The 60,948-nt window shown below is 51.3% G+C and overlaps 4 protein-coding genes across 4 annotated transcripts in view; 2 read left to right on the top strand and 2 right to left on the bottom strand.

The window, feature by feature from the left end:
* ILDR2 (immunoglobulin like domain containing receptor 2) overlaps nucleotides 1-17,951 on the bottom strand; it is a 38,267-nt gene extending 20,316 nt beyond the window's left edge. The window contains 3 exon segments of the mRNA XM_049777589.1: nucleotides 7,735-7,854; nucleotides 10,174-10,506; nucleotides 17,857-17,951. Of these exon segments, the coding sequence (XP_049633546.1) occupies nucleotides 7,735-7,854; nucleotides 10,174-10,506; nucleotides 17,857-17,902 (499 nt within the window). The 5' untranslated portion in view covers nucleotides 17,903-17,951.
* Nucleotides 17,952-29,936: 11,985 nt separating this feature from the next.
* On the top strand, nucleotides 29,937-44,898 carry MAEL (maelstrom spermatogenic transposon silencer). The gene is made up of 14 exons (XM_049777590.1): nucleotides 29,937-30,068; nucleotides 30,282-30,377; nucleotides 32,170-32,269; nucleotides 33,577-33,732; nucleotides 33,843-33,884; nucleotides 34,512-34,636; nucleotides 35,184-35,238; nucleotides 35,368-35,509; nucleotides 37,798-37,860; nucleotides 39,141-39,273; nucleotides 40,386-40,461; nucleotides 41,013-41,156; nucleotides 41,257-41,334; nucleotides 44,816-44,898. The coding sequence occupies exons 1-14, from the start codon at nucleotides 29,937-29,939 to the stop codon at nucleotides 44,896-44,898; spliced, it is 1,425 nt and encodes a 474-aa protein (XP_049633547.1).
* A 184-nt stretch (nucleotides 44,899-45,082) lies between these two features.
* On the bottom strand, nucleotides 45,083-52,499 carry GPA33 (glycoprotein A33). Its single transcript, XM_049777591.1, has 7 exons — nucleotides 52,457-52,499; nucleotides 50,029-50,183; nucleotides 48,053-48,269; nucleotides 46,557-46,712; nucleotides 45,700-45,819; nucleotides 45,260-45,392; nucleotides 45,083-45,170 (listed from the first exon to the last, which is right to left on the bottom strand). The coding sequence occupies exons 1-7, from the start codon at nucleotides 52,497-52,499 to the stop codon at nucleotides 45,083-45,085; spliced, it is 912 nt and encodes a 303-aa protein (XP_049633548.1).
* Nucleotides 52,500-54,563: 2,064 nt separating this feature from the next.
* STYXL2 (serine/threonine/tyrosine interacting like 2) lies at nucleotides 54,564-60,541 on the top strand. The gene is made up of 5 exons (XM_049776428.1): nucleotides 54,564-54,670; nucleotides 55,138-55,232; nucleotides 56,162-56,393; nucleotides 56,914-57,131; nucleotides 57,960-60,541. The coding sequence occupies exons 1-5, from the start codon at nucleotides 54,564-54,566 to the stop codon at nucleotides 60,539-60,541; spliced, it is 3,234 nt and encodes a 1,077-aa protein (XP_049632385.1).
* The last annotated feature ends 407 nt before the right edge of the window (nucleotides 60,542-60,948 follow it).

Below are 60,948 nucleotides of genomic sequence, written 5' to 3' on the forward strand. Positions count from 1 at the left end.
CTTGAATAATAGCAACAATTGCTGCGGAGAAAAGACAAGGCCGGACCAGGTCGCCTTTCAAGGGCTGTCACTAGCTCTTCCCATGGCCCCCACGCTGTCTGGGGGCCTCCGCATTGGCGAGTCCCCTCCCTGGGCCGGCCTCGCAGCGCGACCGACAATGGAGCTGGCGGGGCGCAGGGCGCAGCGCGCGGGCTGCCCCGGTAACCAGGGCAACCCCAGCGCGGGGCTGCAAGAATGCGCCAGCCCCAGGCGCGTTTCCTCCCACCGAAGCTGCGAGAGGAGCCGAAATAGCAGAGGGAGAAAGACTGCGGGGGAGGGGCGGGCAGCGGCGGGATGCCACGGCAGACACCCCCTCACCCCCTTCGGCCCCGCAGATGGGCTTTGTTTTCCAACAAGCCACAGGACCTGCTGCAATGAGCTGTTGGCTAGGCAGCCTGGGTCGCTGCAGGCTAGTGGCCACGGCGGTGCCCGTCTGCTCTGTGGTTTCAGGTAGTCAACGGTTTGTGCCCGTGGCATAAACATGAAGGATGCAAAGTCCCCCTGACCCAGCCACTCTCCTGATAAAACCTGTCCACACCGCAGTCCCAGCCTACTGGTCTGAGGTCTGACACTGGAGCCAGACAGTAAAGACCCTGAATGAAGGGGTCAGTGAGCCAGGAGGTTTCCAGGAGACCATATTGGGCTTTCAGTGTTGGACACCCTGGGCCAGGGGAGACCTGGCTCTTGAATAGGAATCTGGAATCCAGAGTGATACATTCCCATCAAGAGCCTTGCTGAGCCCTCAAGACCTAATCCCAATGACTTTTTGATTAATTGATTGGTTTATATGGGGGTCACACTTGGCGGCGCTCAGGGGTTACTCCTGGCTCTGCACTCAGAAATCGCCCCTGGCAGACCTGGGGACCATATAGGATGCCGGGAATTGAACCGGGTCCCTCCCGGGTTGGCCGCATGCAAGGCAAATGCCTTACCGTTATGCTATCTCTCCAGCTCCCCAATGACTTTGATAGAAAAAAAATATTATTAATTCTATAGGGGCCACAACAGGCTGCACTCATGGCTTACTCCTGGCTCTGTGTTCAGGGATCCCTTTTTGCTTTGTGCTCAAGAATCATTCCTGGTTCTGTGCTCAGTGAACACTTCTAGTAGGCCTCTGGAGACCCCGTGAGATGCCGAGGATCGAACCCGGGTCTTCTATGTGCAAAGCAAATGTCCTTCTCCCTGCTTCTCCTCTCATCCTTTCTGGAAATCTGAAGGACAGGTCACCGTGGACCAGAAACCTGGCTCCCACAGAACCCCCCGAATCCCCCCCCAAGCGAAGAGCTCTGCCACACTCCAACCAGGGGTCCTCAAACTTTTTAACCAGGGGGCCAGTTCACTGTCCCTCAGACCATTGGAGGGTCTGACTATAGTAAAAACAAAACTTATGAACGAATTCTTACGCACACTGCATCTATCTTATTTTGCAATGAAGAAACAAAACAGATACAAATACAATATGTGGCCCGCGGGCCATAGTTTGAGGACCACTGCAACCCAACCAGGGAGATGCCGGTGCTGCCCAAATCACAAGGCACAAGACCCAGATTCCAGAGTTTGGGGCGTGGCTGGGGAAGGAGTTCCTTGTGCTTCTCAGGCCAGGAAAGGAAACTTGGCTCTTCTTTCCTCATTCTTGCCTAAACTCTCTTCCTGGGCCAACACATCTTCCAGCGGGACCACAGCCTCCTCTCCGGGAGATCAAAGTTTTTGCCGGAACAAAGACCTTCCCAGGCTGTAGCTTAGCAACGCAGGCAGGTGGTGGCAGCCCTTTTCATGGGCAAATCTCTGGTTTTAGCAGCGCAGGGCAGAGCTGGGTCAGCCAGGGGGAGGAGATGCTGCCTTGGCTACAAGAAGCGTTTTCTAAATTGCCAGAACTCAAGTGAGGAGGTGGGGAGGTGGTTCCAGCTGCAGGATTCAAACAGAGGCAGCATCCACTGGGGGTGGACAGAGAGTGACCCACAGCTCCCCCTGGATTTGGCAACCCCAAATCCCTAAGGTAGCAGCAAATTTTGAGCCATTTTAGGATTGGGATGATAGAACAGTGGAGAGGGCAATTGTCTTGCTCATGGCCGTCCTGCTTTTGATCCTGGGCACCCCAGAAGATTCCACTCAAGCTCTGCCGGGAGTGATCCTGGATCTCAGAGCCAGGAATCAGCCCTGAGCACCATTGGGTGTGGCCAAAATGGAAAGGTTCTGAGCGGCTGCTTCCAATCCTTCTCTGATGACCTAGACTAGATGGATCCTTAATCCTATGGATTGTCAGGTTTATTGTCAAGTCAAACACAAACAATTCCTGCTCATATGTTGTCTAGATGGTCTAAACAGGACCTGTCAGGAGGGAACCCATTTGGGGGCTCCTCAGACAGAAACACACCTGGCCCCCAAGGAGGGAGATGATTCTCACCAAAGGCTAATGAGTTTGGTTTGACAAACCTGGGTTCTTTTTCTCTTTGTTTCCAATTTGGGGAGCTCCATCTGTCCTTATAATTGAGATGGGTCCATCAGGGTTAAGGGGGACAGAGTTGACCCCTGAAGAAGTCAGGGTTGGAGGGTACTGAACATGCCACTCCAGCTGCCAAAAATTCTGAATCTATTTTTTTGTGTGTGTGTGTGTGATTTTTGGGTCACACCCGGCAGTGCTCAGGGGTTATTCCTGGCTCCATGCTCAGAAATTGCTCCTGGCAGGCACGGGGGACCATGTGGGACACCGGGATTCGAAATGATGACCTCCTGCATGAAAGGCAAACGCCTTACCTCCATGCTATCTCTCCAGCCCCTGAATCTCTTGACTTCCCCAGATTTAACAGTCTGTAAAATCCAGACGGCAAATGCAGGAAACACTCCAGTCCTTTTTAGATGTGATTTCCATCAGCCAACGTGGGGTTGGCTGAGCCTATTTATTTATTGAAAAGCTGGGGCTGCAAAGGCCAACATTTAAAGAGGACATACTGCTTGTCAGAGTAGCCCTGGAGTTAATATTTTGTTTGTTTTTTTTGGGGGGGCACACCCAAAAGCTGCGCTCAGAGGTTACTCCTGGCTCTGCACTCAGAAATTGCTCCTGGCAGGCTGGGGGATCATATGGAATGCCGGGAATCGAACCCGGTTCTGTTCTGGATCGGCCTCATGCAAGGCAAATGCCTTATCACTGTGCTATCTCTCTGGCCCCATGGAGTTTTTTTTTTGTTTGTTTGTTTTGTTTTGTTTGGTTGTTGGGTCACACTCGGTGGTACTTAGGGGTTACTTCTGGCTCTGTGCTCAGAAATTGCTCCTGGCAGGCTCAGGGGACTATATGGAATGCTGTGATTCAAACCACTATCTGTCCTGAGTTGGCTGCATGCAAGGCAAATGCCCTACTGGTCTGGCCCCAGAGTTAATTTTTTTAATTAAAAATTATTTTTATTACAGGGGTTGGAGTGATAGTATGGAGGGGACGGAGTTTGCCTTACAAAAGGCTGACCTAGGTTCTATCCTTGGCATCTCATATGGTCCCCAAGGACCACTAGGAGTGATCCTTGTGTGCAGAGCCAAGAGTAAGCCTTGAGCACCACCAGGTGTGGCCCCCAACCAAAAGATTTTTTAAAAAAATTATAACACCGAGTTACCAAGTTGTTCATAATACAGTTGTTTCAGGCATTCAGTGTTTTAACACCAGCCTTACCACCAGCATGATCTTCCTCCAGCAGGGCCCTCACTTTACAGCACACTACGCCAGCCTGCCTCCCTTGTAGGCACAAACAAATTGACTTCAGATTGTTTGTTACAAAACAAATGCAAATGAAATGAATGATCAAAACTTAGTTCAACATGGGTCTACTTGAAATAATTATTCTGTCTCTCTAGGGCAGGGGTACTCAAACTTTTTTATTTTTATTTTTTTGGTCCTCAAACTTTTTAACCAGGGGGCCAGTTCACTGTCCCTCAGACCATTGGAGGGTCTGACTATAGTAAAAACAAAACTTATGAACGAATTCTTATGCACACTGCATATATCTTATTTTGCAATGAAGAAAGAAAACAGATACAAATACAATATGTGGCCTGTGGGCCATAGTTTGAGGACCACTGCTCTAGGGTGTTATTAAAGTCAGTGGCTGAGGATTTACTGGGCTAGCTGAGCTTCTGTGTTACTGCTTAGGCTCCCTGAGCTTGGTGGGCTCTTTTACAACTTTCCCATCATATTTTCTGTGATCCTACTGGGCTAACACTGCTATGAAATTTGGAGGTCTCATATGTGCCACATGATCCAGGATCTCATAGATATGGAACAATTTGGTGGCCACTCTGTAATTAAACTATGTTCAGGGCCGGAGAGGTGGCGCTAGAGGTAAGGTGTCTGCCTTGCAAGTGCTAGCCAAGGAAGGACTGCGGTTCGATCCCCGGAATCCCATATGGTCCCCCCAAGCCAGGGGCAATTTCTGAGCCCTTAGCCAGGAATAATCCCTGAGCATCATATGGGTGTGGCCCAAAAAAACAAACAAAAACCAAACAAAAAAGCATGTTCACAGCCCCCACTCCCTTCAGTAGGGCTTTTGCTAAAACTTTGGAGAAAGGGGCACTTTTTTCTACTAAAATGGGAAGTGCCAAAGTCTATGTTGACTGAGGTGTGTGTGTGTGTGTGTGTGTGTGTGTGTGTGTGTGTGTGTGTGTGTGTGCTAAAACTTTGGAGAAAGGGGCACTTTTTTCTACTAAAATGGGAAGTGCCAAAGTCTATGTTGACTGAGGTGTGTGTGTGTGTGTGTGTGTGTGTGTGTGTGTGTGTGTGTGTGTGTGTGTGTGATCTTTGTCCCCTCAGTGGAGAGAGCCTGGCTCAGAAGGATGATTAGCACAGAGGAGTCCACATCCAAACAGTGGGTGTCTCAGCTCTGCTTAGAGCTAGAAATAAGACTCTTGAATTGAGCCATTTTCTAAGTCAAAACGGTCTCTTATTCCAGGCTGAGAGTCTTTCCCTTGCACTCAAGAATGTTGTAGAATAAACCAGACAGCTCTGGCTGGTGAGATTTTTTTTAAGAGGCCTCCTTCTCCTTTTGTATTTGGTTATTTTTCTTTGCTCTCTTTATTCTTGAACATGCAAACAATTTTTTTTAAAAACAAAACATCAGCCTTAAAGAACAATTCTGCCATGTGTAGATCTTGTAAATACAATCGGAACTCAAGGAAGGGTTCTGAGTTCATCTTGTCGATCCAAGGGAGCACAGGACAGTGTTGTAAGCACAGGAGAGATAGGCTTCTAGAATTTTCCTTAACCAGTTGTAATGGTCAAGTATTGTTACTTTATATGAGGGAAACTCTTCCTTAGCTTTGATTGCTATATCCTGTGGCTCATTCTCAATTATTCTCCTCTCAGCTGAATATACAGCTACATTTCCACAGAGGCCTGGGCCCTCATTTCACTGTCTACAGGCCCTTTACAAAAAGCCAAGGCTCTACCTGGGATGCCACCAAGATGGGGCCAGACACTCTCAGGGTGCATGGAAAGAACTAAGGCCTAAGATCTTAAAATAAATAATGTTCCCGCTTGTGTCTTCCTGAATAAGTTGCATTTCCTGCCAGCTGGAGCTGCCCAGGAGGAAACTTTATTCTCAAAAGCAAACAGTGGCACATTGCCAGGTGCTAAACAGCCAGTCCTGGCCATGGTCTCCTCCCATTGGTCTGGAGGATTTCTGGACGCACCCACTTTCTGAAATGATCAGCTTGTAGGGCCCTGATGGTCCCAAATGTCTGTCTAAATATTTCTGAGATGTCACCGTCCTCTCATTCAAAGGACCCCAAACACCGGGTGTGCTTCTAACTTTAGAATCCTCTCTCCTGAATCATCAGAGGGATGAAAGATCATCGGTTTGGCTTCTGTGTTGGATGTTGACGCTGTGGCCTCCCTTTTCTGTGAATCACCTGTTTCAGGATATTTCTGAAGCCTTTGAAAACAGCCCCCACAAGACTGGGCTGGGCTGGGCAGACAGCTCAGAGGCATGGGGTGGGGAAGAAACGATGGGTCCAGTTCTTGGGGATATTAGAGGAGGGGTCTATGAAAGAACTTGGTCACAGCTAGGTAAGCCTGAGTCAATGACCAGAGTGGGTTTCTCTAATAAGATAGTGCAGCACAAAAGCAAATTGGGGACAAGAATCAGCACCCCGGATTTCCCACACGATCTCGTTTTTTATTTATTTTGGAATATTTGGTTTATGCAGAGGAACACTCAATAGCTTCTTTTTTCTGTTTGGTTTTGAGCCAAACCTATGGTGTTCAGGGGTTACTTTTAGCTCTGTACTCAGGGATTACCCTTGGTGGTATCTGGGGAGCATATGGGATGGTAAAGATTGAACCTGGGCAAGTTGCTATAAGATAAATGGCCTCCCATTGTGCTATCTCTGGCCCCAACACATGGCAAAATAAGGCCTTTAGACTTTTTAGTTTCTTCTGAATTTTTGTGCTATTTTACTTATTCATTTTATTTATTTTGTGGAGTGAGGGTCTTCCCTAGTAGAAGTTGGGAGGCCAGGTGGTGATGGACTCAAACTCAGGACTCTCTGTGTTCCACATACCTTCCCTTAGGCCGTCCTCAGGCCCATACTAAGTTCTTGTTCTTTTGTGAAACATAACTTGTGACTTCAATGATGAACCCAAGTGCTCTGCCCTTGAATTAAGTCTAACACTACTCATAAGTGTTAATTTTCTCCATCATATGACCAATTATTAAAACTTAAAGCATGGGGCTGGAGTGATAGCACAGCAGTAGGGGATTTGTTTTGCATGCGGCCAACATCGGACGTACCCTGGTTCTACTCCGGCATCTCATATGGTCCCCCGAGCCTGCCAGGATCTTTTTCTGAGCACAGAGCCAGGAGTAACCCCTGAGTGCTGCCAGGTGTGACCCAAAAACAAAAACAAAAAACAACAAAACTTAAAGCATACTTAACCTATTCTGCAAACAATAAAATGAAGGTAAAAGGGTTGATAATGACCAAATGAAAGGGTCACAACAGCATCAAAGCCAAGATTCCTAAACTGTAAATTCCTATTTGCAAACTTGCACATTCCACAAAGGGATAAATAAATGAACCTTTGTGGCTAGAGAGAAAGTACAGCAGTAAGGTGCTGTCTTTACATATAGTCAAACCCAGGTTTGATCTCCAGCACCCCAAAGGGTCCTCAGAGCCTGCTAGATGTGGCTTAAAAACAAATAAGCAAGAACAAACAAAACCCTCACCCCAAACAGCAAAGAAGCAAAAGTGATAAAAGAATATAAGTAGAGAGTCTAGAGTGATGGCACAGTAGGGGTAGTTGCATTAGCCCTGCATGCATCCAACCCACATTTGATCCCCAGAAACCCATATGGTCTTCCAGGCCTTCCGGGAGTAATTTCTAAGCACAGAGCACACCTGAGTATATCTCAAAGAAAAAAGAAATAAAAAATAAAAAATAATAAGAGCAGAGAGAAATCAGGGGTGTTTCAGGATGGGAGGGGGCAGAGAATAGAGCAAAATCCAACCAGAACAAACCAGAACAAACTCAGCCAGAAAACAGAAAGAGCATTCCAGAGAGTGCTGAGAAGGGGGAGTGACCCAGAATACACAGTGTTACTGCCCCTCTACAACACACAATTGCCGGGACAGTTTATGCTTCAAAGATACAGATGCGTGAGTACCCCAGGGGGCAGGAAGGGGTCCCAGTGGAGAAGGTGCTGAAGTGATCCTTACCCAGCACCAAAAGCTCCACCGAATCCTCATTCTTGCCCTCCAGGTCATCCGGGGTGGTGATGATGCAGTAGTAGAGACCACTATCTCCCCACAGGAGTTTGCCGATCTGAAGGTCCGCATCTGTGAGCACAGGAAAAAGGTTTGTTGGCTCTGGGGTCTGAGTGAGAGCATGTCGGGAAGGACATTTGCCTTGCACATGGCAGACTCCAGGTTCAATCCCCAGCACCCCATAGGGTTCCTTGAGTATGGAGTGGTCCCTGAGTGCAGAGCCAGTTGTCAGCCCTGAGCACTACCAGGTGTGGCCTGAAATCCAAAAAGCAGCAACCACAAAAGGACTGGCTCCTCAACAAACTCTAGAAAGGAAAGCATTGAGCTCTGCTAGCAGGGAGGGGGCCTGGGTGATGTCTAGTTGTCCTTCAAATGGACTGTCCCCCCAAGAACAATAATGAACACAGTTTCCAGGGCTCAGGGCCTCATGACATGGACCCTACTCCCTGCCACCTGCAGACCTGGCCTGGACCTGAGATGGGTTTAAAGATGCTGCAGCTTGGGGCCGGAGAGATAGCATGGAGGTAAGGTGTTTGTCTGGCATGCAGAAGGTTGGTGGTTTGAATTTTGGCATCCCATATGGTTCCCTGAGCCTGCCAGGGGTGATTTCTGAGCATGGAGCCAGGAGTGACCCCTGAGCATTGCTGGGTGTGACCCAAAAACCAAAATAAATAAATAAATAAAGATGCTGCAGTTTGACTCCAGGGGCTTCCTTGGCTCTTATAGCCCAGAATAGGTCCTGTCATTTTCTCATGAGATCTTTTCTCTTCCAAAGCTTGGAGTGGAAGAAGGTGGAACTGAGATAACCCTCAGGGGTAGGGGTGGGGGCTGAGGGCTGGAACTGGCATTCTCTGGTCCTGTGACTCCATCCCTGCTTTCTTTTTTTTTTTTTTTTTTTTTGGTTTTTGGGTCACACCCGGCAGTTATTCCTGGCTCCAGGCTCAGAAATTGCTCCTGGCAGGCACGAGGGGGGGGGGGTGCATATGGGACACCGGGATTCGAACTGATGACCTCCTGCATGAAAGGCAAACGTTTTACCTCCATGCTAACTCTCCGGCCCCTCCATCCCTGCTTTCTAAGCCAACTAAAGGACCTTGATATCTTTATCTGGCACCATCTCTTCTCTTCTCTTGGTCCTCTCCCTTTTTCCCATAATAGCCACCCCTTGGGGTCCATGGTGCTCCCATCCCCACCATATAGAAACCCTAAAAAGCCAAGAGTGGGAGGGATGGTGGATAAGCCCATTGACTGCAAAGGACAAACCTACCTTTACTCTCCAGACTCAAAACAAGACCTGGGGGGCCGGAGAGATAGCATGGAGGTAAGGCGTTTGCCTTTCATGCAGGAGGTCATCGGTTCGAATCCCGGCGCCCCATATGGTCCCCTGTGCCTGCCAGGAGCAATTTCTGAGCCTGGAGCCAGGAATAACCCCTGAGCACTGCCAGGTGTGACCCAAAAACCAAAAAAAAAAAAAAAAAAAAAAAAAACAAGACCTGGAGTCAAGCTAAAAGCCCTAGGCCAATTTACCTGGGGGCCGCAGGAGGCAAAGTTGGGGTGCTCCTTGAGTGCAAAGTCAGTAGTAAGCCTTGAACATTGGGGTGTGTGACCCAAACAACTAAAACAAAACAAAACAAAGAAAGATTCCTCTAGGGCAGGGCCACAAAATGTTATACGGAGGGCCACAAATGGCCTGTGGGCTGCAAGTTTGAGACCCCTGCAGGCCTAGACAGACAGACAAATGCATACATATGCACATAAATAAAGGTGCAGTGGTACCCACCTTGGAATATGATGTGGAGGTATTGGAAAGGGAACAGTACTTACTGTTTCATTCTCAGCTATGGAAGAGAGGAACAGTTGGAATCTTGCCTTTTTAGTTTAGTTTAGTTTTGTTTTGTTTTAGGGTCACACCTGGCGACACTCAGAAGTTACTCCAGGCTCTGGGCTCAGGAATCACTACTGGCAGGCTCAGGATGCTGGGAATCAAACTTGTGTCGACTGTGTGCAAGGAAAATGCTCTACCTACTGTGCTATGACTCTAGACCCTTGCTCTTTGCAGGCATGTGGGTGGTCTACAAAATATATGTGTAAGTGAAATAAATCAGAAGGAAGAAGAAGCAAAACGAGTGTGTAAGTGACACTAGAATAAATCCCAAACCCTTGGATTGTGGCCCTAGAATGGAAGCTGGCAGAGAGACGTGGGAAATGGGAGCTAAATATAAGGGGGTGACAGATTGTGGGTCGGGTGTGAGGCCTTGTGCTGTAAACCAATGTCACTTATATAAGCCACATGCATGTGTGTGCATTCACAGGCAAACGTGCATACATACACACATGCATGCATATCCACAAGGCACATACACATATGTACACGCATCTGTATGCTCTTACCTTGGACGATTGTGATCTCTCTGCCTCTGTAGAAGTCGCCGAGGGTGACCACTGAGCCCTGCTTAGAGGCAACCACGCGCACCGTCCTCCTGCTGTCCAGGCAGTCCAGGTAGGGGTCCCACTCGAGGTTCCTCTTGCTAAGTGATTGGGTGCGTGGGGACGACAGGCCCAGGGACTCGCTCATGCGGTCTTGGCAGTAGGACTTGAACTTCCACTGCACCACAGCTGGCCGGCGGGAGGAGGTGGAGAAATGGCAGCGTAACACGGTGGGCTGGAACAGCAGAGCTACCTTCCTCTTGTCTGGCACCGACACCTGGACGGCCAAAGCCAGACCTGTGGGACATGGGGAACAGGAGCAGGTGGGCCAGGGCCACCCATTCTCATTTCCTTCATCTACCATCCCAGCATCAGGAGACACCTGGTAGTTAGTCCAGAAGCATGTCCCACCCCTGACCAGTCCCTTGGGTAGGTCACCATGATCCCTGGTCATTTTGTAACATGGCTCCCCCTTTCTCCGAACCCTACTTTCATGCCATTTTTTGCCTGCCTCATTGTTTCTGGTTTATAAAACTGTACATCAGGAGCCAAAGCAAGAGCAGAGGGGAGGGCATTTGCCTTGCATGTGGCCAACTGGGTTTAATTCCTGGTATCCCATATGGTCCCCCAAGTCTAACAGGTGTAGTTTCTGTGCTCAGAGCAGGAGTAACCACTGAGTACTGTCAGGTGTGGCTCAAAACAACAAACAAACAAACAAAACTGACCACATCCAGCAATTTCTCCTGATCTACAAATCAAGGGATTTGGTGTGGGGGCCATGTTCCACAGTGCTCAGGGATCACTCCTGGTAAGGTTCTGGGGCCCATGGGTGGTGCCGGGGATCAGAACTGGTTTAGTAACAAGCAAGGCAAAAACCTTAATTACTGTACTAACTCTCCACCCTCCAACTTAATTTCCTTTCTATCTCTGTTTCTCTGTCTCTCTGTCTCTGTCTTTGTCTCTCTCTCTCTCTGTCTCTCTCTCTCTGTCTCTCTCTCTCTGTCATTTTTTTGGGGGGTAGGGGCACACCCAGTATGCTTAATGTTTACTATACTCCTAGAATCTCTGAGTACAGAGCCAAAAGTAACCCAAGTGACAGGAGTGACAAACAAAACAGAAATGCACACAATAGTGGAAAGAAGCCTTATTCCATCCTATCAAGATGAGGAAGGTGGAGAGAGACAGCGGAGGAAGCAAGCGAAGATGATCTTTGTTAGGCCAGAGAGATAGCATGGAAGTAGAGCATTTGCCTTGCATGTAGAAGGACGGTGGTTCGAATCCCAGCATCCCATATGGAGCCTGCCAGGAGTGATTTCTGAGCATAGAGCCAGGAGTTACTCCTGAGTGCTGCCGGGCGTGACCCAAAAAACAACAAAAAAGATGACCTTTGTTGAACACAGGTCACCCCTGGCACCTGGGAATGCCATGTGGCAGAGACATACAGACAGACAGACATGGACAAGAGGCATTTCCAGACCTGTCAGCCTGGAAGTTGCTATCCTAGACCATTGTACTTCATGGCCTATATCCTCCACCCACCAGAAAAACCTTCAATTTCTTTTTTTTTTTTTTGGTTTTTGGTTTTTGGGTCACACACGGCACTGCTCAGGGGTTATTCCTGGCTCCATGCTCAGAAATTGCTCTTGGCAGGCACGTGGGACCATATGGGACGCCGGGATTCGAACTGATGACCTCCTGCATGAAAGGCAAACGCCTTACCTCCATGCTATCTCTCCGGCCCCAAAACCTTCAATTTCTAACTCATTCACACCATGACCCATTTTCTAGAGCATTGGGTTGAGTTCTGGGGAAACAGTTTTAAAATAAATGCACAGTATCTGGTCAGAAGTACTAGGGTGGGGCCGGGAAGGTGGCGCTAGAGATAAGGTGTCTGCCTTGCAAGCGCTAGCATAGGATGGACCATGGTTCTATCCCCCCACGTCCCATATGGTTCCCCCAAGCCAGGAGCGATTTCTGAGCACATAGCCAGGAGTAACCCCTGAGCGTCAAATGGGTGTGCCCCAAAACAAAACAAAACAAGAACTAGGGTGTCAACTTGACTTTTCATGGCTGGGAAGAAATGGAGGTGTGTATATATATATATATATATATATATATATGCTCAGCACAGAGCAGAGCCAATGAATGAATGATCAAGTGAGGGGGTGAGTTTGAAAGGCCTTGGTGACAGGTGGCCCCTAGTGCAGAGGATGGATTCCGGCCAATGACTGGAGAAATTGCTTAAAATATGGAGGAGCAGATCTAGAGAACCTCATTTTGGCTGGCGACCCATGCTGCCCAGGCAGGAAAGTTCAGCCCTGGAGGCAATCAGTACCTCCCAGCGTGAGGCCTGAGCTAAGTTCCTGCCCTCCTCCCAGAAGAAAAGGATTCTCTAGGCGCCAAACTAGGTTTTTCTGCCAGACTAACAAAAGCAGTAGCTAAAGCAATGTGGTTCTTATTTTAGCACTTTCTACTCCTTTCAAAGCGAGTTCTTCTCCCCAGGAGCTGTGAAGCTATTCCTGCCAGCACCTCTGAGAGACAGAGTTACAGGCCCAGCCCTATATCAGAGACACAAAGATGCCTCTAAAGGTCACAGAGCGCTGGCATGGGGGGAGGCAGGCACCTCCAGAAATATTATGTAAAGCTCACCCACCCCCTGAATGCTCTAAATCCCAGAGTTGGGATTGAACCTTCCAATTACCCCTTGTTTGCAGCTTCCAAACTGTTTAGGTCCAGTATGACCCTACCTTTTCCCACCCAAGATTGGTCCCACCCAGGGGCCAGAGGAAAAGTACAGTAGGGAAGGCTCTTGCTTTGCATGTAGCTGACTCAGGTTCAGATTCCAGCAACCCTTTATAGTTGGCTGAGCCCTGCTAGGAGTGATCCCTGAGCACAGAACCAGGAGTAATTCTAGGTGTGGCTCCAAAACAGAGATAGGTCATATCTGGTGATGCTCAGGGGCTACTCCTGGCTCTGGGACCAGGAAACACTTCTTTTTTTGTTTTTGTTTTTGGGCCACACCCGGCAGTGCTCAGGGGTTACTCCTGGCTGTCTGCTCAGAAATAGCTCCTGGCAGGCACGGGGGACCACATGGGACACCGGGATTCGAACCAACCACCTTTGGTCCTGGATCGGCTGCTTGCAAGGCAAACGCCTCTGTGCTATCTCTCCGGGCCCAGGAAACACTTCTGGTGCTCAGGGGACCATATGGGATGCCAGGAATCAAACCCGGTCTCTGTGCTCAAGGTCTGTTTCTAGCAATGCTGGGGAACCATGGGGTATCAAGCCTCAGACTTGGCATGAGAATCACAGTTCAGTCCTTAAAAAAAAAAAAGAAAAGAAAAGAAAAAGAAAGGTTGTTTTAGGGATTAGAACCAGGAGGGCAGATGAGGGAGAATTTGTGTTTATTTTGCTCTCAGGACCACATCAAATTTACACCAAAATAAGTGCTCATCTACACAGGAACAAACCCCACACCTGGATAAAGAGAGCTTCCAAAGAGAAAAGTGAAGAGGCAGGCTGAAGACCTGGGAGATAATATAGGTTGTTAAGATACTTGCCCTGCATGTGGTGACCCCAATCAATTCCAGGCACTGCATGTGGTTTCCTGAGCACAGAGCCAGGTGTAAGTCCTGATACTTGCAGGTATAATATAAAAACAAACTAAAAAAATTAGAGAGGGCCAGAGCAAAGCACAGCAGAGAGGACACTTGCCTTGCATGCAGCCAACCCAAGTTTGATCCCTGGCATCCCATATGGCCCTCTGAATCTGTTATGAGTGATTCCTAAACTCAGAGTCAAGAAGCAACCCTTGAACACCACCAGGTGTGGCACCCCTCAAAAATCGTGTACTTTTTTTGGGCTGAACTACATTCAGCGAGGATCAGGGATTACTCCTGGGTCTGTGTCCAGGAAACACTTCTGGTGCTCAGGGGACCATATGAGATGCCAGGAATTGAACTATCTCCACTGTACTATTTCTCCGTCCCCACCCTGCCATGTAGCATTCTTGTAAATTTTTCCTCACAAGAGAGTTCCCAAATTTGAGACTTCTCCCTCTTTTCTGTCTGATGGCAGCTTAGGCCAGTTACCCATTGGCCAAAGAGGATTTTCTTCTGGCCTCAGCTATTTGCTGCCAACACCTCTGGTGCACATCAAGTGCTTATTCACAAAGCCCAAATTATGTGTGGCGGGCAGAGCCAGCCCTGTTTCATTCGAGACAACCATCATGTAAAAAAAAAAAAAATAAAGCCAGGAGCCCTCCTTACTTTGTGTCTGATTTGCCCATCTCAGGTCATCTTGCAAAGATCTGAGGTGAACTCAAGGGAACCAGCAAGCTGGGTTACATGTTGTTCCAAGAGAGGATCTAAGCAGGACTGAGAGAGGTCTGTGATGGGCACAGGCACTTTGGAAAGTGTCTTGGATCTTTCTAGGCACAAGACCTCTAGGCTGGAATGGGGGTGTTTGCAGAGCAGAGATATTCAGAAGTTCTCATCCACTTGTCTTTTCATACCCCTCCATTTCTTTCCTAAGCTTTTCACCTCCCTAACACATCCCTCTACAGACACACAAGTCAACTGTCCCATACAGTCATGACTCTGTGAGGGAGTGATTGGGTCACACCACTTAGGGCTAAGGAGCTATTCCTGGCTTTGGGTTTATTGAGTGACCCCTGGCAGTGCTCAGAAAACCATAGATATGGTGCTGGGGATCATGCCAGCTTCTGGTTACCTCTGCCAACAGCAGCCCCTTTGGAAACAAACATTATTGTTTATGGGAAACTTACTTTAAATAATTCCCACCTTAGACTGGGTTCCAATGCCAGGCACCCTACACATGCCCACCACCCTGGTTCATGAAGCTCTTAGTGGCTCTCATGTACCTTTGTCCTGAAAATGGGTCAACTCATTTAGTTAATGAGTTGATCAATGAGTTTAATCAATACACTACACTTTATTCCAAATCTCTGCATTCTCAGCGACCCATTCCAGGAAACCATGGGGACAGAACACATGTGCATGAAACAGGGGGACATAAATGAATAAATGAGGCCAAAAGGGACCCAAAACATACCAAGGAAGCAGTTAGCCATCTTCAGCAGAGATCCCTGAGTCTCCAGGGCAGCCCACTGGGCCTCATGCACAGAGGCACCCACAATTCTGCTGCTTCAAGGGAGGCTGCTGACAGCTTACAAGGTGGGGTGAAAACCCCCCCATCTTCTACCCCCAGGGTTCTCAGAGCACCTGTTGCTCAAACAACAGTTGGTAAGCATTTTGTATCATGCAAAAAACATCACCAACAACAATAACAACCCAAAAAGCTCCATCTATTACAGGAAGCTGCCGGAGATGGTGACAATAAGAAATCATGAGGTTAAAGATGCAGCAGGAAGAAAATACCGAATTTGAGCAAAGAAAGACAAGGAAGCTGCAGCCAATATACTCCGGAGTGAGGGGGGGGAAACGGAAGTGTTGATTAGAAATTGCTCAGCCTGACTGAAAGGAGAGAGGCGGGGGATGGGAAGAGAGGGAGAAGAAATGAGTGTGTGACTGTGTGTGTGTGTGTGTGTGTGTGTGTGTGGTGTGGTGTGTGCACGCGTGCGCGAATGTCTTTCCCAGCTGTGACTCATTTTTAATCGGTTCTTTCCTTTCTCCCTCCCTTTCTGCCGCCCCCTCAAGAGAGAATTCATTGATCGAGCTGGCCTGGAATGTCTTACCTTCTCTCCCAGGCGCTCAGAAGGACAGAAGCAGCCTCTCAACAGCATCATTGTGAGCCTGTCCCCTTGGATTAGTCTATGAGATCCCGATGACCAGGTGGGCAAGGTCTATCAGGGACCCCCACCAGTCCAAGTTAGCAAACCCAGCCAGCTGGCATCTGAAGGTGGGGGAGCCGGAAATGGACCTGTTTCTTGCTGGCAGGTGCAAACATCACCAAGCTGCACCTCCTCTCTCCCTCAGAGCAAAGCCAAAGTCAAGCTGGACCAGAAAAATGCAGAGATGGAGAGGTCTGGGCCAGGTTCCCCAAAGGACCAGACTTCAGGGGTCTATCCACCTGGCAGAGTGCAGCTCACCCCCCTGGGGTCTCTTCCGGCAAGAAATGTTCATACAGCGTGGGCAGCTGCTGGATAGTCCCCTACGCCACTCCTTGAAGATCCTTTTTCTGGGGCACACAGCCAAGATGGGGACCTGGGACAGACAGCCTACAGGACTTCAGAAAGGGTATATGTAGGGACATAGCGGCCTTGACCTGAGCAGAGGAAATTTCAAGTCATGGGGAGAGGAAGGCCATGGAGGCCAGAGGATGGGGAGGGATGCAGAATCCCCCTTCCCTCGTCCAGGTCCAGGATTTAGAACTGACGTACAGAGGAGAATATGGAAGGGCGGAACTCAGAGCAACCAAGACAGCGCCTGGCCCCCTCAGCTCAAGAGGGGTCGAAACACAACACTGGGGTCTTCTATGTGTAAATCCATACAACACAAATGCGAAATTTACACAAATTTACCTTACGCTCAGATGACCCCGGTGCAAGCCCTAGGCACCACGTATGGTTCCCTCAGCACTCTAGGAGTGATCCCTGAGCACCATTGGGTCTGCCCCCACCCCACCAAAAAAAATTCAGGGGCAAGCCATAACCTGACTCCAGAGGGCAGGGAAGTGGGATGTTACTTCCCTTGCCCAGTGAATCCCCCAGGTGATTTTAAACTTATTCCTTCCTTTTATGGTCTCCATCTTTCCAAATCTTTTGGTTGGTGCAGGCCAGAGGGATCAACTTCACTTTGGGGGTGCAATGTCTCTCTATACTCTCCTGCCCAGTCTCATCCTTCTTTCAACCCCTGGCTGGAGTTTGATCGGATCACCCTGACCTTCTAAACACTCTCACCTCAGTTGCTCTGCAGGGCGGCCTGGTCCCCCTCTACTCCCCCCACCCCCCCAATGCAAGAGGACAAAGTTTTTGCCCATCCTGGCCCGTGGGGAGAAAGTTCACTAGAGAAACCTGGAAACGCGGCTGGGAGAATGTTGTAGGGGGCTTCCAGGGGCATCAGGATGAACCTTGAAGTCTCTGCAAATGATTTCCATAGGGGAGGAAGAAAGACTCTCTCCTCCAAAAGTGGGGGGTCCAAACAGTCCCAGCGAAAGATCAATGGGGCGCTCCCCGCACCCCGCTGTTCTGAGTCCAGTCTGGCCCTATCAGTCTTTTTCCCCAGGGCGATCTCCGGAGGAATGGGGAGCCCCTAACTGCATGCACTCCTATTCTTGGGCTCCTCAGCGTTTCCCCCAGGTTTTCCCAGGCAGCAACTCAGGGCTGAAGAAGCAGCAAAGCAGGGAGCTTGAGCACCCCGGAAAGAATGGGTCCACCAGCTACATGTCAAGCGGTGTCACTTGTGTCATTGGGCTGGGGGGGGGGTTCCCCATCTCTCTCTCTCTCTCTCTCTCTCTCTCTCTCTCTCTCTCTCTCTCTCTCTCTCTCTCTCTCACACACACACACACACACACACGCACACGCACACGCACACGCACCCCATCCATGCAAAGCAGCCTTTGCAAACCCCTCTGGGGGGAATGCAGGTTGTGGGTTAGAGGGTCTCTCTCACCAGTGCCCGGCGTACAGGGAAAGTTCGTGCGGGAGCAGACGTGGGTTCCTCCTACCTGTTAGCCAGCACAGAGCCACGCACGCCCGCACCCGCCACTCCATCTCCGCCAACTTCCCGGGCAGCGCCGCGAACCAGACGCCAGGAGAGCCGAGCTGAACCCAGCTTAACCGCGCCGGGCTGCACTCCGCACGCCCCGGGCCCCGCGCGTCCTGGGCGCAGGCGGGGCCGGGCAGAGCGCGCCCGCAGCGGTGCCTGGGAGCCCCGCGCGCGTCGGCGTCGGCTGCGCCCTTCCCACGGCCGCCGCGCGGGGGAGCTCGCCCGCCCCGCAAAGTTTCGGGTCACGGGCGGGAAGTATACCCCGTGTGCGCGGGCTCCCGCCAGGGGCACAGAGCCAGACTGCAGGCCGGGGTAGTGGTGGGCACTCATGGGAGGGTCTGGGGGCGCTGTGCAGAGAGAGAGGGCAGAACCACCAAGTGGACACTTGGCATGATTTTGCTCCAAGGCTTGTCCCTAGCCAGAGCTCAAGAATTCAGGGGTCGGGCTTGCTGGACCGCACAGTCTCTGCTCCTGTTCCCCTTCTGCACCTGCTAGGGTCCTGGCGGTAGCTCAGAACTGGGGGCGGTAAAGCTCTTCTGAGACGCAATTTTCTCCTCTCTTGAGGATGAGCCCCTGTAAATAGAATGAATTACACCAGAATTCTCAGGCCAGCTGCCCCATGTCACAGACTGACTGCAGGGTGCATTCCTATGGGTTCTTTTTCTTTTCCTTTCCTTCTCCCCCACTTTTGTTTCGGGTTTGGGGCCACACTGGGTAGCATTCATGGGTTAATCCTATCTCTGCATCCTATCTCTGCACTCAGAAATCATTCCTGCATTCCTGGCAGGCTCAGGGCACCATATCGGATGCAGGGGATCTAACCCGGGTAGTTCATGTGCAAGGTAAATGCCCTAATCACTGTGCTATGGCTCTGGCCCCTCTTTTTTCTTCTTTTAATGAATCTGTTTGTTGTGAGTAGGAAAGTTGTCTGTGTTGAGAGACTGACAAGTGAGAAATGTAGCCTGTGTTTTTCAAACGTGCAGGAGGCCTGTGCTAAAACCCCACAGGCTATAAGGACAGGTTCCCTCCCCTGATGCAGTCTCATCTGGAAGGGGTCTCAGTAAGCCCTGTCATCCAGACTAATGCCATAATGCCAAGAAGAGAACAGGGGCATTTTCAAGAGAAAGCAAGGAGCCAGGGAGGGCTCCTTTTGGGGAGTAGCACCCTAATAAAGAAGATGCAAAATCTGAGGTGATAGGACAGTGGGGAAGGTGCTTGTTTTGCACGTGACCAACTTGGGTTTGATCCCTGACACCCCACAGGGTTCCCTGAGCAGCATCAGGAGTGATCCCTGAGTGAAGAGCCAGGAGTAAGTCCTGAGCATCGCTGGGTGGAATCCAAAAATCCAAAAGCAAAGCAAACAAAAATACACACACACACACACACACACACACACACACAAATCAGAAAGAAGAAAAGAAAAAGAAATTGCAAACGCCAGCTCTTCTCTTTGGGGAACGGTTCTGATCTGGCACTCCTTACATGTGGAGGAAGAAATGGTTTCATTAGGAGGAGGCTTGAGAGGAAGGAAATGCAAATGGGAAGGGTATGGAGCCAAAAAAAATTAATAATGCAGCATTGCTAAGTTAGAGGTGAGTTTATCCTAAGGGCAAGATTGGGTGTATGTGTGTGCTATCATTCCAGGGACTGGAAGCAGATTCCCTCCCCCCAAAAGTTGCTGTCTAGGTCCCAAGCCAACTGCAGGGTGGTGGCGTCTGAGCTGACATGTCTGCCTGCCCCATCCCAAGACTAGACCCTCGCTATATTGAGCACATCCATCGCCCGGAGTTATGGCATGCTTGGGGACCTTCCCAGAGGTGAGGAACTTGCCTGGATCACAGAGACCAGCTAGTGTCAGCTAGTTGATGAGGCTTTCCCCCGCCAAGGAATATACCTAGAGAACACAGCAGGTGATGTTATATTCGGTGATATTATATATCCAGCAGGTGATGTTATATTCTCAAAGATGGAAAATGTATTTTAAAAAGCTAGAAGATGGTGCCTGAGCTATAGTACAGTAGGTAGTGTGTTTGCCTTGCACATGGCAGACCTGGGTTTGATCTCTGGCATCCCATATGGTCTCCTGAGCCTGCCAGGAGTGACCCCTGAGCACCACTGGGTATGGCCCCAAAACAAAAAGTGCCAGAGGAGAGCTGGAGTGATAGCACAGTGGGAAGGGCCTTTGCCTCGAATGTGGTCAATCTGGGTTCAATCTCCAGCATTCCATATGGTCCCATAAGCCTGCCACAAGTAACCCCTGAGTGCCTCCAGGTGTGCCTTTTCCCAAAAAAGGAGATAGAACAGCAGGTAGGAAGTTTTCCTTGCACATGGCCAACCCAGGTCCAATATTGGCATCCCAGAGTGTCCCCCAAGTCCACCAGGAGTGATTTCTGAGTGTAGAGCCAGTAGTACCTTGAGTACCCCTGGGAAAGTACCACTGAGTGTGGCCCAAAAACAAAAATAAAGAGACAAAGGCGGGGCAAAGACATAGTAAAGCAATTGCCTTGCATGGTGCCAACCCAGATTCCATCCTGGGCTTGTGCATGGTTCTCTGAGTACCACCAGGAAGGAAGGACCCTCTGAGCACAGAGCCAGGAGTGAGTTCTGAGTACTGCTGTGTGATCCCTATCCCACCCCCATATTAATAAGTAACAGAGAAAAATATAAAAGAATCAGATGATCTCCAGGCAGAACTGTCACTCCTCGATGTTCTTCTTTCCTCACTTCTTGTGCTGTAATATTTCTACCATGTGGAAGGGATTGATGGGCAAAAGATCCAGCTGGACCACTACTCACTCAGGCAGGAAGAAGGGGCAGTGGATACTTTGGGGGAGTCTCTGGAGCCAGTTCCATCTAGCCCTCAAAGATTCTGGTGTCTGACTGGGAGTAGTTAATCAGGTTTGCTTTGAGCCTTGGATGCCTGGCAGCCCATCTTGACTGATCACTCAGCCTATAATTTCTCTGGAACTTTCAGAGCCAAGGATGAAGTAAGGCTGTTTCTCCCTCAGCAGTAGCATCCGGACTTTTGCCTGTTCCTGTTTTTGTTCTGACATTAATGTCCTTGAGGAATCAGAAAAGTCATGAAGAGAGGTGCGGGGGGGGGGGGGAGTGGGGAATGGAGAGACAGAACAGGACTTTGTGCTTTTCAGCAAGGCTTTGGGCAAGAGTGAGTGAAGGGTGCTTCTTGAAACCCACACCTTCTAGAATCTTCTTCTCTGGTGTGGATGAAAAACAGAATTCCAGGGAGGGATGAGAGTTAGACCAAGCTTCCATGGACCTCACTTACAGAAGTGGGCAGGCCAGGGTGCGGCATCAGGACAAGAAGTTCTGAACAGACACTGTACCCGGCTATGATAAGACTCACTTTGTCTTGATTTGTAGGGAGACGGGTTTGTCCTGTTTGTTCAAAGGCAACAGGATGGGATTGTTTGAAAATAAATGAGTCCTGTCTATGCCCCCCCTCAGCACATGAAGGGTCCTGTCAGGAAACTGCTCAGATAGGAGAAAGATCATTTGTGGGTCTCCCATGCTTGTGTGGGAGCATCACAGCCTTCCCAAAGCATGAAATTTGGGGATTGAGGATCTCATGGAAGTGTTCGGGGAACAGGATTTGGGCCCTGGCTGTGCTCAGGGCTGACTTCTGCTTCTGTGCTTAGGGTCATTTAGGGAACAATTTACGGGACTCTATGTGTTACTGGGCCTGGAACCCAGGTTGGTTGTGTACAAGGCAAGTGCCCTAATGCTATCCTGTCACTTCAGCTCCTGTTACGCAGTTCTGTTGTTCATCTTCCCCAAAGAGAACTCACCATTTGTTTGTCTAAGTTACTATATCTAGTTCCTCATTCTTTTCTTCCTTTCTCCTCTTTCTGAAAGTCATTAATTTTACTCCATACACATTTATTTTTTAACTTGTTGTTTGGGGGTGAGACCTGTCAGTGCACAAGGGTTTCTCCTTTCTTTGCACTCAGGAATCACTCCTGGTTGTGCTTAGGGACACTATGGGATTCTGGGGATTAAACCTGGGTTGCTAAGTACAGGCAATGCCCACCTGCTGTGTTATCTCTCTAGCCCCTCCACATACATTTATGAAACACCCCCTATATTCTAGATACCGTGTTGTCTAGAAATTTAGGGTTAAGTAGGAATCCAACAATGAATGAGTCACCTTAAGTTCAAGAATTTACAGTTGTGTTGTTGCCACATCTGGCAGTGACATTGTGACATGGAGAGCTAACAACATGGGGGAGAGATCCATGACGTTTGAAAGCATGGGTCAGGTCAGAATTTATTTTGTTTGGGGGCCACACCTGAAAGTGCTCAGGGGTTACTCCTAGCTCTGCATTTAGGAATTATTCCTGGTGGGCTTGCGAGACCTTATGGGATGCTAGGGTCAGCTACGTGCAAGGCAAGTGCTTTCCCCACTGTGCTATCACTCTGTCAGGAATATCTTCATGCCAACATAAGCCCCGGGCTGAGTCTTCAACACAAATTTCTAGCAGCAGCAATGAAAGAGGCAGAAGCCACAGGAAGAACTTTGCAAAGTTGCCTGCTTTTGGCAAGGACAGACTTGCAATGTGGTCAGAGACTGATGCCCTGTCAATTCTGGGGAGTCGGGCAAAGAACCCCTCCTGGGCTAGCTCAGAACCACAATATTAGATCTGTGGTCCAGACTGTGATTTTGGCCACAGGGAGAAGGAGGGATTAAGTCATGAATGGAAACCTCTATGGCCTAGGAGCTGCTTACCGGACCATGGGAATGAGCAGCTTCAGGGAAGGGGAAATTAATGCTAGTGGGAGATTTTGGCAGAGCCTATGGCCCTGTAAGAGGCTGTATGTGTCCCCTGGGTATATGGAAGGGGCCAGGGTGAGTCCTGGAGAATGATAGGGAGCATGTGGGCACCCTTGGGCCATGCTGGACAGGTCAGAGAGGCCCCATGTGCTTTGACATAGGAGCAGGCTGGTAACTTCCTTGGGCTGTAAATGCTGAGAGTTTAAAATAAATGTTCCAGTAGGGCTGACATGGTGGCCAGTGGCCAGAGCTCCTCTGGGATGTGTGGCCTAGGCAGGGGGCTCATCTAATCCCCCTGCTGCATATGGGGACAGACATGGAGATGAGTTAGTCCTGGTGCTTGACTCCAAATTGATGGAGAGGTCAATGGCATAAGTTTTTCATGACTCTGGCTGTGGCTTTTATTATTGTTGATTGGTTTGGGGATCACACCCTGAGGTGCTCAGCACTGCCTCATGGCTCTGTGCTCAGGGGTCACTCCTGTGGTGCTCAGGCGACTGTCTGGGATGCCAGAAAAGAGAACTAAGGTTGTCAGCCACCTTCCCCCTGTGCTAACTCAGCTTCAGGATGACCATGATCACACAGATCAGAGAATGTGGCCAAGACCATCTGAATGGCCTCTCTTCAACCAGAAATGGGGGACAACCTGCATGAGGGCAGTTGGAACATGCTCCAAGAATGCTGTAACCTACTCTTTTTCAGAAAACTTCTCAGCTGAAACTTATGCCTCAGACTTGCTCTCTGAGACACTGCCAGCCTGTCTCCGATGGCTTCATATGCCTCCCGTGTCCTTGCGAGCTCCGTATGCAAAGACCTTGATCTTAGCTCCCTTCTAACATTCTCTCTTGCCCCTCGCCCACCTCAAGCTGCCCCAGACTTGCATTGGGGGGTCCCAACACGTGTCCCTCTGTCTTGGGACACTCTTTGCCAGGCTTGGTTCTCTTTTGCTCCCTCTCCCTAGGTTTGCTGAAATTTCATTGCTGCCATCAGGACTCCTCTGACTGTTCTCTGTGGGCCTGCAGCTCGGCTGCCTGCACAGACCCGAGTCCTCTCCGCATCTGTTGGCTTGGCTGCTTTTCCCCTGTCGCATTACAGGCTTTGTTCTGTTCAGTTTATTCCTGTGTTGTAGTTCGCTCTGGCCACGAGAGGCTCTCTTCTTCACAGGCTGTGAAGCACATCCTTCTCCGCCTGAAAACACTCTCCTCCTGCATCTCTCTCCGAGGAGGAGGTGATCTCATCCATCTCCTTGAGTTTAAACACAGTCTCCAAGTGGCTTCCTTCCAGAGTCTTCTGAGTCCAGGTTCTGGCTGCCCACTTGGCAGTATCAGCCGGTGGATAATAGACATTTCAGTTCGTGTTCCTGCTTGCCCCTTCACCCCATTCTGTGCACACCTCAACCCTTCACCCCACCCCTTCATCTCATTCCCTTTACCTCACCCCATTCACTTCCCTTTACCTCATTCCCTTCACCTCATTTCCTTCACCTCATCCCCTGATCTCACCCCTTGACCTCACCCCTTGACCTCACACCCTTCACTCACTCCTTCGCATCACCCCTTCACCTCATCCCCTGATCTCACCCCTTGACCTCACCCCTTGACCTCACACCCTTCACTTACCCCTTCACATCACCCCTTCACCTCATCCCCTTCACCTCACCTTCTTCACTTCACCCCTTTACTTTGTCCCCTTCATCTCACTTCTTCACCTCATCCCTTCACCTCATTTCCTTCACTTCATCCTCTTCACTTCACCCTCTTCATCTCACCCCATTCAACTCACCCCTTCACCTCACCTTTTTCACCTCACCTCTTCACCATACCCCTTCAACCTATCCCCTTTACCTCACCCCTTCACCCTACCCCCTTCTCTTCACCCCCTTCACCTCACCCCTTCACTTCACCCCCTTCACCTCACCTCCTTCACTTCACCCCTTCACTTCACCCCCTTCACCTCACCCCCTTCACCTCATCTTCACCTCATCCCCATCACCCCATGCACTCTTTAGCTGCACCTGCCACCTTCTGGATTTTTTTTATTTAAACACTGTGGTTACAAAGTTGTTCATAATACAGGTTATTTTTCCCACAGATGAAGTTGTTCATGATTGCGTTATAGTCCTAAAATGTACAACAACCTTCACCAGTGCGCGTTTCCCACCATCAATGTCAATATCATTTTGCGCGCTCTCTCTCTCTCTGTTCTTTTTTGACATGTCACTTTATCCCATCCCCTTTCAGCACCCAGTTCTTGTCAGGAATTTTTTGTTTTGTTTTGTTTTGTTTTGTTTTTGGGCCACACCCGTTTGACGCTCAAGGGTTACTCCTGGCTATGTGCTCAGAAATCGCCCCTGGCTTGGGGGGACTATATGGGACGCCGGGGGATCGAACCGCCGCGGTCCTTCCTTGGCTAGCGCTTGCAAGGCAGACACCTTACCTCCAGCGCCACCTACCCGGCCCCTTGTCAGGAATTTTTAATTGAGAGTTGAATCTTCTCAGAGAGGGAGAACTTGATAATATAAATTTTAAGAGATGAGCCCCCATGCCGTAGGCTTTCTCCCTAGCTTGGGGGGTACTGGGAGGCTTGGCAGGCCCCCAGCCGTCTCCCTCTTTCTCCCCTGGACTCCAGGCCTTCCCTGGGTGCCGGTCCAGGTGGCCAGAAGTGGTGTCAGGTGGACTCTATAGGGGTCCTCAGGCTTCCCCCCTCCCTACTCTAGAGGGGAGGAGGAGGGGCAGGAGGGCAGGCAGATATCTGGCTTCCATTTCCCTCTTTGATTCTGGAGGCCAGCTCTTGCCAGGCATGGGGTTTGGAGATGCCCCATGCTGTAGGCCTTCTCCCTAGCTTGGGGGTTGCTGGGAGGCTTGGCAGGCCCCCAGTCGTCCCCCTCTTTCTCCCCTGGACTCCAAGCCTTCCCTGGTTGCCGGCCCGGTGGACTCTATAGGGGTCCTCAGGCTTTTTCCCTCCCTCTCCCTACACTAGGAGAGACACATGCGGTAGAGGGCGGGCTGATACAGCACAGGTTTGTGTTGGGACAGTCACTGGCAATTTTTTCTCACTGGTCTCCATTTTAAAAACATATATATATACAACATATATTAATAGTATTGTATACATATATTTTCATATCCATCTTATATTCTGACCTTGACACTGCCCTAAAAAGTTTATTTCTAGTCCTTTACTGCCTCAGTCCCAACCATTATTTCCCCCCATTTACCCATTTTGTCTTCAATACCGTACAGGTCAATCATAGACCAAAATTTTTCACTGAATTTAACACCCCACCCAATTATTTCAAAATTTCCCCTCTATATATTTGTTTTCTCTGTCATTCTCTTTATTTGTTAAATAAGGAAGTCTGTTAAGTGTCCCTCCATTTAAAGTTTATGTTAGAACTAAGTCAACGGGATTGTTGGACTTGTTCTAGTGTCTCCATAAGCACCAACCATGCCATGTGGCATTCTTCTTCCTTTGCATAGGCACATTAAAATGGGAAATTAAATACAAACACATTTTTATCTAATAGAGATGGGAACACACAAATTTTGTAATGCAGTGGGACCTTACACCCTGAACATTGTCATAAAGACCTGGCTCAGGCCTCAGAAAAACGGGCATTGTCCATTTACCCTTGAACCAGGGATGCCATCTACAGAACAACCACAGTTGTGTACTACATCACCTGAAAGCAATCCTCTACCAGGGAAGACCCTACCACTGCTCTGGCATAGACCATCTTTGATGTGCTCCTTTGACTCATCCGTGATGAAACGATGTATTATGATCAACTGTGTCAACAATGCTATCACCTTTAATGTTAAAGGAGTTACATAGATTTTGTGGCTTTAGATTGCTTTGTGTACTGCTAAGAAATGTGGTAGTGTACTACAATCTGAGAACTTGAGGGACAAAGTAAATGTGCATGTGTTTTATTTTATTTTTCTTAATGTTATTTTTGGCTGTAAATTTAAAATCAAGGTGTCAGCAAGGGGATTTCTTTTGAGAATTCTGTTTATGGGTGATTGCCTTCCCACTGTAACTTCACCTTGTCATTTCTTTGTATCTTTGTCTTCAATAAAAAGAAAAAAAAAAAAGAGAAAAATGTAAGAGATAATTGGAAACAAATCCAATTGGCTCAAGGAGAGGAGGGTCTGGAGAGACAGAACAAAGGTAGGGCCCTGGCCTTGCAGATGGCCCATCTGGGTTCTATCACCAGCACTCCACAGGTTTCCTGAGCCCAGCTAGGATGATCCCCAAGCACAGAGCCAAGGGCTCCTCTTCCCTGTAAACCCTATTATTATGACACGGTTAAAAACCAAAAACCCTTTAGTAATCACCCTGTACTTCATGTAATCCCTGGCCGCTAGGCTGCGCTCCTTGATCCACTCTCAGCTGGCTCCTCTCCACAGACCAGAGTCAACCACCCCACCCAGCCAGCCTGTTCTCGAGGTGCTCAGGTGTTTTATTGTCAGACCTTCCTTGAGTTGTTTCCTCTGTTAGCAAAATTCTTCTCTCACCTCTTCATTAGACAAACTCTGTGCCTTTGCATCCTTTTTCACTTTAAATATTGCCTCTTTAAGCGGCCTGTGTGCCCTGATTCTCTAATGCTTGAAAGAATGAACAACAAGGAAAAAAAAAAAAGCAGTCTTGGTCAAGATGGGAAAAGGAGAAATGTATTTGTTCAACAGCCCCAATGATGGGGGTGGGGGTGGAGTGGGGGTGGGGGGGGCGGGAGGGGAGTGTTCGGATATAAGCAACATTGTTTGCAGACCTCAAGAGTCCCCCTGGCTGGGGCCGGAGATATGGCACATCTGTAAGTGATAGCCCTTGCACCTGGCCAACACAGGACAGACCCAGGTTCGAATTCTGACAACCCATATAGTCCCCCAAGCCTGCCAGAAACACTTGTGAGCAGAGCAACCCCTGAGTGTCACCGGGTGTGACCCCCCAAAAAATAAAATAAAATAATAAAATGGTCTGTGATAAGCAACAGTGTTTGCAGACCTCAAGAGTCGCCCGCCCTGACTGGAGCCGGAAAGATAGCAGAGCGGTAAGGAAGGCATTTGCCTGCTGACCCAGGATGGACCTGGGTTCGATTCCCATATGGTCTCCTGAGCCTTCCAGGAGTAACCCCTGAGTGCCACCAGGTGTGACCCCAAAACAAAAACAAACAAAAAAATAGAGTCCCAGTGGCTAATCTCTGCAAGATTGGGAGCAGATGTGGTGAGTGGGCTATGTCTGCCCCATGCTGCTGTCTGCAGAGAGAATCTGAAACACAGCATGGACTTGAGCAGATCCCATGATTTCCCTGGGCTGGGGAAATACAATGGGGGACTTCTACAGAAGCCACTGGATAGAGCTGGAAGAACAGAGTTCAGGAAAATGGGAAGAACACAGAGAAGGTTCTAGAAATCTGCTGAGGGCTTGCTGGAAGAGCCAGCTGCCTTTTGATGAGAGCATGTGGGAGTAACTCCACGCCGGCAGGGAGAAAGAACGCCCTGCAAGGGACAGTCCTCAGAAAATACAGGAGCCAGAAATAGCCAAACTGCCACGGGCTGCCAGGTGCTTCGAGGGGGGTCTAGCAGCAGAGAGAGGTGGCTCCATGATGTGGAATAACGAGGCCCAAAGCCAGTCCGAAAAAGGAACCCCAGCCAGTCTCATGACTTCAAAGTGACAGGATGCAGTCCTAGAACAAAGCTCAAGGGTATTTATAAGAACCTGAAAATACCCAGCACTCTTCAGGAGGGTGAAAGCTGCCCCTTTCATTCCAGGGTCAGCGAGCTTGCAAAGAGGCAGGATAGCCTAGTTCGGAATAAGAAAAATTCTTCTTTAGAAGCAGACCCAGGAACGACATAGATCATAGAACAGATAAGGAAAGATAGTTGAGGTTATTTTAAACTATGTTTAACATTATAACTATGTTCCAGGCTACAGAAAGCAGAGACCACATGAGGGAGAAATGTGGAGACAAGAGATATTCCATTCAGCTTCCAGAGGTGAGACTTGAAATGGTCTGATAGGAAACTGAGAGGGAGAACAGGAGCAATAATACAGTGATTAAAATGATTGCCTTACATGTGACTGACCAGGGTTCGATCTCCAGCACCACACAAGCACTCCCTGAGCACAGATCCCTAAGTGAGCCCTTGAGCACCACTAGGTGTGGCCCCAAAACAATAAAAAAAAATATGAGAGAGGGGTCGAGGAGAGAGCACAGCGGTAGGGTATTTGCCTTGCATGCTGCTGATCCAGGACAGACCTGGGTTCAATCCCTGATATTCCATATAGTTCCCTAAGTCTGCCAGGAACCATTTTGGAGTGCAGAGCCAGGAGTAACCCACTGAGCACCGCCAGGTATAGCTAATAACCAAAAAAAAAAAAAAAAAAGTGAGAGAGATGAATCAATTTGACCTACTGGTAGGATTTCCTACCTAACACTCTAACACTTAACAACTGGCTCAGGCACATAGCAGCACCCTCTCATGTGTAAGGCTCTGGGTTCGATCCCTGGCCTCCAATTTATCTTAGAAAAAAATTGGTTGAAGGGCTCATTTTTGGTCATCTCTCCACCTACAGTCCTCATGAGAAGCATGTTAACTTGAGGGAGGGCAAGGTCTTTGGGGTGTCGGATTAAAATAATCCCCCTTGAATTAATCACACCCCTGTTCATTCCACCTTCAATTGAAGCATATTACACAACAATGTACAGAAACGACGCCTTTGTGACCACGCCCACCCACGCGTTTCCTCACCCGCCTCACGTGACCAGGCCAGCCCCATGACTAGGCCCTGCTGTGTGCGTGCCCACAAGTATGCCCATACTACGTGACCAGGCCGCCTAGCCGTACATTCAAGTCACCTCACACGTCCACGGCCTTGTCCGTACCACGTGACCACATAAGCCCCTCCCACACGCAGTGCACCCATATACCACGTGGCCAGGCCTGAGCCAATGGGAAAACCTAGCACCTTTTAGCCTGCCTTCCTCCCCACCCCCACAACCCATGTGTGGGAGCCCCTTCCGGTCTCACACTGTTTTTCTGTCATGTGACTCTGCAGAGCGCCCTGATTGGCTGAGCGTGGCAAGGCGGGCACGCGCAGGCGCAGCACAGCAGCCTCGGTTACTAAGAGCGGGAGCGGGGGCGAGGACGCCAGAGGCGGCGGTGGCAGCGGTGGTAGCTGGTGTTGGTGGTGGTGGCTGAGCCCGTGGCCGGCGGCGCACGAAGCCTGTGGTGTTGGCGGCCCTCGCCATGCCGAACCGCAAGGCCAGCAGAAATGCCTACTATTTCTTCGTGCAGGAGAAGATACCCGAGCTCCGGCGGCGAGGCCTGCCTGTGGCCCGCGTGGCCGACGCCATCCCCTACTGCTCCACCGACTGGGCGGTGAGGCTGGATGGAGGGAGGAGGCCCAGGCAGGCAGGGGGGTTGGGGGGCTCCATCCCAGCGTGGGGGGAGGCAGTTGGTCTGATAAGAGGGTGAGGCTGTGGGGGGGGGGCTCAGGGGCTTCAAGCATTTGCTGCTGGGATGAGGGGGAGCCCCAGGGCCCAGGCCAAACCAACCCCAACCCTTCCTGGGCCTGACCTGCTCGATCCGAAGCTCCTGAGTGAGGAGGAGAAGGAGAAGTACGCAGAGATGGCCCGCGAGTGGAGAGCAGCCCAGGGCAGGGACTCTGCTGCGCCTTTGGAGAAGCCAGTAAGTTGGTCACCCCGAGCCTGGCTCAGAAATGGGGTGAATGGGGATGATGGTGTCTAGGGGAACCCCACCCCGGCAGGGGGAAGGTTGGATTAGTGCAAAAATACCCTCCTCCAAAATCCTTTTTTTTTTGGTTTTTGGGTCACACCCAGCAGAGCTCAGGGGTTACTCCTGGCTCTATGCTCAGAAATCGCTCCTAGCAGGCTCGGGGGGGGGGGGGGGGACCATGTGGGATGCCGGGATTCCAACCATCGCCTTCCCATGCAAGGCAAATGCCCTACCTCCATGCGATCTCTCTTGTCCTCCAAAATCTTTTCTTTGAAACAAAGTTTCTTCAAGGCAGGTCTAAGAAAAGAAACATGTCAGGCTCCCCACCCCCCACCAGTGCTCACACGAACTCATTTCCAGAAACAAATTCTGCCAGAAGTTGCAGCCAATAAACCATGATCTTTCATCGTGCTTCTCAGGGTCCTTCCTCCTATATCTTTCTAGAGCCTTCCAGGGCCTCGAGGAGGAGGAAGCAGCCCTGGGTAGGGCGTTTGGAGGTTTTGATCCAGGGCTTCCCGGAGTCCAGCCCCTGCTTCCTTTTCTTGTACAGAAATCCCCAACAGAACAGCATCTGAGGAAGTGGTCATTCTAGGGGGCCCCTCCTCCCAGGGTCCCAGTTTGTTTTCCACAAGAGACCAGAATAGTGTTGTCTTAGCACTTTGCTTAGTAGCAAGGAGATGGTGGGTTGGCCTATCTTTTCTCTCCTAAAGTAGGTCTATTCCTGAATTGTCAGTACAGTATGGACAGAGAGAGCCCTGCCGGCTGTTTGTGGTGAGAAATGGTTTGAACAGGAGCTCATCAGAAGGATTTGTACTGAGCAGTACTTGATGAGGTTGATGTTTAGTGGTCCCATAAATCTGGTGTTTATTTGGTATTTGGTGGCTCAGGAGGAGAAGTTGAGATGCTGTTAGTGAGCAAACAAGTCTGCAATGCTTAAGTTGGTTGTCACAATCTCTCTCTCTCTCTCTCTCTCTCTCTCTTTTTTTTTTTTTTTGTCCTTTCTGGCTTTTGTTTCACACCTTCTGGTGCTCTGAATTTACTCCCGATTCTCGGCTCAGGGATTAACTTCTGGTGGGGCTCAAATGGAGTGCTGGGGAGGGAACCTGGGCTGGCCAGGTAGAAGGCTAACTCCCTACCCACTGTGCCATCACTCTAGCTCCGTGTTCTGTTTCTTTGGCTCCTGTCTTTTGATCTAGAACATAGTAGATTTCCCGGTTGGCTGTTGGTGTGCTTTGAAGTCACAGTTAGATTAGTGTTGGTGCAGTCATTAATGGATCTATTGGTCTGGAAGGAAACTAAGGCACCCTGAGCTGACTTGGCAATTACTGCTGGCACCCAAACCGTGTAGGCCCATGTAGACACATCTTTTGAGGTAAACAGGTAATGCACGTCTGTACCATGGACCATGAGTTTCTTTGAGCTTTCTTCCTCTTGAAGAAATCACAAAGAACATAGGCACAACAGACAACCTGAGTGAACTGGCCAATTTTGTCACCATGGAGAGGTGTAGGCAGACGACAGTTTCTTAGTTGCTGTGTTTTTGGAGTAAAAAGTAGGGTGTGGATTTTGGGAGGCTCAATAATACTGGGGGATGTCGGTCCCCCACATGCTCCCTGGCAGCATGTGGCACTGATATCTCTGTGTCCAAGGCCTAGGAGTGAGGGGTTGACTCTGGTTTATGGACAGGAGCCAGTAGTTCTGGGGCACTGGGCCACACCATGTCCCTTCTCTCTCTCTCCCTCAGAAACCCGTCTGCACGCCACTGCGGAAGCCATGTATGCTCACGCCCAGGCTGAACTTCTCACCCCCGGATATGTCAACCTTGTCTCTGAAAAGTGAACAAGGTAGAGTCCTCCTTAGAGGTGGGGTTCAGCTAGATTAGGGGCCTTGTACCCTCGGGGATACTCTAGATAGGTCGATTTTGCTTCCTTTGGACCCTGCATCTTCAGTGATGAATACAGGAGTTCAAATTCTAGCGGAAGCCTTGAGAAAAGAGCAGGTACTTTGTGATTAATGGAATAAACTTTGTGTTTGGGCCGTACCCAATGCCACTTGGGTTACTCCTGGCTCTGCGCTCAGAAATTGTTCTTGGCAGGCTCTCAGGGGACCATATGGGATGCTGGAGATCGAACCTGAGTTGGCCGTGTGCAAGGCAATTGCCCTACGGCTGTGTTATCACTCTGGTCCCTGGAATAAACTCTTGACTATTTTTTTCTTTTCTTTTTTTTTTTGGGGGGGGGGGGATCACACCCGGCAGCACTCAGGAGTTACTCCTGGGTTTCTGCTCAGAAATTGCTCCTGGCAGACTCGGGGGACCATATGGGATGCTGGGATTCGAACCACCATCCTTCTGCATGCAAGGCAAATGCCTTAACCTCCATGCTATCTCTCTGGCCCTGACTTTTTCTTTCTAACAAAAACTGGTCTTCGTTCAACCACTTACTTTTCAGAGTTAAAAGTGTTTAGGTAGGTTTTCTAGAAAATGGGTAAGTTTGTGATTGAGTGAGAGGGAGAGAGAAAGAGAGAGTTAAGTGTTTAGGTATGTTTTCTAGAAAATGAGTAAGTTTGATTGAGTGAGAGGGAGAGAAAGGGGAAGAGGGGAGAGGGGAGGGAGGGAGAGAGAAAGTTAAAAGTGTTTAGGTAGGTTTTCTAGAAAATGGGTACGTTTGTGATTGAGTGAGAGGGAGAGAGAAAGAGGGGGAGGGGGAGGGAGGGAGAGAGAGAGGGGAGAGAGAAATAGATGAGAAGTAAAAGATAGAGCTAAAGTAGTTATAGTTTACTTCAGAGTTTTTCTCCCCTAATTCTACTTTGGCTACATTTCCCAAATCTTCACACTTGTTGAATCAGGGTGACAGTATTGAAATCATCCTTGAAAGTTTGGCCTCCTGTAGAGTGGAGGTCTGGCTGCAGATTCACAACTGTGTTGCTTTGTGAGGTATGAAGGGTAACGTGTTCACCCAAGATTAGTGCTGTGTTCCAGCTTGGATGGGTTGCGTCTGATCTAGCTGATGTGTTTGCTCTCCTTCAATTGTACCCTTCAGGAACAGAAGTTTCAGAAGCACTAGAGGAGACTGTCGGGAACTCTTGCTCTTGGTGCCTGAGTGCATTGGAAATGCTCATGCCATAACCTCGTCTTCTGCTTTATTGGCAGCGCTCCTGGGAAGAATTTTTTACTTCTTGAACATTTTCAGCCATGGCGAACTGCCCCCGCACTGTGAGCAACGCTTCCTGCCCTGCGAAATTGGCTGTGTCAAGTATTCCCTGCAGGACGGGATCACAGCGATCTTCCACAGCTTCATCAGTCCTGGTGAGGAGCCTGGCGGGTGCCCCTCTGTGTCTCCCCCACACCTTCATGCATCTCATTCAACGGCTCTGGGCAGCTACCGCTCCCAGTCAAACTCTATTTGGTCTTTCTAGGTGAAATTCCTCGAGGATTTCGCTTTCATTGTCAGGCTGCAAGTAAGTAGCCAGAGATGGAGTGTCCAGTGCATGCAGTATTACTTTATCCTGTCTTGTGTTCAACCATTTTCAGCATGGCTGTGTGTTGAGGAGGGTGACCTTGACACTCAAGAAGAGTCATTCTGCTGTGTGTCAGGATTAACAATGTTTTTTTTCTTTTATTTTTGGGGTCACACCCTGCAGTGCTCAGGAGTTACTCCTGGGTCTGTACTCAGAAATGACTCCCGGTGGTTCTCAGGGGTCATATAAGATGCCAGGGATCAAACCTGGGTCGGCCTCATGCAAGGCAAGTGCCTTAACCAGCATATTACTACTCTGGCTCCTGGGGGGCTTATTTTTGCATGTGTGTTTTGTGGTCATCTTGAGGTCATCTGCTTGGCCTGGCCAGGTCCGAAAGTGTGTTTTAGCTGGATCAGATTGCCCATAGTTAGTCACTTACAGGAATTCCTGTTCCAGAGAGAGAGAGAGAGGGAGAGGGAGAGGGAGAAAAAGAAAGAAGGGAGTGGGAGACAGGACAACATGCAGGCACTCACCTGGCAGGCTCCATCATGGCATACATATTTTTTGACTTTGGAGGTGGTGGGTGGTGGAACCCCTCTTCCTCCTACGTCCTCTCTCTCCCCTCAGGTGATGGTAGCCACAAGATTCCTATTTCCAACTTTGAATCTGGTCATGACCAGGCATCTGTGCTACAGAACCTCTATCGCTTTATTCATCCCTTCCCGGGGAAGTGGCCGCCTGTTTACTGTAAGGTAAGGCTTCTGAGAAAGTTCCTGTGTTTAGGTTCTTGGGAGTAAAAGAAGGCACCCTAGGAGGGAGGTTCTCCTGTGTACCTGTAGATAAAAACATTCTATTTGGGGTCAGAGCAGTAGCACAACGGGGAGTACACTTGTCTTGCACACAGAAAACTCGGGTTTGATCATCGGCATCCCATATGGTAGGTACCCTGAGCACCTCCAGGAGTGATTCCTGAACGCAGAGCCAGAAGTAACCATTGAGCATTTCTGGGTATAGCCCCCCAACCCCCCTCCCGGGCCAGAGAGATAGATAGCATGGAGGTAGGGCATTTGCCTTGTATGCAGAAGGATGGTGGTTCAAATCCCGGCATCCCATATGGTCCCCCGAGCCTGCCAGGAGCGATTTCTGAGCGAAGAGCTAGGAGTAACCAACCCTGAGCGGTGCTGCGGGTGTGACCAAAAAAAAAAATAAAATAAAAAAAAAATAAAACCAACCCCCCCCCCCCAAGTAAAAGTAACAGCAGAGAATTTCCAGTAAATGGAAGCAATTTCTATCCTGCAGTCTGATGACAGGGCCAGAGTCAACTGGTGCTTGAAGCATATGGCGAAGACCTTGGGTGAGTCAGTCCTGTGTACCCCTCAGTCCTATGTATGTCTGTGTTTCTGCTGTACTGCATCCGTATACCTGTGCACATCTGTGTTCCTGTACTCATTGACCTCCATGTTTTTCTGGTTTCTGGTGGAAGAGATCAGACAAGACCTGGAACTTCTCACTGTTGAGGATCTTGTAGTTGGGATCTATCAGCAGAAATACCACAAGGAGCCCTCGAAGACCTGGGTCCGGAGCCTCTTGGATGTGGCCATGTGGGATTATTCTAGCAACACAAGGTTGGTGTGGCTTTGTGGGCCGAAGGTCCTACCTGGAGGAACTTGGGGGTTGCTCTTGGTTTTGACAGTGTCTCCTAGGGAAACCTTGGGGTTAGTGTCCTGGAATGTAAGATTTTGGTAATGATTAATGGTGGTTCATCTTCGTCTGCTTCTGAAAGCCGAAATGCCCCCAAAGCAGGTGCAGGTCTTTAGCACTTAGAATTTCTGTACTGATGAAGGAAATATGTTATGATGACTTAGGTAGATCATTTTATTTCCTTTTTTTTTTTTTGGAAAGGGCATTCTCAAAAAAATTTTTTTAATATAACACCTTGACTTACCAAGTTAGTTATTCATAATACAGTTGTTTCAGGCATTCAATGTTTTAGCACTAGTTCCACCAACAGTGTTCCTAATTTCTCACCCACAACCCCAGCCTGTCTCCCTTTCAAGTACAAACAAACTTACTTCCTATTGTTTGTTACAATACAAAGACCAGTGGAACTATCAGAACAAGATTCACAAGGCTCAGTTTGAAATAATTGTTGTCTCTCTCTGTGGAGTAACTAAAGTCAGTATCTGAGGATTTACTGGGCTGTGATTGGTGCTATTTAAGCTTCTTTGTTGCTCACTGAGCTTGGGAGAATTCTAGTAACTTCTCATCAGATTTCCTATGAACCTACTTGGCTGACTCTTAGAAATTTTGAGGTGTCTTAAGACAGCTTGCAGTCCATGGTCCAGGGTCTGTAGACCTGAAACAAATTAGGTGGCTTGGCAGTTTGAGAAGGTTAAGTCATGGAGGTGGGCCATTTCTGTCAGAGATATTGGTGTGATGTTGGTTCATACAGAAAGGGAAGTCTGCCCCCTATGTTTTGAGAAGACCCGAGAGGGATCAGCCTAGACCAGTGGTCGCCAACCTTTTTTTTCAACTGAGACAGATCTCGCCAAAACCAGGATTGAAATTTATTTTGAGAGCCACACAGGGCACGCACAGACAGAGGCTAGGAGCAGAGGACTGACTCCTGGAGCGGCCACACAGAAGAGCTAAATTAGAAGTGTAAAGAGCTACATGTGGCTCTCGAGCCGCAGGTTGCTGACCACTAGTAGACCAAACTACATGGGAAGAGTAGTGGGCATCTTTTTATCTTTGAGCTTGCTCAAGAGCCAGGCGTTACTTTGCAGAAGGTGCCTGCCCTTTTTATTATATTAACCTTAACAGATAAAAGTTCAGAGGCAGATCAGAACTTTTGAGGTGATCTTGTCATGCTGTGGGATTACAGTTTGGTTATGATCAAGGCTGGAATTTGATCCTCCCCAAGCTTTTCACCTGTCAGGTTACAGTCATGGGAATTGGTGAGGTGCCAGGTGCTGGGGGCCAAGGATGGCTGGAAATAGGGAGCCTAACTTTGGGGCAGTGAGTGGCCTGCAGTTTTGTTCACAACAGAACTGGTTCAGTTTGACGGTGAACTATTTGGTCTGTTCCTGCATTCACAGTTTGCTAAGCTTTGAACTGGGTGGAGATTTCTGTCATAGTGGATTTGGGCTGTGGACACAAGAGGAACCTTCCTTTGAATCTGTAGTTCCCACAAGCAGAGGGGACTCATTTGGGGATTGTTGAGGGTGTGTTCCATGGAAGCTTTGGTTTTGTGGGTTTTTTGAGGGGGCTTTTTGGATCACACCTGGTGGCGTTTAGGGGTTATTCCTGGCTCTGCGCTCAAAAATTGCTCTTAGCTTGGGGGCCATATGGGATGCCAGGGATCAAACCTGCATTCGTCCTGGGTCAATCGCATGCAAGGCAAATGCCCTGCCATTCTGCTACCACTCTGGCCCTGGAAGCTTTAATTTTAGAATCACCCTTTTTCCCGAAATTATTTTAACTAGGTAAGAAACTAGATATATTAAAAAAAAGAAAAGAAAAGAAAAGAAAAGAAAACTGGGCTGGGGAGATAGCACCACTAGTGGTAGGGTGTTTGCCTTGCAAGCGGCCAACCCAGGACTGATGGTAGTTCAAATCCCAGTATCCCATATGGTCCCCCGTGCGGACCAGGAATGATTTCTGAGTACAGAGCCAGGAGTAGCCCCTGAGTGCCACCAGGTGTGGCTCAAAAACCAAAAAAAAGAAAAAAGAAAAAAGAAAACCTCTTAGGTATGGGTCAGAACCATAGGACAGTGGTATCTGGCTGACCAGTAACCTCCAGGAGTGATCCTTAAATACCATCACTTGTTTTTTTTCTGGCCTAAAACAAACAACCCTTTAGGTAGTGCTCCTTTAGAGCAAAGTTTGTTTATTTATTTATTTATTGCCACAGGTGCAAGTGGCATGAAGAAAACGACATTCTCTTCTGTGCATTAGCTGTTTGCAAGAAAATTGCGTAAGTTGGAGAAAGGACCTCTCCCAAGTTCTTAGTCAAGCCTTGGGTGTTTTGATCTTGTTGCTGTAGTATTGGGGTATGAGTGCTGCAACTTGGCCCCTGTTCTGGAACTTGGACGTTATTAAGTCTTTCTCACAGGAGGCCTGGGGGCATGTCCCAGGACCACTGGTGCTCAGACTTGGCCTTGAACTGCTCTGCACCCATCATGAACTGAACTGGCCTGTCACTGCTCAGCCAGTGTTCGCCTCCTGAGCAGCTGAGGCCAACAGAGCTTCTACAGCTGCAAATGGGGCATTTTCTTTTTTTTTTTTTTTTTTCTTTAAAACTCCCACAGCCCCCCACTCCCCACCCCAAATATGCAAATGGGGCATTTTCTATGGAGTTACTTTACTGCTGTGGTCAGGGAAGCTCCTCCTGAGCTGCTTCACACAGCTCAGAGTGTGACCTTTGCTCTCACTGTGTGGAAGCCACTGCAGCTCTGCCACTGCCAGAGTTGATTTTGGGGAGGGGTAGTTAGTGTTACATTGTCTCACTCTTTCCTTTGTTTCTTGGTTTGGAGACCACCCCTGGTGGTGCTCAGGGGACCATATAGTGTGCTTGGGATTGAGCCTAAGTCAGTTTACATTTAAGGAAAGCACCTCACACCTCAGCTTCTGTCCCTATATCGATGGATTCTTGTGGCCTGAGTTTTTTTTTTGGGGGGCGGGGGTTGGGGATTATACCCGGTGGTGGCTTTGGCGGTAGTGCTCAGGGATTACTCCTGGCTCTGTGCTCAGAAATCCCCCTGGCAGGCTCGGGGGACCATATGGGATGCTGGGAATTGAACTAGGGTCTGTCCTGTGTTGGCCATGTGCCCTGTGCTGTGCTATCTCTCCGATCCCATGTGGCCCTGTTTTTGATGTGTTTCTCTCCTTGCCTTAAATTTTTGATAATTTTGATAATCTTCCTCCTCCTTTCCCACTCCCAGTGCTAGAAGCTGTTTGTTTTAATCTTCTTTTCCGAAGTGGAGCAGTTGGTTGTCTATTAGATATTCTATTTAATTTTTTTTTCTCAGCCATACCAGACAGTGCTCAGAGTTTACTCCTGGATCTGTGCTCAGGGATCACTGCTGGCAGGGTTTGGTTGGACCACATGGGACTAGCACCTGGGTTGGCTTTGTGCAAATCAAGCTCCCTCGTCACTGTACTATGGCCCTGGGCCTTGTTTGTTTGATGTTTGAAACCATGACTTGCCCAGATACATTGGTGTGAGGGTCCTGTGACTCCCCCCTCCCCTTCCAGGTACTGCATCAGTAACTCTCTGGCCACTCTCTTTGGAATCCATCTGACAGAGGCACATGTCCCACTCCAGGATTATGAGACCAGCAACAGCGTGACCCCCAAGATGGTTGTGTTAGATGCAGGACGTTACCAGGTAAGGGCTGCCAGGTTCCAGGCTTGTGTCCCTGTCTGGCTCTGTTGGGCCAGTAATGACCTCCTCACCTTTGAAGCCAAAGAGCCTCTTCCTTCCCGGTATTTGGTTCCAACTCTATTTAAGTTGTCAGAAAATCCAAGTCAACAATTAGTCTCTGTATGAAGCCCACTCTGGGTGCATGCATATAAGAGGCAGACCCAGATCAGAGTTTGATGAAGGCAGTGTAATGCTCTCCCAGCAGCCTCTCTGGCCATCCTGGTTCCACTGGAGTGATGTCTATTCTGACCTAGAGCATAGCTTTCTATAGTCCTGGTCTCAGACTCGGACAGGGCTCCAGTTATTTCCCCCTCCTATCCCACTGGGCTTTTGCTTGTCAGAAACCTCTGTCATTTTTTTTTTTTGGTTTTTGGGTTACTCCTGGCTGTCTGCTCAGAAATAGCTCCTGGCAGGCACAGGGGACCATATGGGACACCGGGATTCGAACCAACCACCTTTGGTCCTGGATCGGCTGCTTGCAAGGCAAACACCGCTGTGCTGTCTCTCCGGGCCCAACCTCTGTCATTTTTAACCCTGCAACTTCCCTCAGAACTCGCCCCCCACTCCCTTTCACAAACAAATATACACAGTCAACCACACCTTCAAAAATCGGGTGTTTGCGTCCTTTAACATAGCAATTGGGGGGGGTTTGGAGTGATAGTATAGGGGTAGGGACTTTGCCTTGCATGTGGCTGGCACCCCATATGGTCCCCTGACCCGAGCAGGAGTGATTTCTGAGTGCAGAGCCAGGAGCAACCTCTGAGTGCTGTCAAGTGTGTGGTCCAAAAATAAATAAAAATCGCAATTGGGTGGGCTAGAGTGATAGCACATCAGAGAGAATGTTTGCCTTCCACGTGGCCAACCCGGGTTCCATCCCAGCATCCCATATGGTCCCTTTACCAGGAGTGATTTGAGTGTTGAGCCAGGAGTAACACCTGAGCACTGTCAGGTATGGCCTCCCAAAATATTTAAAAACATAATAAAGCCATTTGTTTAAAAAAGCAATAGCAATTGAAAATAGAAGCAGACAACCCCATTGTCAATAAGAAACATTTCCGTTTTCCCGTTCCTTGTAGAAGCTAAGGTGTGAGAGTCAAGGACCCTGTCTCTTCAGCTCTTCGAGTCAGGAGTCAAGAGCGAACACACCCACTGGTAAGGACTTTACATTTCATTATCTATGTATGCTGGTTGCACCATGTGTGGCTTTAGCGCAGACTGCAGTGTGTGTAACCCGCACTCTAAATCCTCTTAGAAAAATAAGTCTTGGGCCAGAGTGATAGCACAGTGGATAGGGTGCTTGCCTTGTGCAAGTTGTCCCAGGTTGTATCTTCAGCATCCCTTATGTGGTTCCTGAGTGCTGAGCCAGGAGTAACCCCTGATCACCACTGGGTATGGCCCAAAAACAAGCAAAAGAAAAGAAAAGAAGGATCTGTTGCACACACACTTGTAGCAGTTGGGATCCGATCATATCTGTAGATTCTTGAAGCAGCAAGAGCTTTGTTGCTTTGATGAGCTGATGCCTTCAGCAAGATGGGAAAGTTGGCAAAATTCACAGCCTCCCTGGCAATTTCAGACCAGAAAGCTCTGCACGCCGTTCTCATGCTGCACTTAATTGTGGTTTTGGGGTCCTGTGGGGAGCACTGGCTCCCTACAGACGTGGCAAAAATGACTCATTTCTCCTCTTGTCTCTCTTCAATATCCAGGTGATTTTCCATCAGGGGTGAGACTCTCAAGCCCGAGCAGCAGCAGCAGAAGCAGCGGCCGTGGCCGTGGGATCACACGCTTGCTGCAGAGCATCTCTGGGGCCGGCTTTGAGGGTTCTCTCCCTGCCTACACACCCCGAGAGGGTGGCTACAGACCTTTTTCATCCTACTCCTGACACAGCCTGTCTGGGTTCTGCTTACCTTTTCAGTTTGGTGTCAACATGCAGACCGGCTACGTCCACAGCCTGCAGCACCCCACGAGAGCGCATCTGTATGGAAGTTGCTTTCGAGATTAAAGTGATTGTGGTTGGAGAAGGATTTGGTACTTCTCTCTTTCCTGGGCACCTCTCTGCCCTTCTGGGGGTTTCACAGAAGAGCCCCGACTCTGGCTGCATCATATTTGCCTTTCCCCAACTTGGAATCTCAGGCTTTGCTCCTGGCGATCTGCACAGGGAGGGCTCCTATTGGTGGTGGGGGACATGATACGGTTGGCAGCTGCAAGCAAGGCCAGTACACTCTTTTTCTGTGATTCAGTTGCTGTGACTTCAAAAGTGTGGGAATTTTGTAATTAGACACTCAAAAGCACAGTGAAAGAAGAACCCAGTTAACTGAGTTAAGATTAAGTACAAAAATGTTACCTCGTGGGGCCAGAGAGATAGCATAGAGGTAGGGCATTTGCCTTGCACCTGACCAACACAGGACAGATCCCAGTTTGATTCCCAGCATCCATGATGGTCCCTCGAGCCTGCCAGTGATGATTTCTGAGCTCAGAGCCAGGAGTATACCCTGAGTGCAGCTGTGTTGCACACAGCTAACCTAGGATGGACAGTGGTTCATTCCCCTGACGTCCCATATGGTCCTTCAAGCCAGGAGTGATTTTTGAGCGCATAGCCAGGTGTAACCCCTGAGCGTCAATGGATGTGGCCCCAAAAAAACAAAAGTTAAAAAAATACCGTATTTTCTGGCGTATAATACGACCCCCTAATTTTGTAGTTAAAACATTGGTTTAGGCCTATATTCACTGTATCAGACAGAACGTTCCTGTGCTGCAACTGTATGTACCACAGTGAGCCAATCACAACAAGCAAAAGTTCAAAGGTTATACTGTAATAGACTTCCTCTCTGACTCTGGCCAATCTGAACAGGCTTTTTACAGTGAAGATTTGGGTCCAGAACATTGTCTAATTTGCATGCATAAAAAGCCTGCTTGGATTGGCTGAGTTAGAGAGGCGGTTCGAGCAGCCTTGCAGTGATTAGTGCAGGATCGAGTTGGAAAATTCGTTTTGTGGCAATATTCAGATAATTTTTGTTTAGCGGGATATACTCGGCATGTAAGACGACCCTCGATTTTCGGTTGACTCTTTTTTGTTTCAAAAGTCGTCTTATACGCTGGAAAATACAGTAGTTAAAATCTGAGGGTCAAAGAGATAGCACAGGGCCCGGAGAGATAGCACAGCGACATTTGCCTTGCAAGCAGCCGATCCAGGACCAAAGGTGGTTGGTTCGAATCCCGGTGTCCCATATGGTCCCCTGTGCCTGCCAGGAGCTATTTCTGAGTAGATAGCCAGGAGTAACCCCTGAGCATCGCCAGGTGTGGCCCAAAAACCAAAAAAAAAAAAAAAAAAAAAGAGCACAGCAGTAGGGTGTTTGCCTTGAATGAACCAGGGTTCAATTCCCGGTATCCCATATAGTCGCCCGAGCCTGCCAGGAGTGATTTCTGAGCACAGAGCCAGGAGTAATCCCTGAGTACCATGGGGTGTGGCCCAAAACAAAAAGTTAAAAACTTTTCAAATAGTTCTTTTGGTGAGTCTAGTTTTAAAAATCGCAGAATTTTGGCTGAGGTAGTTACTTGGGTCACAGGGAATAGGGAAACCTGAAGCCCTGGTCATTCTCTGTTGATTCCTTTTCTCATTGAGCTTTAGAAGTCTTGTGTGCAGTTAGATCACAGCCCTTTGCCAGACCCATGTGAGCATTTTCAGCGACTCCCCACTTCCCATGACTTCCCCATTCCCTATGTGTTTCCATTGTCTACCACTGCCCTACCCTGCCAGCCCCATGTCACTTTTCCCTTCACTGCTGCCTGGGAGTATAGTGTGATAAGGTAGCAGCTAGGGTGCTTCTGGGGACAAAGAGCTATGACTTTGGGGCTGAAGCAGTAGCATAGCGCGTAGGGCTTTAGCCTTGTGTATGGCAAATGCCTTAACTCTTGTCCTGTCTCTGCCACCTGCTGCCAGTTGTGTGGTCCATAATGACAAAGTCACAGGGTCTGACTTGATTTTCGGGTCCCTGTGGCCTGTACTTGTTTCTGCTTGGCCCTAGGCCTCACTCTGCGTATGTCTGTGTGGACCATCTAGGGCCAGCAGAGCCCAGGGGGTGGGGTGGGAGTGGGGGACAACTGTGACTCAGAGGTTATTGCACTTGTTCCTGGATATGGTGTTTCTCCTCTCCTGTTACCCCCAAACCTTCATCTCCCAGCACCAGGCCCCCACAAGATTCCGTTAGTTTCTGCCTATCTCCAGCCCTTCTCTTTCTCAGGCAGGTCTTTGGCTCCCTTGAACGTGGGGGGTCTGGGGCATGCCTTGTGTATACACCTCCCCCTGAGCCTTCAGACAGAGGCCCAGTGGGGTCTCCTCGCCCCTCATTGCTCCCCACCACTTCCTCCCTTGTCTCTCCCCCAGAGGCTCCATGGAGGTCAGGAGTTCCCCAGCCTCCCTCACTGTGAGGTTCTGGGTATCTGGGTCTCCATGGAGACGCTCTGCTCTTCTGTGGGAACACACCTTTCCACCATGCAGCTCCCTGTTCTCTGGCATTGGCATCACTGTCTCCCCAGCGCAAGCCAAGGCACGGCCCCCACCCCCACTCCTGGCCTTTGGACACACCAATTCCAAGATCCTCCCTGCCTGTGTTCCCAGGTCCAGTCCCTGTGTTGGATATATGAGTCCTCATGCCCCAGATGGTGCTGTCTCCTGCCAAAGCCACCAGGCTGATCACCTATTGTGTGGACACCTTAGGGATACCTCAGGAAGATGGGATCCCCAAACCTTGAGCCCCAAATCTGGTCAGAGTGAAGCATTTCAAGTGTTTTATTTCCTTCTCATTCCTCACATTTTGCCGTGTTTGCACAATTACCTCCTCATGGGCATGTGTGTGTCAGAACACCAAGATGGGTATAAGGTGCTCTGGACAGCCCCTGGGGTTCCCGTGACCAAGGGGGCCCAATGTGGTGACTTGCCCCATTCACTGTCTTCACTGAGACCTGTGGGGATCCTCAGGCCCAGTGCATTGGGTGCTGCAGGTAGGAGACTTGGGTCAGACCTGATGTCAAACCCCCACCCCCCATCTTAGGGCTCATCTGTGAAAAGCTGCACTGTTATTAAGAGCCACCACATCTTGAGAGCAGAGTGCATCAAGCAGGTTCCACAGCTCAGGCCCAGGGCTATGGCCAGCTCACCTGTTCTGACCCTGAGGGATCCCTGTGATCCCCAAATCCTTTGCAGCCCAAAAGACATGAGACACAGGCCCCCAAATCCAGCTGTGCTGGCCTGGGGAGCTGTGGGGAGTTCCCCAGGAACTCTGTGTAGGGAGAGAGGCCCAGTTGGCGAGGGGGTAGCCAACATAAGATACTGGACTCCTCTTTCCCAGGTGCAGGAAGGCACTATGACTCAGGGTTGGGGTTGGGTCAGTCTGGGGGTGCATTGTGGGGTTCCTAACAGAACCCACAGTTGAATGCACCCCACTCTGCCCAGGTTTTGGGAGTAGAGATGGGGTGCCCCTACCCCTTATCTGCCCTTTTGTGGCTCTAGCAACAAAGTATTTGAGGACACAGGGCCATAAGCTGACGGGTGGTCACAAGGTCCCAGGCTCTGCCTGCAGCTTTGCAGGATGACAATTGTGGCTAGGGTGATGGGGGACAGTGCAGGGTCACTTATGCCAGGCTCAGAGCCCTTGGGCCAGGGCAGACCAGGCCAAGTCCTCAGCAGCTGAGGTGGGGGACAGGCGTGGGGGGGGGGGACCCAGCCCAGAGCAAGTCAGCAGTCGGCTGGGTCAGGGGATGTGTGCCTCCAGCTGCTCTAGTCCGAGAACACAGGCTCATCGTCCTCCCGCCCCCGGGACAGTTCACGCATCTGCTCTGGAGGCTCCCGGTAGATGGTCCGATTCCTGTGGGGTTGGGGCACACAGCAGGGGCTCAGGGGACCCAAGGGTCAGGGTTTGGAGTGGCGGGGAGAACCACGTGCTGCGACACTCACGGCCTGGCGTCCTGGGCGTCCTTGTCCCTGTCCTGGTTCCTGAAGCAGCAGCAGTAGATGATGATCCCAAGGATGAGCAGCGCAGCCACCACACCCCCCGCAATGCCCGCATATAGGGCCACGTTCATGGAGGCTGTGGCGGGGTGCAGCTTGTGAGCCTCCAAGAGAAGATCCAGACCTTGCCCGCCCAGGGAGAAAGGCCAGAGGGAGCTCTCCCGGGCAGAGGCCAAGCCCAGGATTTGGGGGGACATGGCCCCTCGCCCAGCACAGCCTATGTTTGCTGCTGCCCCAAGCAGCTCAGGAAGTTTCCCTTTCTGCCATGGGAAGCAGCCCTGAGAGACCCTGAACACAGGCTACAGTGTGGTGGGGCCCTGACTACCCCCAATGCACCACCAGAAGATGACCCCAGTATTTGCCCAGACCCTTGGGGCCCCACTCACGGGGAGTCACAGCCAGCGTGATGTTGCACTGCTCCTCGCCCACCTCATTCCTAGCTGTGCATATGAAGTAGCCTGACATGTCCATGGAGATGTTCTTCAGAGCCAGCGTCTGCCCTGTGCCTGAGGGAGACACCCCATAGATGCCCATAGTGCCTGGGATCTGGAGACTTGAGCAGTGACTCCCCCATGCCTGTGTCTCTCTATAGGTGTGTTAAAGAGCTCCACAGGGTGCATGGTGGAGCTCGAGGCCCATGGTGGAAGTAGATGGGTGGGAGGCATGGTGAGCACCTGGTGTTTCTAGACTAACTGGACCTTTGCACAAACAAAAGGCACCTTGGGAGCTCTGGGTGCTGCCTTGGACCCTGGGACACTGGTCTGTGGTGGGGGGCTTCCCATACATTGGAGTTTGACCAGGACTCGTGAGTCCCCCAGCTCCTGCCTATGAATGCCAGCTCCCTCAGTGCACCTGTCCGGTTTCCACTACCCCCATTTTCTCTTGGAAAGAGCAGCTCTCAAAGTATAGCTGAAACAGACATTGTAGGGCCTGAAGTACACAGGGCCTAGATGCAGATGTGAGCCCAGGTGGCCCAGGTATCTTCCCCAATAGCTGGATGATTCTAGCCTTGCAGATGCCCAGCCCCTCCCACCAAATAGGGAGAAATGACTAAAATTCAGGTTTCTGTTCTGCTGGCGCTATCTTGTGGTCCAGATGGGGACTGCACAGACTGTTAGGAGAGATTTCCCCCCACACCTGGGGATGCTCTAGGCTGAGCTCAGTGATGTTCGGGGGACCTTGTGGTGCCAGGACAGACCCCTCGAGGGCCTCTCCCTGCCTCACTGGAAGCACCCCTGTTTACCTGGTGGCACTAGTGGCCGCTCGTGGTTCTGGGAGTCATAGCTCCTCCAGCTGTACTGGGGTGCCGGGGACCCCTCCTCGGACTGGCAGCTCAGCTGGATGTTGTTCCCGATCACAGTCTCTCCCTGAATGCTGCATACAGGCTTGGATGGGGCCACTAGGATGGGCGCGGGCCAAAGAGGAGGTCTGAGTGGGGTGTCTCACATACATACACACAAAGACACATTCACAGACATACAGAGACACATTCCTATGGACACACTCATACAGATAGACAAACGCTCTCGCAAACTCATACTTACACTCGCATGGGCATATATATTCACACAGACATCACCACAATCTTACATGGACACGTGCATGCACGCAATCACACATTCTCTCAGACACACACCCACATGCCAATGCACAAGGTACATGGACCCAGAAAAGTCCATCGTGCCCTCTTTCCCCCATTTAAGCACCTCCGTGAAGACCCTAGCAGGATGTAATTTGAGCGATTACCCCCCCCCCCCACACACACACACACACGTGTAGGCTCCAGCTCCTCTCCTGGGGCAGCACAGACAGTGGCCCTCAATCGCCAAAGCTATCCTGGGTGCAATCACTGTAGAAATAGGGAAACAGAGGCCCTCTGAGGCGCCACATCAGTGACAGGGTTCCCCATCCTGACCCCCCCCCAGACTCCTCTGCATTTTTGGGAGACCTCTTAGCTCCCAGCTCCCTTCTGCAAAATGGGGATAGTGCTCCCTACTCACAGCAGCTTCTTAGGCTCCCGGTCTCTGTTCCTGGAGCACAGCCCTTTGGGGCCAGGACCCTTCTGGGCTTGTGAGACCTCTGAAGCGGGGTGCAGTGGGCTTGGTTTGGGCTTGCGAGAAACTCCCCCAAATGTTCAGTGAGCTGCAATAGCAGCGGTGAACACGAGAGGGTGCCAGAGTCCACAGAGGAAACCCCTGCACGCCAGCCAGGTAAGGTTGAGGGCAGGTCTGATCAGGGGGTACCCCGGACCCAGGGCCTCAGTTTACTCGATCTGAGTGCATCCCTTGTCAATTAGACCTTCTACCTGTGAATATCCCATCAGCAAAGACATTTGGACAGGATATTTTTACGGTGTCCCCTTTCCATGTCTAGTAGTTACCTCTAAGCATCCTGGCCCCTAGAATTTCCCTCAATGTCCCATTGGACTGTAACTGGGGGTTCCAGGTGCACACAGTTATGTTAACACCTGTTCCAGCTGGCATCGGGGACTGGGCCGGACCCACTGGAGACCCGAGCTACAGGCACTTGGGCCTCGGCTCCAGAGCAAAGCCTGTCCCATGGCCTCACTCCTAGGTTTTTCTAGCACTTTCTGTGTCTCCAGTAAGTAGTGGTGCAGCCCAGGGCTGTCATCAGGGGAGGGAGGGTGGGGTCTGGACATGGAGGTGACCGGGACAGGGCTGCCACCAGGAGGAAGAAGAGGCAGGCATGGGGCTTGGAGCATTGCCACTCTTTCCTCACCTAGCACCAGGAGGCGGACACGGGCTTGTGACGTGCCGTACAGGTCGGACAAGAGTGAGACGGAACACTCATAGGTGCCATTGTCAGTCATGGTCAGGCCCTTGATGGTGATGGATGCATCCGACACCTCGACATTGGGTGAGACATTCACCCGATCCTGGTAGTTCTCACCATAGATGGGGTCCTCGCTCCCGAATTTCCAGATAATCACCGTCTCCTGCAAGGGGAACCAAGTCCCTAGGTTTTTCCTGGCCCAGGGCATTGGTGGTCCGAAGGGAGAAGGGCTAGGGTATGGGGGGGGCAGGGGGCTCCATAGTTCGACCCAGTGGAGACTGTGGTGTGTCACGGACATGGGTGCCTCTGGGGTGTCAGGGTCCCATTGGCACTTTGGCCCCAGTGTCATTGTCAGTGGTGGTTGGGTAGCACTCAGCAATGCCAGGATCAAACCCATGCAGGGTCAACCACATGCAAGGTAAGTGCCCTCCTGCTGTTCTGCCTCTTCACTTCCTCCATCATCATCTTATTTTATTATTTATTTATTAATGTATTTTTTTTTTTGGGCCATACCTGGCAGTGCTCAAGGGTTATTCCTGGCTCTGGGTTCAGAAATCGCCCCTGGGAGGCTGAGGACCATATGGGATGTCGGGACCATCTTGGGTCAGCAGCGTTCAAGGCAAATGCCCTACCACTGTGCTATCTACCCAGCCTGTTTGTTTTTTTGTTTTTTGTTTGTTTTTGTATGGGGAGCACACCTGGTGGCACTTAGGGGTTACTCCTGGCTCTATGCTCAGAAATTGCTCCTGGCAGGCTCGGGTGACCATATAGGATGCCATAAATCAAACTCATGTCTGTCCAGGGTCGGCTGCATGCAAGGCAAATGCCTTCCTGCTATGCTATCTCTCGGTCCCTTTCCGGCCCATTATTTTTATTTATTTTTTAATTTTGTTTTTGTTTTTTTTTGTGCCACACCTGGTGACACTCAGGGGTTACTCCTGGCTATTCGCTCAGAAGTTGCTCCTGGCTTGGGGGACTATATGGGACGCCGAGGGGATCGAACCACGGTCCGTCCTAGGCTAGCACTAGCAAGGCAGACACCTTACCTCTAGTGCCACCACGTCAGCCTCTAATTTTATTATTATTACTAGTTTGGGGATGTCAGGGATCACTCCTGGCATCACCAGCCCTTGGTGCCACTATTTCCTTGTCCAGGAAAGTCTCTCCTGGGTCCTGGTTCCCCTTGACACCCAGCCTTTTTCACACCCCTCATTCTTCCATTTAGTGTCTGCACCAAGGATTCTGTTTTAGGAACATCCTTTTGGGACCAATGAGAAACCTTTAGTTGTCCCAAATGTTGATTTTACTGGTACCAACAATGCACCACACAATATTCTAAACATCCATTTGTTTTTAATTATTGTGGGTATTTTTTTAAACAAGTGTAACATTTTTTTATGGAAAGTCTTTGTAGAACTAATGTTAAAAATGACGATGGTGGGCTGGAGAGATAGCATGGAGGTAAGGCGTTTGCCTTTCATGCAGAAGGTCATTGGTTCGAATCCCGACATCCCATATGGTCCCCTGAGCCTGCCAGGAGTGATTTTTGAGCATGGAACCAGGAGTAACCCCTGAACACTGCCGGGTGTGACCCCAAAACTAAAAAAAATGACGATGGAGGAACCAGTGATAGCACAGCGGGGAGGACTTTTGCTTTGCAAGCAGCTGACCTGGGTTCCATCCCCAGCATCCCTTAGGGTCCCTTAAGCACCATCAGGAATGATTCTTAAGTGCAGAGCTAGGAGTCAGCCCTAAGCATGGTCAGGAGTGACCCCAAACAGTGGCCTAACGGGTCCCCAGCATTGATCATCTGGGCCCCCAGGGGTACCTTCAAAGGCCCATAGGTGGAATCCAACCACAGCTTGAGACCAGGACCTGCCCCTGGTGGGATCCTGGGAAGGTCCTCGGAGTCCCCCACCTACCGTGTGTGTCTTGAGGAGCTTGTCCCACCGGATGACACCCTGCCGGTCGGGAGCTGTGGTCTCATAGCTGCAGGGGAGTGTCACATTCTTCCCTCGTGCTGCCCGCAGCACCTCAGGAGGGCTTTGCACTTCGATGGCACCCACTGCAGCCCATACTGTGGGGAACAGGAGTGGGGAACCTGTGACCTCCCATCCCATTGCCCACCCCAGTGCTGCCCTGCTCTGAGCCTCGGCTCATAGCGGGGACTAAGTGACCAGGGCAATAGCACAGTGGGAAGACACTTGCTTTGCACACGGCCAACCAGAGTTGATCTGAGCCTGCCAGGAGTAATTCCTGGGTGCAAGGCCAGGAGACAGCTCTGAGCACCACTAGATGTCACCCCAAAATAAGATACAGTAGGAATGCTGCCATCTAATAAGAGATCGATTGGTATACTCCAGACCTGGCATGTGAGTGAAGCCTCACTCGGGGTGTCCCCAAAACAGCTCTTGACTCCCTCCTCAGGGCACAGCCCAGTCCTAATGGGGGAAGAGGAGCTCTGAGGAGTACTCTGGGTACAGATGCATGTCACAGAGAATTTGAAAGAGGGGCAGGATTCACCATCACATACCCCTGTGCTGCTGGTGACCCCCCCACCCCCCAGTTCAGCTGAGGGGCCCAAGATGGTGCAGTGGAGCTTACAGGGAGCCCTGGATGAGAGTGGAGAGAGTCCCTTTTGCCTGAGGGGCTGCTCTATGAGGCAGGGCTGGCTTGATGCCTTGAGGTGGTTGGGAGGAGGAAGGGGAGGGGGAGGAGGAAAAAAGAGAACAGTGGGTCTTCAGGGAGGACACTGGGCAGTGATTAAATGCTGTCGCCCAGCCCCACACCCCCATGTACTGCCGGGACCCTGAGGAGAGTTGGGGGATTTCACCACAGTCTGGGGTGGGGGGGGTGGCTGGAGGGACCAGCCCAGCACAAGACCAAGCGGGAGGGTAGGAAGGTGATGGTGCGGGGGGAGAATGGGAGAGTAGGTGAACCAAAGCTGGACATGCCTGTATCTGTGCATACATGTGTATGTATGTCATTATGTGCACACATGTTATACGCATGTGGATCAGTCTAATCTTGCAATCTCCAACTCTGTGTATAGGTTTTGGGAGCCCTGACTCATGCCATTGGAGGTGGTGGCCCAAAGGTCAAGGCTGACAGGCGTTGGTGGCCTTGGGGACAACAGGGGAGAGGGCAGAATGGGATTCCCCCCAGGACTCAGGGTGATGCTAAGGGCCATGTGCAGATAGCAGTGCAGAGCCCTGATGTGACTTCATTTCCCACTCCCCACTCCATGGCCACCCCAGGGTCCAGACATGGGGAGGCCCCAGTACAGCCTGTTAAACCCACAAAGTGGGGGACCAGAGTGATAGCACAGTGGTAGGGCTTTTGCCTTGCACACAGGTTCAATCCCTGGCATCCCATATGGTCTCTGGAGCCTGCCAGGAGCAATTTCTGAGTGGAATCAGGAGTAGCCCCTCAGAGTCGCTGGGTGTGGCTCCCCCCCCCCAAAAAAAAAACCCATGAAGTGGCCAGAGTCTTGGACTCTCCTTGCCCTAGTGACTGAGAGCCCTGGGCAGGGCAACAGTCAGAACTGATTTTCCTTCTAGAAGATTCTTCTGGCTCCCACGGCTACTTAAGGAAGTAGCTTCCAGCAACGAGGGGCAAAGCTTACCCAGGATCAAGGACAGGGCAAGTAGAAAAATGTCAGGGGAACAAAATGGTCTTAGAACATGGGGGGGGGGGGCAGGCAGAGCTCAGAGTAGACCCACAGCCCTGGAGGGTCCATCTCTGGCAACTCCTAACACACCTAGAAAGGCCGTGAGCAAATGGGTGGGTCTGGCACCTATGTGCAAATGTCCCAACCAGGCAGGCTGCAAGGATAGAAGCAGAAGGTCCTCCAGTACCCTGAAACTCCTCCACAGCCCCTGCCCCAGAGTCCGTTTCTGGGGCACTTCACCCCTAGACTGTTGGAAGCGGCGCCGGACCAGACCCTGCAGGAAACAACATCTTCCAGCCCCAACCCTGCAGGAAACAGTATCTTCCGGCCCCACATCTTCAGACGGTTCTAGACGATCGATTCTTCTGTCCCCATGTAAGGTGAAGGGTAGACCACAAGGGCCTCTGCCTTAGTTTCCCACTTAGAGGTAGAGGTTTGAACTCTGGGGTGCCCAGGGACACCCACTCAGAACCCCCACAACCCAGGCTGTTGCCCCTTACCTGCATGTCAGATTCTTTGCCTGTGTCACTCACCTACCCCTATGGCATCTGACACAGGTGTAGAGTTTGGGGCTTGAGCCCACAGACCATCCAGAATGGCTGCCCACCCACCCACCCCCGCCCCTGACTCTGGGGATCTGGGTCCCCTGCATTCAATCCACCCCCGGACCCCAGACTCACCCGCCCAGAACAAGCACAGACCCAGCTTCTCTGGCCCCTCCATGGCCCGGCCCTGTGCTCTGTGGGTCTCTAGCAGGCAAAGCCTGAGCTGTCCCTTCCGGCCACCCTGCCCTGCCCTGCAGCAGTCCGACTGGCAGGTGAGCGCCCCAATGGGATGGACTCTGACTCCTCCCCAAGGTTGCAGAGGGCGCCCCTTTCCTGGCAGTTGGGGGGTAAAGTCCTGGGCAGCGCCCCATAATAAAAAGACACGGAGTTCCTATAAAGGATGTCACCCTTGGGTAGGTGTGTTCCCTCTCCTCTTCACCCTGCCGCACCCCAGACTCTGTTCTCTGGCACCCGAGAGTGTTGGGGTGCTGGGCCCAGGCAAAGCACAGGCCACTGGACAGACACTGAGCAGTTGTGGGGCTCAGATATCCCCAAAAGAGAATCCAGGAAAGAACACGGGACATGAAATGGGGGCCGGGGGTGACCAGAACTGTGTCCTCCAAATTCAGATCAGGTCTTCTCTCAGGGTGCAGGGTGCCCTCTTAGCCCAGTCTGGACAGAGGAGCCACACAGTGACTCGGGCTGTGAGTCCCAGGTGGGTCTTGGGGAATTTGGGGGTGACCGATCAGCGGCCTTTTGTCCCAGCCCTTGTCTGGACCTGCCCACGAAACTAGACTATGCCCTCCCACTCCCCACCCCCTCTCAAGGCCTGGCGCCTGTGGCTGGAGCTATTTTCAGTCTATGCCTCACTCCAGCACCCAGTGAGCTCATTCAGTGGTGGGGTGCCTGACTGTGACCAGGAGTGAAGCCCTGGGTTGGGGGCAGGGTTAAGATTCCCATCCAGGTATGGGCTGGGGGACCTCCTTATCTCTGCTTCAGTGTCCTGTACAGCACAAGGGAGGTAACGGTGGTTTGATGGAGTTCAGGGAATGTTCTAGCACTAGGGAGGGGCGTCACCCTGCACACAGCAGGGCCCCCCACCCAAGGCTGTCTGCATGTGAGCCCATCTCAGAACCCCAAGATCCCCTACAACTCCTCTTGTGTTTTTGGTATTTTTCGGGTCACACTTAATGGTACTCCTGGCTCTGTGCTCAGGAATTACTTCTGGCAGGTTCAGGGGACCATATGGGATGCTGGAGATCAAATCTAGGTAAGCCTTGTGCAAGGCAAATACCCTCCCTACTGTACTATCGCTCTGGCCTTCCCAAACTAATTTTGACAGCAGGGAGAAACCAAGGCCAAGTTGGCTCTCTGAACCTGCCAGTACACATGGACGGTGAACAGGTCTCCTGAGACTCGCAAGGCCTACCTCACATCCCAAGATGCACCCTATCTTATGGGAGAGCTGCCTGGCAGGGCAGGGGTTAAGCATGGCTGGCCTTGGGGTCTGGGTCCCCAACTGCATTCCTCCCTGGCCAGCAGGCCAGTGCTAAATTTAGCCCAGAAGGATGGTTTCTGGTTACAACTAACCCAGCCCTGGGGACCCAGTGAGAGAGAGAGTCAGAGTTGGGAACACGCTGCCTTCACTGTCCCCTCATCGTCCCTCATTGTCCTTCATCGCCACCCCTCACCACCCTACAGGCCCGAGGCAGACAGAGAAGAAGGTAAGGCAAGGCAGTGGGGGTGGGGGTGCCCCAGTCCCTCACCTGGTCCTGGGGTACGGGTGACTGGGCTGGTAGGAGGGGACAAGCTACAGGCCTCAGAGACACAGAGAGAAGCTGGTTTGGTCTCATCTGGCAAAGACCAGTTTATGGATGTATGTATGTATGTCAGCATGTGTGGGCAGGTACACTTGTAGAGTTTATGTATATATATATATATATATGTTTATATATGAATATAAGTGTATGTAATAAGAATATGTATAAGCATAAGAGTATACATGTAAGCATGTGTTTAAGCATTGTCTGGTCCAGCCACGAATGTATGTAAGCAATTTTGGGCACGTGTTCATGTGTGTATATATGTGTACATGTTATGTGTGCTAAGCATGCGTCAGTGGCCTGGCCATGAGCATGGGCTAAACACATGGCCCTCCCTGTGGATCCCTTCTTCCCATTTAGGGCTATGGCTGGCCCCTCCCTCACATTCTCACTGCCTCTTCCTCCTCCATCAGGCTGTCATGGCAACTGGTGGGTCCCGAGAAGAGGAGCAGGTAGTCCCTCATGAGGAGGACAACGGTGTGAGGGCGGTGCAGGCTCGGTACCTGCGGAGCCCGTCCCCCAGCCGGTCAGTATGCACTCAGCCCCACACCCAGTACTCACGTCTCCAACCTACTCACTTCCAACTTTCCCCAGGGCATGGCTCTAGCAAGGAGCAACTGGGCACCCAGTCTGTGGTGGTCAGGGCTGGGGTTAGAATGACCGGTGGGGGATATGGAGTGGTCCACAAAAAGAAATGGCTGAACTTAGAAAAATCCGAGGAGGCTTTCAAGAGAAGATGGCACTTGAGTTTAAACCTTGTAAGCTGACCAAATTGGCGCTTGTCTCCCAGGCATTGGACTGGTAGATCTGGGATTGTAAGAGCAAAGGGTGGGAAGAGCCGAGGCCCACAAGCCCAGGCCCAGGCCTTGAAGTAATTTTGCAGTGGGGATGCATTTTTGCATCCAGGGTTAACCATTGTGGCTGTCAACAAGGCCGGAACCTCGATTCAGGTGCCACCCAGAACGTCCCCCTGATGAACTCCCCCTCTTACAGGTACTCAGTGGTCTCTGATGCAGATACCGAGAGCATTTTTATGGAGCCCATCCATCTCTCCTCAGCCGTGGCTGCCAAACAGATCATCCAGGAAGGTCTGCGGGTCCCAGGAGAGCCAGAGGGCAGGGGAGTGGGTGATGTGGGGGGAGCAGTACACCAGCTGACCACCAGAGGACAGTTCCACTCTCGTCTGGTTTTCCACTTCACCTGCCTGGCTGGGGTCCGAGGGGGCTTATTTTACTGGCCTGATGAGGAGTAAGGGTGGAGGGATCAGACGAGTGCTGGGGATTGAATCACTCTTTCCAGATTTAAACAAACCAGGAATCTGTGCATAAAGTCTTTGGAGGTGAATTCTGAGAGGGGACAGTATAGGGGTGGCATGATTTTGGGATTTGGAGGGACGGGGTAGACCCTTCATCCTGTGAAAGGTCAGAGCTGGTGCAGGCAGGGTGTGTGTGTGTGGCTCCAGCCCAGGGCCTCCTTCCCTCCTCGCTCCCTTTCACTCTTTCTGACCCTCCTCTTGTACAAAGGAAGCATCCCAACACCCCACCCCAATTTGATAAAGTGGGGGAAGGTGGAGCTGAAACTAAATTCACTTGGAGCCTGGCTCGCTTTACCAGTTGTCCCAAAGCCCCTTCCCCATGATTTCCTAAGGGATATCACAAAACCCTTTGCCATCGGCCGGGGAATGAGTCGGGGAGTGGGGGGGACACATCAGAATGATGGCCGGGTGTGGAGGTCTGGGTGTAGAGGCATCCAAAGAACAGGGTTCCTGAGGCCAGTGATTGGAGCAGCTTCTGTGCAGGGGTCATTCGGGGTGCAGAAGATTCCCCTGGGGCAGCTGTTGGCAGAACAAATGGGAAAGATGCTGACTGGCCTCCATTTTGAGAATTTTGCTGCTGCTGATCCATCCAGGATGGTGCAGCCCCCTGAACTAGGGACCCTGAATGTCTATTCTGGCTGGTCCTACCCCCTCCATTCCCTTCCACTGAGTGCTGCCTGCCCATGCCCCCCCCCCCCCCAGAGCTGCCTACGAGGGTGCCTGGGGCCGAGACCGAGTGGCCAGGGCTGCTGGAGTCGGCTGAGCAGCTCCTGGTGGAAGATCTGTACAACCGCATGCGCCAGAAGCTAGATGCACGCGGCCCGCATCACACACCCTGTGTCCTGGACCTGCAGCGTGCGCTCACGCATGACCGGTGCCAGGCACCCCGCAATGAGGTGGACGAGGTGTGGCCTGGTGTCTTCATTGCTGAGAAGTGAGTCTGGGGGAGCCACGTCGCATCCAGCTCTCACAGTAGCTTCAGCACGCGTGGTCCACTGCCCCATCCAGCCCATGACATCCATCCCAGGCACATGGGGACATTCGGAGACTTGAATCTCGTTGATTTTTTTTTATGGGGTCACATTCAAGCAGGGCTCAAGCTGACTCCTGTCTCTGTGTTCAGGAGATCACTACTCTTTGTGCTCAGGGGACCCTATAGCTATATTGGGGAATAGAACCCAGGTCAGCTGCATGTAAGACAGGTGCCTTCCCCACTGTCCTGTGGCTACAGCCCCAAGGTAGCTGAGGGGTTTTCAAAGACACATCTGGGGTGTGGAGCAGTGAGGATTCTCTTGTACTGCCCTCCCCTTGCCCGGCCCTGCCCACGTACCTTCTCTCTCCCTCTGTGTCCCAGTCCGTGGCTATTTGCATGTGATCAGGATCCTCAGGAGCAAACCCCCACAACCCATCTTTATGAGACCTCCTCTGGCTCTGACTCTGCCTCCCCACCCCAGGAGCGTGGCTGTGAACAAGGGGCGACTGAAGAGGCTGGGAATCACCCACATCTTGAATGCCGCACATGGCACTGGCGTGTACACGGGCCCCGAGTTCTACACGGGCCTGGAGGTGCAGTACTTGGGGCTGGAGCTGGATGACTTCCCCGAAGTGGACATTGCCCAGCACTTCCGGAAGGCCGCAGAGTTCCTCGACGACGCGCTGCTGACCTACAAGGGTACGGCGGCTGTTGTGGGGCCCCTCTTGTGCGGAGGGAGAAGTGTGTGAATATGTGTGAGTGTAAGAGTATAAGTGTGGGGCCTGGAGAGATAGCACAGCGGCGTTTGCCTTGCAAGTAGCCGATCCAGGACCAAAGGTGGTTGGTTCGAATCCCAGTGTCCCATATGGTCCCCCGTGCCTGCCAGGAGCTATTTCTGAGCAGACAGCCAGGAGTAACCTCTGAGCACCACCGGGTGTGGCCCCAAAAAACAAAGAAACAAAAAAAAACAAACAAAAAAAAGAGTATAAGTGTGGTAGTCAACCAGGTTCAATTTCTGGCATCCCATATAATCCCCTGAGCCTGCCAGGAGTGATTCCTTAGCACAGAGCCAGGAGTAACCCCTCACCACCTCCGGCTGTGGCCCCCCAAAAACAAACAGAAGAGTGTGTATATGAGTGAGTGTAAGTACATGTGTGTATGTGTGTGTGTGTGTGTGTGTGTGTGTGTGTGAGAGAGAGAGAGAGACAGAGAGAGAGATAGAGAGAGAGATAGAGACAGAGAGAGACAGAGAGAGACAGAGATCCTTTCTGGAAACATCACCCATCAACCTCCTTCTTTCCCTCCTGGCTTTTCCCTTTGTCATTCTGGGCACGGGCTGGGTGTAGGGCTCCTCCAGATAATCTTGGGGGTATCCTGGCCTCACCCGCTGGAGCTGGGGCCATAACTCGGGGCCTTGTACCATTTCCCATCTGTCTTCTCCCAGTCATGCTGCCCACAGTGGGGTTCTGTCCTGGGGGCCACTCGGGGTCTCTGGTCCCCGAGCCTGAGCACAGTGTCTGCCTGCAGGGAAGGTGCTGGTGAGCAGTGAGATGGGCGTGAGCCGCTCAGCAGTGCTGGTTGCTGCCTACCTTATGATCTTCCATGGCCTGTCGGTCCTGGACGCGCTGCTGACCATGCGCAGGCGGCGGCCCGTGCTCCCCAATGACGGCTTCTTGCACCAGCTGCGCCAGCTCCAAGAGCAACTGCTGGACGAGCGCGATGAGGAGGACTCGGGGAGCACAGCAGGCACCGGTGTGCGGGTACTCACGGTGCAGGAGGTGGACGATGCGGGCAGTCAGCTAAGTGGCCTGTCCCGTGCCACCCGGGCCCTCGGGGGTGACGAGGAGGAAGAGGAGGAGGGCTGGGCACAGGGCAGGAACCCCCAGCAGGAACCCTCCACTGAGCCCCAGGATTGGGAGAAAGTGGAGGAGGAGGAGGAGGTCAGGGAGGATGGAGTGGAGCATATCATCCGTGAGTGGCAGAGTCGCAATGAGCGGTACCAGGCCCAGGGGCGCCACAGGTGGGGCCGGGAGGAGGAACAGGAGGAGGAGGAGGAAGAGGAGGTGCTGGAAGGCTCCAAAGGCTCCACATTGAGGACCCGCCGCCGCCGCCGCCTCACTCTGCGTGAGCAGAGCAGCACCGAGAGTACCAATAGCCACGAGCTTGGGGTGCAAATGCAGCGGCTGGAGACAAGCAAGTCCCAGCCCAGATGGAGGCCCCGATGTGACTCGGAGTCCTTGAGCAGCACCTGGGACTCCTGGAACCAGCAGGAGGAGACGGCCTGGGAGGCTGGGAGCCGTGTGGGGTCAGGCAGCGAGGACAGGGCCAGTATGTGCTCCGAGCCCAGCTCGCTGAGCAGCTTCTGCAGCAGGAATAGGGACAAGCTGACACCTCTGGAGAGGTGGAAGATCAAAAGGATCCAGTTTGGCTTCCACAAGAAGGATGCGGAGGCCGGTGAGGGTGAGGGTGAAGGTGAGGTGGATGTGGCGCGGGCCCAGGCACCCAGTCCCAGCACCCTGTCGGCCTATCAGGCCTGGAAGCTGAAGCAGCAGAAGAAAGTAGGTGGCGAGAGGCCGGCCGAGGTGGCAGAGCTGGGCCAGGCTGAGGATGTGGCCTCGGCCAAGAAGAGGCAGCGGCGGCTGGAGCTGCTGGAGAGGAGCCGGCAGAACCTGGAAGAGAGCCAGTCCCTGGGCAGTGGTCAAGGGGTCAGCCTGGGGCCCGGGGGTACCCTCCCCCTGTCTGCCTTCCGCACTGCCACCACCAATGACGGGGACACGGTGTCTGTTCTCAGCTCCCAGAGCTGCAGCAGTGGTGGTGACAGAGGAACACCACTACCCAGCCTGCAGGTGGGGCCTGGGGACACCGTCTCCCTCGCCAGCATCCAGAGCTGGATTGCCAGTGTGGTGAGCGAGACGCTGGCCCAGAAGCAGAATGAGTGGCTCCTAGGCTCCCGGCCTGGCTCGCAGGCTGGAGAGGATGCCCAGTCGGTGCTCAGTGGCTCCTCCCTGGCCAGCTGCCCCCGGCCCCCCTGCCCAGGCCGACCCCAATGGGACACAGGCTCCGTGCTGTCCTCTGTCTCCACGGACACAGCCTCGGCCAGCTCCAAGGCCCAGGGCCAGCCCACCAGCAAGCCCTTCTACAGCCTCTTTGCTGATGATGTGGACCTTCGGGCACTGGGCCGCAAGGAGCAGGAGCAGCAGGAAGAGCTGAGGGAGAAAATGTCCAAATATGAGCTGGAGAAAGTGGCTTCAGGCTGCAAACGCAGCTCCCTGTTCAAGAAAAAGAAGAAGGCACAGGATGCGGCAGATGCGGGGGACGCCGGGGACAGTGGGGACGGGGACACTGACAGTGCCATAGGGAGCTTCCCACGATCCTCCAGCAGCTCTTCCCAAAGAGAAATGGGGACAAGTGTGAACCAGTGGCTCAGGGACCTGGGCACCAAGAGCAAGTCATCGCTTCCACTGCCACCATTCAGTGATTTTTCGGGAAGCTCCCAAGGCAAGTCCAGCAGGTCATCGCTGTTCCGGGAGACACAGTCCACATCGTCCAATTATAAGTTCTCCCAGTCCCAGGCTGAGGATACCGACAGATCCAGCTACTGTGAGGCTGACGGTCGCTCCGTCAGGACCACCTGCCGGCGGGAGGCCACATCCAGGTCCGAAGGAGCTCAGAGCCACACTTTCTCCAAGTGGGTGCTCAGCGAGGCGGCCAGCTCCCGTGAGAGCAGCCCCGAACCCTACTTCTTCCACCAGACCCCTGAAGCCTCGGAAGGGGAGGAGTCCCCAGAGCTAAGGTCTGGACAGCCCATCTGGGCCAGCGCCAGTGAGGAGTTCTCCCAGGAGCATTCAGCAAAGTTTGGGGCCCGGAGAAGTTTCACCCAGAGTTTTGCACGGGCTGGGGAGGAGGAAGAGAGCAAGCGGTGGGAACAGAGCGAGGACCAGAGATTTGCGTCCAGGAGGCATCACCAGCGGCGGCAGAGTACCAGGAGGGAGGAAGAAAAAGAGGAGGAACAGGAGGAGGAGGAAACCGATGATGAAGCCATCATCGCAGCCTGGAGGCGGAAGCAGGAAGAAACCTGGACACGGCTACAGAGGAGGAGGAAGGATTAGGGGTTAGCTGGGAGTGGGGCGCACACTGAAGTTTGGAGGACAGAGACACAAGGAAGATTGAGGGCAGGGAGGGTCAGTGGTATCATCTTTGGTGGTCCCAAAACCCTCCCAGCTTTGTTGCTAAACTCCTGGCTTGGTGCTCATCAACCTGGAGGGGGGACTTGGGGTAAGGTCATTCCAGTGTCCCCCCCTACCTAGAACCCCCTGTTCTGTGCCATCTACCCCAAGTCCTGGCTTTTTTCTCACCCCTGGACCCTCATTAAATGAATCTGGGCTTACACTCGGCCCTTGGTTCTACTTGCGCTTTGCTTCCTCATTCTCCACATGGTCAGGATCCAGCCTCCCTGGGTACCTTGAAAATCATGTGCACAGATAACCGTGTGTCCCCCTCGCCCCGTGGCCCAGGC

The sequence above is a fragment of the Suncus etruscus genome, chromosome 7 (genome assembly GCF_024139225.1).
Source record: "Suncus etruscus isolate mSunEtr1 chromosome 7, mSunEtr1.pri.cur, whole genome shotgun sequence".
Taxonomy (NCBI): Eukaryota; Metazoa; Chordata; class Mammalia; order Eulipotyphla; family Soricidae; genus Suncus; species Suncus etruscus.

What these genes read in the sequence shown, in the direction of transcription:
- GPA33 (XM_049777591.1), bottom strand. Translation starts at nt 52,499, where the DNA reads ATGGAGGGGCCAGAGAAGCTGGGTCTGTGCTTGTTCTGGGCGG. An exon ending in TCTGTGCTTGTTCTGGGCGG is followed by an intron (nt 50,184 to 52,456) that starts GTGAGTCTGGGG and finishes TGTTCCCCACAG; the next exon opens with TATGGGCTGCAGTGGGTGCC. An exon ending in CACGCTGGCTGTGACTCCCC is followed by an intron (nt 45,393 to 45,699) that starts GTGAGTGGGGCC and finishes ACCCCGCCACAG; the next exon opens with CCTCCATGAACGTGGCCCTA.
- MAEL (XM_049777590.1), top strand. Translation starts at nt 29,937, where the DNA reads ATGCCGAACCGCAAGGCCAGCAGAAATGCCTACTATTTCTTCGTGCAG. An exon ending in CTTTCATTGTCAGGCTGCAA is followed by an intron (nt 33,885 to 34,511) that starts GTAAGTAGCCAG and finishes CTCTCCCCTCAG; the next exon opens with GTGATGGTAGCCACAAGATT. An exon ending in TAGATGCAGGACGTTACCAG is followed by an intron (nt 39,274 to 40,385) that starts GTAAGGGCTGCC and finishes CGTTCCTTGTAG; the next exon opens with AAGCTAAGGTGTGAGAGTCA.
- STYXL2 (XM_049776428.1), top strand. Translation starts at nt 54,564, where the DNA reads ATGGCAACTGGTGGGTCCCGAGAAGAGGAGCAGGTAGTCCCTCATGAG. An exon ending in GGTGTCTTCATTGCTGAGAA is followed by an intron (nt 56,394 to 56,913) that starts GTGAGTCTGGGG and finishes TCCCCACCCCAG; the next exon opens with GAGCGTGGCTGTGAACAAGG. An exon ending in CGCGCTGCTGACCTACAAGG is followed by an intron (nt 57,132 to 57,959) that starts GTACGGCGGCTG and finishes GTCTGCCTGCAG; the next exon opens with GGAAGGTGCTGGTGAGCAGT.